Source organism: Cricetulus griseus, chromosome 3, assembly GCF_003668045.3.
Source record: "Cricetulus griseus strain 17A/GY chromosome 3, alternate assembly CriGri-PICRH-1.0, whole genome shotgun sequence".
NCBI classification, from domain to species: domain Eukaryota; kingdom Metazoa; phylum Chordata; class Mammalia; order Rodentia; family Cricetidae; genus Cricetulus; species Cricetulus griseus.
In genome coordinates, this window is record NC_048596.1 from 69,300,930 (window position 1) to 69,372,057 (window position 71,128).

The following is a 71,128-nucleotide window of genomic DNA, read 5'->3' on the forward strand; positions in this document are numbered from 1 at the left end:
AAATGCTATATCCAACTCTTTGAGTGTTTTGCCTGCATGTATGTTTATACTACATGCACACCTGGTACCCACAGAGGCCAGAAGAAGGTGTCAGCCACCCTAGAACTGGACAGTTTTTAAGCGGTCACGTGGGCACTAGGAGTCAAACCCAGGTCCTCTGCAAAAACAAGAGCTCTTAACTGCTGAGACATCCCTCTAGCCCTATACTGGAAGCTTAACAGGCTATGGTCATTGCACTTTCAAAAGGCCCAGTTACTTCATGGCATACATACACATGGCAGACCAAAACCAGCCCAGACTTTGTGGGCACACAAATCAGCATTTTAGCCATTGACCCCACCACCACCTGGAATAAACAGCCCCATAGTGTCTCAAGCCTCCATTTCAAAACCTACCAGCCAAGTTTTGCAGATTCCTTTTATTGTCTATTGATAGAAAGTAAAGATAGAGGAACACAGAGGGAATGAAGAGCCTATGCCCAAATCACCTGGACCAATAGCCAAGAGAAGACCATTAATAGCACAACTGCCATCACAGTCGTCCAGCTGGGGAGTTATGAAACTCCTGTGAAAGACCCCTGATATTCTTTACCAGCAAGTAATTGCCAACGGTGGATGATTAATCTTCTTCTTCTTCTTTTCTTCTTCTTCTTCTTCTTCTTCTTCTTCTTCTTCTTCTTCTTCTTCTTCTTCTTCTTCTTCTTCTTCTTCTTCTTCTCTCCTCCTCCTCCTCCTCCTCCTCCTCCTCCTCCCTCCTCCTCCTCCTTCCTTCTCTTCCTCCTCCTCCTCCTCCCCCCCCCTCCTCCTCCTTGTCAAGATAGGGTCTCTCTACATAGCCCTGGATGTCCTGGAACTCATTATGTAGACCAGGCTGGACTCCAACTCACAGAGGTTCGCCCCTTTTGCCTACTGAGTGCTGGTGGCATACACCTGTAATCCTAACACTCAAAAGGCTAAGGCAGGAGGGTCACCTTGAATTCAACAGCAACCTGGGATACATAGGAATACCCTGACTCACACATGTGTGCGACACACACACACACACACACACACACAAATATTAAGTGTTCAACTTTGTCTTTCCAGGTAGTGATTGTACTGATCAACTATTGCTACTACTAGCAGTATATTACTATCTATAAATAATTCACTATTCAGGAATTAGTAACTATTCAGGAATTAAATATATCCCCTCTTATTTCCATTTGCTTTTACTCTGGTCAAGTTAATTTATCACATATTCTGGGGTCTTAAATTTATTATGGAGGGAGGTAACATATGTGGATGTGCACATGCCATAGCCCACATGTGGAGGTCAGGGGGCAACTCTTCGAGGCCAGTTCTCTCCACCTTTGCCTGGGTTCTATGATCAAACTCAAGTCATCAAGGCTTTCACGGCAAGCAGGGAAGTGGGCAAGGGCTTTTAACTGCTGAGCTATTTCACTGGCCCAACTCTATTTCACTGGAGTCCAAACAAAGACATTTCTCTCATCATTTGACAGTTTCAAATGTTTGTCTGATTCAAAAGTAAACCCTGGATAATGACTGGCAGCACATGTATGTTATTGCAAAGCTAGGTCAAGCAAAAGCCAAGTCCAATGGAGACTAGCACACAGTCTGTTAGTATAGTTAAAATAAGCAGATTACCCAACTAGGATGATTAGGAGCCATAATGACCAGCATGGCACAATATTCCTAAGGGTGCAGCAGCTGCACACACACCTTGGTGGTAACCAGTAACTCTAATTGAACTTAAGACCTGCTCAACAAGAGGGAAATCATGCCTGGTAATAGAAACCTAGCCAATGACTTGGGGCTAATGAAGTTATGGATCTTGGAGAACCTAAAACTACCATTTTACTAAACCAGCATGATCCATAACTACATTTTAAACTCACCCCACATCAAGGAAACTTCTCTTTACAAAGGATGGAGGCCATTACTGAAGATCACAACTGGTTAAAATGCAGGATATCTACCACACAACTCCTGCTCAGGGATCATTGCAGAGATGTAGGTTTAGGGTGTTGGTTTTTGTTTTTGTTTTTTTTTTTTTGGGGGGGGGTGGGGTAGAAAGAACCAGAGGAACAGAGTTTCATGTGAGATTGTGTATCCTAGAAATGTTGGAGAAACTATGAAGTCTCACCAACATGGCTGCCTAAAGAGATCTGAACAACGCTAATTCGGAAAGGGAACCACTCACGGGGCCTCAACCCTACACAAAGAACTACGGGCAACTAAGGAATGCTGAGGGCAGGAGATACATAGTCTTCCCCAGGGAAGAGCACACCTACTGGTTATCCATTACCAAATGGTCAGCCCTGAAAGCATACAAACAAGTAACACGTGGGCTGAGCAGGCTGTATTCATACATTTAGGACTACACATACACACATACACAACAACTGAAAAAGAGACCGTGAATATGAAAGAGATCAGGGGATGGAATGCATACTCAAGGAGTTGTAGAAAGGAAAGGGGAGAAATGGTGAAATTATATTATAATCTCAAATAAATAATGAACAGGGTACCAAAACACCATGGTACAAGCTCTGGAAGGGCAATGCTCATGTAGACTCCCATAGTGACTGGAGAGGACAAAGACCAACCAGTGAACAGCAGCTGGTATGCCTGTCCTCGACTTTCAGAATTACCTTTATGTTGGGGTCATGTGGAAAGCTCAGCTCCCCGAAACAACCAGCATTCTCAATGAACTACAGTAACCAGGAAAGCAGCTGCATCCACACTTGAAGCTGTGCATTGCTGCTGTTCCAAACTAGGGTATTCCTCCAAGTGGAAAACACCAGTACCTGCGTGCCATGGTAAGATCGGAAGGTTTCTGTCCAGCAACTCTGGGAATGCTGTATCTCAGCAGAGGAGATATTGTAATATTACACTGAAGACAAATCGGGCTCTTTAAGAATACATGGCTGGTGCTAAGAAAATCTTCAAGAGCCAAGTATTTTGAGAATTATAAAGTGATGTTATAACAAGGTCAAGAGTCTAAGGTACAAGGGTTTTAAATTACTGCAATAGCCTGTAACAGAGTCCTATAAAGGGGACAAAGGTACTTCATTACATTGGCCCAGTAAACCAGTAGGTATGATTTGTACCACTTCTTCAGTTTTGTGTTAACTACACAGAACTGGTCAGAGGTGAACAAATATTTCTTGAGAAATTAGTTAATGAAATAAAGCACAGGATGAACCTTCGGTTATTTAAGTCTGACAAATAGTACGCTGAAGGTCACTGAAGCATTTCCTTTTCCCTTTGCAAGGCAGGTAATTTGGGAAGTCATACTGTTAGCCAGGGATGTATTCAAGGAAAACAAAGCAACAAAATGCAATCAATTGCTTTTCATTTAAAGTAAGTTCTGAAGACCAGTTGCCACATCATGAATTATACTCAATGAACAGACAAACTCATATCATGATTTCCCAAATACAGACCTCTATAAATTAGTTGATATTTCACCTTCAGATGTTTTTCTTTCCCACCTCAGCACACAAAGCTAAAAAGCCAGTGCCCTACAGCAACCCCAGGCCAAGTTCTGTGGGCATCCTTGGAAAATGAAAGCCCTGTTTCAGCACGCCACTGATCAAGGGGAAAGTGCCTTTGTACTCAATGTCCCAATTGGTATTTGTGGCCACCAGGAGCAGCTGCTTTCATTTCTCTTAGTGCTTGTTCCAAAGCAATGCAGCCAGGTGCCATTCTGAAAGGAAACCTCTCTAACTACCCCTAATAGCTTAAGTCAGTACTTCCCCAAGTGAAAGATGGGGTGCCCTGGGACATTTCAGAGGCTAAGGTTGGGGAGTCAAAGGACACATTCAAACCTGAGGTGTGTCTACTTCCCCGATGACAACACAAACGTCATTTTAATAGACATCACACCACCCCGTTTACTGAGTACATTAACATGTGTACATTTTTCCTGGGGGAACAAGAACCTTCATTAGGGTATTAAGTTCTCACCCTTGAAAGAGCCAATGAGTAAGACAACTGCCATTCCTTCATTACTGTAATGGGCTGATTTCCTGAGAAAGGGGTGCTTGGTTCAGCTGCTGCTACTGGGTCGAGCTGTTCACAGCTTCAGCCCCTCCCTTCTACTACATCATAGTAACAAAACCTGATGTTGGGTGGGGACAAGTTCATCCTAAAGAGACTATAGCATATATGCAAACTGAAAAAGTCAGAGTATGTACTGTGTATGGATCCGTTGCGCCTACTTGTAAGAGGGTACAGTACCAAAAGATACAATGAGGCTTCATATGTGCCTCTTCAAAAACAGACAGAATACTGAACACTTTCAAAGCCAGAGGATAATTTATGGATGTGATTTGGGACTTTTGCTACTTCAGTTCATATTTTTAAAATATACAAGTATCCTTAGTAACTAGGGAGCCAGAAATTATTTAAGAACCACTTTGTTTTCCCTAAAAGAATTAAGTCAGTTTACCAATTAAATATTTTTTTTTTTCTGTGCTGGAGACCAAACCCAAGGCCTCACAGACAGTAAGTAGTAGGTAAGGGCCCTACCACTGAGCTACACTCTCCACCTGGGGTGAATGTTTATCCAGATGGCAGGGATTTGCACTGGGACTGTGTCTGACATACTCTGATACAGTGTGCATGCTTGTTCATAATGCTGTAAGCTCAGTGTTTCCTCCACAATACATATGGAGAGACAACTGAGAAAGGACTTTGGCCAGTGATGCAAGGAATTAGGCGCTGCAGCCAGAGCTGAAAGCTCAACTCCAAGATCCCCAGGAAACAGATTTGATTCTGGAGCAGCGAAAGTCCATACCGACAAGGCTTGAAGATCAGCTCTACAATATTGACTGAACTAACAAAGCACCTTTGTGTCAACATTCCACAACTGCATTAGAAGTGTACTGAAGAGGCTCTATCTACATCATTCAGCAGTGTTAAAGGCAAGGGCAGTGAAGTGAGGTAGCTCGCTGGTGAGTAAAGGCAGCTAGACCAAGCCTGACTTTAATTCCCAGAACTCATACGGTAGAAGAACTGACTTCCACAAGCTGCCCAGTAGCCTCTCCTGTGTGCCACAGAACCCACACACAGATAAGTAAATGTGTGGTGTACACCTTTAATCCCAGCAGTTAGGAAGCAGAGACAGGTAGATCTCTCCAAGTCCGAGGCCAGCCTGGTCCAAAGCTACAGAGAGAAACCCTGGTCTTGGAAAAAAAAAAAAAAAAAAAAAAAAGTAAATGTGGGCTCTAAAATAATCCTCAAAAGCTCAAAATACCAAAAGTGGAGGCAGGAAGCACTTCCTATGGACCTTTAGTTTTGAGCTGCAAACAAGGACTGAGGGCTTCATAGAAGCGGGCACCTTCAGTCAGACCTTGTATTAAGACCTGAAACAACAATCCAGAAAGAATTAAAGGAGAGCTGGAGTGAAACAAAGCCCAGCTCTGGGTGTAGCAGGTTCCAGCGCTTCTTGGCCAATAGTAAAAGGTAAACAATTCAGCCACAGGTATGAACAAAAGCCAAGTAAATACACAAGTCAAAGGAATTTGGGGGTGACAAACTGAAAAATATATAAGCAGACATCACCCATTAAATCTCTGTATATATGTGCATATTTTATGACACTTCCATAGCAGAAAGTTCCACGGCTTTTTCAAAAAGCCTTTTAAGCCAGGCATAGTAGCCTATAACCTTAGTCCCAGTCCTTAAGTCAAGGCCTCATGCCCCAGGGGGCAGAGGATGAGCAGCAAACACCTTCCCATTTCTGTAGTGGGACTCAGTACCACAGGCTGCTGCCACAGCAGTTTATTTCATCTACTTAGTAGGATTCCACGGTAAGGGCAGCCCCACCCCATTTTCCTGACAATACTTTAGTCAACTGCATCCATGCTGATAGCCAAAGACTCCAAAAGCATTCCTTCTGTGATAGTATGAGAATGGGAAACATGAGACCCCCGAGACAGCACATTACAAATATTACTATTCTTATTTTTTAATTTTGCAAGACACTGAGCAGTTTCTGAAAATTGCAAGTGACAAATGTATTTATTGTAAAATAATGTCAAGACATCATAACCAACACTAAATTTAAAGATACACATATGCACCCACCAGATACCCCACATACAAAAAGCAAATTTGACCAGACTTTAGTCTGTCATACCATTATCTGACTTGTACTCTGCTAAAACACAAAGACACATCATTCTAGGAGACACAGGATTTAGGAAAAGGACTGATGTGTAACATTTATCCAAAAGACCCTGAGAATAGTAGTAGTCAGCAGAAAGACAGAGTGAAGAAACATTTACATTATCAGTAAGAAAACCCATTGAAAATGCCAATGTTGGATTGGAGAGACAGCTCAAAGGTTAAGAGCACTGGCAGCTCTTCCAAAGGACCAAGTTCAATTCCCAGCACCTACATGGAGGGTCACAACCGTCTCTAGCTCCAGTTCCAGGAGATCTGACACCCTCTTCTCACTTCAGAGTGTACTGCACACTCCTGGTGTAAAGACATTCATATTGGCAAAACACCCAAACACAAAATAAAGTCTCAAAAAGAAAGGGCCACGGTAAACTATACCTAGCAAACTGAAGGTAAAAGCAGCTGTGATAACAAACAGGCAAATTGAGATGGTGAGCTGGGCAAGTAGTATGCAGGGGAGGCAGGAAGACACATTTTGTTTTAAGGGACAGAGAGGGACATTTAAATGAAGCCACCAGAAGAAGCTCTCTCACACCACATCAAACACAAGTCCAATATATGGTTTTAATTTGGCCATCTTTAATACAATGTTTGGAACTTATGCTCTGCTCTCAATCAAGTGGTTACAACTTTTAAAAAAGCATACAATGCCACCAGTCAGCTCCTGGCTGTTACATCATTTACCACCCCGAGAACTTCCCTTTGATGTAGTATCTGATGGCGAAGTCATTTGGTTCTCTGTCTGCAGAGGATGTCTGTCAGCACAGGGATACATGCTCTCCACAGCACTGGCATTGCTATAGCACTATGCCAGAGATGCCCTGAGGCTGCCAGTCTATGCCCATCCTGAGGAGAGCTGTAGAGATGGTTCACGGGTGTCACTGACCCGCCAAGGGAACATGAACCAATTGGCTGAGTGAACTTAAGTGCATTACTTTATCCAGGGCTGGGGAAATGTACAAGAGCAGACATAAATAAATGAGGCAGAGTACATTTAAAGGTCAAATGTCACTCACAACATGCCCTTGATAAAGAACACTTTGCCTAAGCAAAGTCTTGTTATGCAGTAAATGACACTAATTACCAAAATCTTTAAAAAAAACACCCAACTTTTAAAAGTCCCAAATCTGATTTTTTAGACAGCAGAAAAATATTAACAGTTTTAGACTGTGCTATAAAGAGCTGGAATATTAACAGCAACAGGGCTTACTTAGGGACAGGAGAATTCGACTACTGTACAAGGGCATGAAGCCTCCCCACCCCAAACAATTACAGAGTAGACAAGAGACATTTCTGTTATGACAGGAAACAGAGATCCACACACTAGACGGAGTCTCCAATGACTACAGCAGCCCTTGGGAGAAGCAAGTGTTTGTAGGAAGCAAAGCTTTCCACAGAGAAACAACTTCCACCATATGATTACGTGGACCTGCAATGAAGAAAACACAGTTCAAAGCATCCACTTAGATGTCACACTTGAAATCTTACAAAATAAAAACAAGACCTTCCTCTGTCCCAGAAGAATTTTTACAAAGTACACTGTGGGTAAAATAAACTTCAGTAAAGGTCTATGTCCTATCTGGAGATGCACATTTACAAATAATGCACATCAGAATAAGAAGCCTAACCACAGAAACACTGGAACTACTTAAGACAGGCCAAGCTAAGTTCGTGTTCTGCTACAAGACATTACATCAAAATGAATCTCATTCTCACTATAATTTTTTCTTTTTAACCTTTAATCACCAGCGGCTGGGCAACTGAAATGGACATGAGAACTATATAAATGTCAGAGAAATATGTAAACCTCATTAATGTTTCCAAAAATTCATTTAGAGATAGAAACAGGTCCAGATAGATGCCTGTCTAAATGTACTGCAATTACGTTAACAGTGACTTTCCCAAATGCACAGATATGCTCTGTCTTCTCTCAGCTCATTACTGACTCAAACAATTTGCCCTTCTGGGATCAATTGTTTGCTAATAAATAATTGTTTACAGTCACAAAATGATGTTAGGAGGTTTTCTTATTAGTTTTCCTCCTGCACCCTAATAAGATTGAAAACTAGCTGAGTCCCAAGAGTCTAACCTTAACCTCGCTTTGTTTAACAGCCCAGGAAATGATGAACCATCTGCTTCAGAAAATAATGGACGGCCAAGAGGAAATATTGTTTAATTGTAGATTAACCTCCTCATGAGGCAGTCTGAAGCAGCTTTCGAATTACCAACTATCACCAGCAAAGAAATCAATGGCTCAAGAGCCTTTTCCTTTACCATTTAAGGTCCAAAAGAACACAAAGGGATTTTTATTACTTCTATTTATAAACATTTATTTCCACACCAGAAACAAAAATCAAGGTCAAGACTGCTTCTCAAAACTGCAGTCACTGCCCTCCAATCCCTTCTGCCAAAATACCTTTAATGTAGCAAACCATTAAAAGAGAAAAAATAAGAAAAACCTCTTTTCCTTTATTTTCAGGTTCTTAAAAAATTAGTATTTCCCTGTTAAGTTATAAATCCACCACTGTCGAGGACCAATTAATTGTTTTATTATCATCAACATGGCATTTAAGTAAATGAAATCTTGTCAAGAACATGGTGACCTACAAGTTCAAAAGAAAAAAGAACAGCAGGAGATCAAAATGGCCGGCCAGGACAAGAAATATAAAAGTGACAGATTAAATGCAAACACAGACCTCTATCCAATAGGCTCCACATTCTAAAACCGACCTGGAAAAGCACATTCATTACTCCTTGTGAAATTCTCTGCTCCTAAAATTTAGCAATGGCACTTCAGAAAGTCACAGAAGTCCAATACACATTTCCTTGTCACAAATATTTCCTGAGAATTTCCTTTGAGGACCTGAGACCAGGGACAAGGAAAAGGACAAGATACATGGGGCAGGCACTGCATGGTGTACTCTGTGCCTAAGCCTCTGTGTTCTCAGAGCCTAGAAAAGATCACTAAGTAAAAGACTTTTTCCTGCTACTGCCAAAAAACCCAGATTGCCCCTTTCAGTCAACAGTTAGGACCTACAGCTAGCAACATCTATGAAAATTTCTAAGGAAATCTGTTATGCTAGGCAAGGCCATATTACTCTGGGTCTCCAATAAGACCAAAGGTCATTCACCTCTGTAAATATTACAGAAACAATCTCTGGAGAGGGAAAATTTTTTTTTTGGGGGGGGTCAGTTCAAATTCTTAAATATCTTAAATAGAATTTACTAAAATAAATATTCTTGAATTCCTCAACTTAATTTTAAAGCAATGAGCTAGTAGTAACTTCAGAGATTCAAATAATAGAGCCTATTCAAGAAGAATGAGAGTTTGACATTCTTCTCTACAAAACAACTAGGCACAATTTTATCCATCAGACGTCTATCAACCTACGGATATTGAAAGCTTGGGAGAACAAGATAAAATCAACTCCAACCCTACAGTCAGCTGTAATATCGAGCAGGCATCAACAATGCTATTCATGAATTTAGAAAAATTAATAAGTCCTGGGTTGAATGCAAGAAAAGGCTTCAATCCAGGTGAAGCATACTCACTTGGGCTTTGTTTCTGCATCTGTCACTTGGCGAATGAAGATACCATCTTCAGGATGCTCCGTGTCATCCATTTCATACATATATGACGATGCTATTGCAAGCGTAGTTCCGTCATTACTGAAGGCAAGAGACGCAATGCTAGTGGGGTATCGATGGAACTGGCACAGCCGCTTTTTGTTAAATGGGTCCCAAATATTTACAAATCCATCAGAACCACCTGCAAGTAATGTAATTTGTTAAAATGGCTCTTTGTACCAAAGCAAACAAACTCTTAAGATTCTGCCTGAACATAAAACAGTAAAACTCAGCTCAGGCCAGTGTGTCATACTTCACCTGTGGCAAATGTATTGTGGATATTGTGAAAGGAAATGGCGTTGACTGGGTAAATCTGCTCAATGTTGTTTTCCTTTAGCCTGTGACACTTGAAGGCATACTTCTTCTTCTGAACCTCAGGGCTTGGGTCCAAGTATTCAACTGCCACTCGGCCTTCAATGGAGCTCAACACATAACCCTGCCGAGAGAACAGAGGTCCAAATGGCAAGACGTGCCTTCCAGAGAGCACATGAGGTCTCCAATTCAATCCATAAAGAGAACTAGTTCAGAAATGAAAGTTCAGCCAGGTTTAATAAAGGATTGGAGCTGTACTGACAGTCATGACACCTCTATAAATAGCTAAGAACATCAACACCCCTGCTTTATAAGAAATGGTGCCACCTTTACTCGCTTTCTCCACACTATCAGCAACCTAGCGCAGTGTAACCAAACATCTAAATTTTTAAGTTTTAGTATCCTTTGTCTCCTGCCCTGGACTCCAATCTGTTGCCTCAGTTAAAACCTCCTCTCCATCTTCAGTACTGTGCCCCCTCATCAGGATGACGTACCAGTAATCCAGTTTCAGCTCAGCTGGCCCACCTCTGCATTTACTACAGTGAGTCAGGTTTGCATAAACCAGACTGTGAGCAACAGTCAAAAGTGCTTCCTAGTTTCAAACTGTTTTTTATCTTCCTTGAAACAACATATTTAAAAAAAAATTACAAAATGATTATGAAATTTGTGCTTTTTACATCTTGACATTTTGGTCAAGATATTCTTTAAAAAGTTATTCCCAAAAACTGCTCACAGAAAATGAACTAGACATACTCCATTTTTTTATTATTTATTTTATGTGCATGCAAGTGTATGTGTGTGCAAAGATACTTGTGAGTGGAGGTCAGAGGGCAACTTGCAGCAGTTGGTGGTCTCCTTCCACCACATGGGTCCCAGGGCTAGAACTCAGGATATCAATCTTGGCAGCAAGCTCCTTTGCCCACTGAGCCATCTCCATTTTAAAAAAATAAATAAATCCTACTTTACGCATTCATCATAAAAGCAAAGATAATCCTACAGAAAAATTTAAAGATAGACACAAAAATATTTTTGTAATGCAAGCATGTTTTAATCCCTTTGAAACCTCTGTTAAGTTTCACTCACTGCAGCTAACAATCTAAAGTACTTATCCTTTCTTTAAAAGAACTGTGATCACCACTTGAGGCTCAAGATGAGACACAGAGCCAAGAGAACTAACTTCCTGCCCCATATTCCACAGCAGCTAAAGGACAGCCCTGATTCCAAATGCATCTACTGCTTTAAGTGACATTTTCTCTTAAAAAACAAAACAAACAAAAAACCCACAGCAGCTCACCTCACAACCAACTGCCCTTCTATTTCTTGGGACAGCGTCTCACTTTATAGCCCATGATGACCTTGAACTCACACTCTTCCTGCTTCAGACTTCTAAGTGCTAAGATTGTAAGAATACACTACCAAGGCTAACCTCCCCTTATAGCTTTAAGGACTGTTAATAAAAGGGAGGTTACTAATTTTTTTTTAGAAATGATGGCAGGAGACCTACTCAGTACATCATGAGATAGCCATCATTTGAGACACTAGGTGATCTCAGCGGCATTCTTAGAAAAAAAAAGAAAAGAAAGTATCAAAGCTCTCTTGTTAAGTGAGAGAAACAATTCTGCTAATATTAGGATTAAAAACCACAAAGGCATATCTGCAACCCTACCCTTGGAGAAGCTGAAAGTAAAGGAATGTAAAACTGACACCAACCAGGACTTCATTTTAAAAAAGCAAATTCTAGAAACATAAATTTCCAAATTTAAGTTTTGATTGGTTTATAAACTGAAATATCTTAAATTCTTTGATACTGCATACTTATTAAGCATCCCATTCCAAAACCAACAATAAGACAATCTATTCAAAGCACTTGACCAGGAACGGCTTCCCTCTGTGGGGTTAAGTTATTCTCCTTTAACATGCAGTTGTCTTTAAAGGATTACGAAGAGCAGACCCAAGGCAAATTTTAAGTCACCACCTCTTGGAAATTCCAGAAAAGGAGCTTGTGGAGACCAGTACCTGCTTGTTTGGGAAGGCACGGATGCAGCGAGTCTGGTACTTCAGGCTGGACTCCCTGCGCTGCTGCACATAGCCCATATTCCTCAAGTCCCACACCAGCACTCGGCGGCCTGCTGTACCCACAATCAGCCTGTCCCCGGACACTGACAGGGTGTATACCTTTAGGAAACATTAAAACTTGATAATCATCATCTACTTCCTGAAAAATAACATTTTGTTCTCAAAGTCCATTTAATCCTAAAACCATGAACAAGCTAGCTGAACAGGATCCCAGAGCAGGTGTCCACTTTAGACATAAGTGAGGTGACTTAAAATAAACTTAGTACTCACTAAGTATGAAGTACATCCCAACTAACCTTGTAGACACTTTTAAAGACAAAAACCCACTCTGTATTATGACATTTCCCCCCAAATTTCTTGCCTCATTTAAGATAAAAAGTATCAAACCCACTCAAAACAGGACAATAAAGTCAAAATGTCTTTCAGAGAGCTTCTGGCTTTTTGTAAAAGAATCATTATCAATGTTTTTTTCTATGACCAGATCAGCTTTGCAAAGATTTCATTTGGCAACTCTGAAACTCTTGGCATCTCCCAGCTGTTTCCCAGAGGGAAAAGGTCTTTCTAGGAAGACTGAAGAAAGCATCACTAACAGGCTGTCTCATGCCTTTGCAGCACAAACTCAAAATGAAAAGATAAAGAGAGATGCCCTTAGCTGCACATAGCAAAGCTAACCCTTATGCTCTGATGTCATCATGTTCCATGTTCAAAGAAGTAAGCTCAGCTTAAGGGGATAAAACAAACAAACAAAAAAACTTAAAGCCTGTTATCGCCTCCAAGTATCTATTTTTCTCCCTCATAATGTCTTTTCTTCAATGTTTAAGCTTCCACACAAACACCTTTATAAGAAAGCATAGATTTCCTGCAAGCAGAACATTTAGGGGCTTACTAACAAATAAGACACCAGAAGGAGCAAATTCATGAAAGAGCAGCAAAAAGTGTCTTCCTAACTAGAGTTATTTCCTTAAAAATCTAGACCTGAGATATATAACAAAGGTTTTTGTTGGCTTTCAACCACTGCAGAACTGCTATTAAAAAATGTAGAGGAGCCATGATATAGTAAGACTTCCTTTTAACCCTCAATAACCAAGCCATATAGTTAATAATCACCAGTATGCTAACAACAGCTCACCAGGCAAAGAACAACTAATGCAACTGAAGGAAAAATAAGAATTTTCAAAAAATGAAATATAATTAATGATTGCATATTTAAATCAGAATAGTGTAATAAGTATATTCAGAAAGCCAGTATTTTCAAAAAAAAAAAGAAAGAAAGAAAATTAATCTACAATATATGAAATGCTAAACTTAAAAAATAACCAGAAAGATCAATGTATAATGGTACAACTGTATCAGGAACTTACGTTAAATCTTTACTATACAGGTGACACACAAGCTTCTAAAACTGCTTTCTATCCCCACTGATCATAAATCAAGGAAAACCACTGTCATGCTACTGACTAGGTATATACATTTATCAAAGAAAGTATTAAAAAAAGTGACATAATGAACCTTGCTGAACCAATAAGCAGCTTGATTCAATGTGGCTGTCCATTATATGATAGTCTGTCAGCAATTTATCACCGTTCTTAACATGTTACATACAACCATAAATCAAAACTAGAAACAATGCAATTATTTTATTCTGAACAAAGGTCTTGCCAGGAGTAGATTCGACTGAGACGTGACAAAAATAATGGCTCTTTGGACACACTGCTGTATATAACAACAGCTAACAGGGCCGAACAGTGTATTTACACTAGGGAAATAGACTCAAGTGAAGAATACCTTTAAACTGCTAAAACAATCCATCTTTTAAATTAACTACCACCTGATAAAAGTCTGATGAGGATATAGCTTAAGTAGGTTTATCAGACAGATCAAGAAGTCAGAAGACACAAAGTTGTTTTAAAAAGCTCCATTCACAGGAGAATCAGTCTTCTCCAGGGACATAAACACATTCATAAAAATGAATTCAGTAACTTGTGTGTGTGTTCACATGTGTGCATGTGTATAAAACAATAATAATTATAGAAAAGGCCATGAACCTCATAGTGAGTGGAGGGAGTTGGAGAGGGAAATGATGGAGTGGAAAAGCTGTAAATACAGTGTACTCAGTATGAAATTCTCAAAAAAAAAAAAAAAAGGAATCATAACTACAAATGGTTTTATAATCCAAAGGCAGGATTGCCAAACTGGATTGAAAAAATAAAACAAACAAACAAACAAAAAAACCCAAGACCCAACTATGGTACTGCCTATGGGAAATACAATTTAGATTCAAAGTATTTAAAAGCTCCATTTACTACAAGCCTTCAAATTACATCTGCCAGCATTTAAATACACACATAGCAATAAAAGTCAGAGAGCACATCTCTCTCACTGAAGTTGAAATGATAACCCCTTTTATTCTCAACTGTCAATTCAAATGGGACCTCGAGTCACAACTGAAAATGAGTGATGCTTCATCCCATTTTCTGGAGTGGGGTGTCAAGCTGAGTTTAAGAGGGCCTTCTCTGTAAACGGCTTCTCTGAAAAGGTAGGGAGTCACTCACTTCTCAGACCTCTGCTCTAAAGCTTAACAATACACAGAGTGAGAATGTTAAGTTGTGCTCACTAGCCCAAGTTTAACAACTGACAGAAAAAGATGACCAAAACTGCAAAGTTAATTCCTGTCACATTAAAGCATGTCTAGGCAGTTAGGTTTCTAAAACAGGCCACCAGTTCTTAAGTCCATTCAACAGCATATTCATCAAACATGCACCAAAACAAATTACCCCAATGAGTACAGCACCCATATGAACATAAAGACCCTACCTTTTCGGGCTGAGAGAAGGTCCCAGCATTACAAGGAGTTCTGGGATCCCACAGTTTAACTGTCTGATCCCAACTTCCAGTAACCATCACATTCACTTCCGGACAGTACTCCACACATCTGATAGGGGCATCGTGAGTTCCAACCAGATTTTCTATTACAAAGGAAAATAAAATAAAAACAACACATCTAGCTTTACTATCTCAACTAACTAGGATACCTCAAGTGAACTAACGGGACTTTCAACTGAAAGGAATTCGTCTCAACCAACTCCACAGAAATGTCTGCATTCGGAAAAATTTCTCCATGACTACAAAGTTACCCATTCCTGTCTCATTTACTTCACACTGCACATGTTAATTCCACAGCAAGCATATAGCACAGCTGCCTTCAATCTCCAACTGTATTAAGATGGTGCATACTAATTAACTTGATCCTAGATTTTATAAGAAAACTGCTTTAACTCTTGTGCCTTTGTTTGTAACTAGTACAAGATCTAGTACATTGTAGGCGCTCAAGAAATACTTGTTGAATGAACAAATAAGTGGAGGTCTCTGGTTTCCTGGACCCTGACAACACTTTCTTCACATTAAGCCAATGCTAGTAAGAAATGGTTACAGATTTGATAGCTGAGTTCATTTACTTTGTTCTCATGCTAAGGTCAAATTTCTACTACATAATTTCTTTCCTGTCAATTTCAACCTTCACAATATCTCATTTGTTCACTCAGTCAACATCTAGTAAGTATCTACTATGTGCCAAACCCCATGTAACAAAAAGATACAAGGACATGGATAACAGGCCTGGGGATGTAGCTCAGGAAGACTGCTTGCCTAGCATGTACAAAATACACACCAAAAGTCACTTTCATACAAAGGTCTCTTCCAATGAAACACTGCTCTTTTTTCCTTGAGACAGTCTCATTTAGCCTAGGCTAGCCTCAAACCGGCTATGTAGCTGAGGCTGGCCTTCAATTTCTGATCCTCCTGCCTCCCCCCTCCCAGTGCTGGAATTACAGAAAACACTACCACACCCAGCTCAGACATGCTTCTCGAACCATCCTCCCATTGTTCATTACTGCACGACACCCTGCCATCTCCTTCAAGCATACCCACATCCAGTATAGGGCAAGCAAACAAAGCTCAGGGAGCTCTGCACAGCTGGGTTCATTCCAAGTTTCTGCCTCAGTGAAATCATAAAAACTCTAAAAAATGTTTTTACACATGCAACTGAAATACATGCTCCAGCTAAGAATACAAAAGCTTCCCTAAGGTGAGCGTGACCTGCAATTGTGCTGCATTTTTAAAACACACTTGTCATTAGTTTGTGAGGAGACCACCCTAAAACATCAAACAGTTCTAGGAGATCCTGACAAACCACAGACCATGCATGCAGTCCACTCTTAAAGACTTCTAAAGGTAATGGTCCAGTGCTTCTGTGACACTTCTGGTAAACATGGAAGACAGTGCTCAAAATGGGCTTCATGAAAAAAAAACACACACTCTTTTGTGCAACTCAACTCTAATTCAAAAAGCCTATTATCAAAGTCACTTTCCACCTTCACCTAAGCATCCAAACCAACTACTTGTCCTAATAATCATTTCTACACTGACACATTGGCAAAGAAGACTGCTAATATGTGGCCATATTACCTTGATCAGTGTTCAAATCGTGCATTTTCAGTTGATGATCTAATCCTCCACTCCAGGCATGCGTTGGATCCTACAAAATAAAGTTTTGTTTTGGCTTGGTTTTTTGAGACAAGGTCTCACTAGGAGCCCTGGGGGTCCTGGAACTCACTATGTAGAAAAGGCTGGCCTCAAAACTCAAGAGATTGGCCTGCCTCTGCCTCTGCCTCTGGGAATAAAGGCTTGGCCACCAAGCCCAGCCCCTTAAAATTCTGAACCACTTCAAAGTTACAAACAAAGCTTTAGCAAGCATTTCAAAATTGCTATTTCTACAGTCAACTGTTTGGGTTATGTCCAGTGTGACCGGCACTAGGAAGTAAAAATGCAAGCGATGCCAAAACGAATAAAGAGCAGCTTTACTCTATTGACGCCAGCAGCTAACTAGACGACATTCACTTTTAATCACTCCTTTTAATAAGGTAGCAAAATTAGTACTGCTGAGAATTTCAAATACAATTACCCTACGTCCAGAAAGTTTTTTGAACTTGAAAAGGGGCATTGAAACTGCGATGAAAGGAGAACCAAAAATAAACCATGGTAGTAGGCTCAAAACCAGGCTAAAAGGGAGGCATTCCAGAACACTATCAACTGTCCAAATACTCCAAATCGTGTCTGGGATGCTACTGATACTGCCTACACTAACTCAGTAAGGGGACAGGAGAAGAAACTGGGTCCACCTACGTAGAAAGCGCAGTCCAAGACAGCACCAGTGTGCTGGTATTTGAGTCGCATGGAGTTGGCGGGCACATCGTAGAGGCGCACAGACGTATCCCAGGAGGAGACCAGTAGGAACTGAGAGGTGTTGGGGCTGAACTTGACCGAGGAGATGCCATCCTCGGGTGGCTGGTTGAGCTTGAACTCGTTTGAACCGGTCATCTGCAGAAAAACGGTAAATCTGAGTCCCTCACCGGAGGCAACACAGGCCGGGCCGGGTCTGCGTCTGCGCAGAGCAGGGGTCGGCCGTACTCTACACTGGCCGCCATCCCGTTCCCGCCGAGCTCTACCCGGCCCGGCCTCCTTCCCTGCCCGCGGTTCCCCATGTAATACGCAGTGGACCCCAACCGGATCCCCCTGTGCATTGACCGGCCGGCTACAGGCCGCGAACCCCGCCCCAACCGCCCTCGCCCGGACCTCTACCTCGTGTTAGCCTAAGCAACGTTTCCGCACCGGCCACTAACACCCCGTTTCTCTCCGAGCACTCGCAGGCCAGCGGAGGAGGCGGAGAAAGAGCTCCGGAGCAGGGCTATCATTGGCTGATTTCGAACGCCAACGGCTCGATCTAGGCCGCTAATTGGTTCGATCTGCTGCTCGCGTCATTACCGTAGTCATCCTGTTCCGGCTCAAAGGGCAAGCGCGTTTTTTTCCGTCCACGGGGTCTCAGTTCAACCACGCAGTGGTTACGTCGCTGAAGCTGCGCAGGGAAACTACAACTCCCAATTCTGCTCCGATCAAGGGGCCACTCATACCCGCCCACATTTGTATGCTGCATGCAGGGAGATGTAGTCTTTCTGGGGCTGCCTGCCTGACCATCCACAGACTTGGAGGCAGGAAAGATGTTGTATATAGCTCTGGTTGTGGCACCATTCTCCTGTGTCTCTCAGACACAGAATCCCGTTTTGGTTGATACACTATAGAGTTAAATTACTATTTTCTTTCTGAGAGTACCCTGGAATTAACCTTAGTCAATCAATTGCATTATTTGCCTTCATTTTTCTGGGGTTTCCTTCTGTAAACTAGAGGCTCATTTCCCTTGAGTTCTAGTGATCTCATAGGAACTAGCCCCATTTCTATTGTTTTTTTTTTTAATCTCTCCATAGTTATCAAACAGTGGAGATGAGTGCCAGGCCTGGAGATATGAATTCAATCAAACTACTCCTTGTTTTAGAATAACACCACATCCAAAAAGGTAAACGGAGTAGGACACACTCCCAATATTTTAAAGCTCAAACAGAATATTTTAGGGATGTTCATCATAGGTCCTAACAGTGTGGCTGTCCTCTCCCCTTCTATCCTAACATACCACTTGAGCTCCAGGCTCACTTTGCTGCATTTTCTGTTTCTAAAATCCTCCAGAATATGAGAATCAAAGGGGGTTGCCTCGGTGACAAGAAATTGTTTTGGTTCTGTGAAAGAAAATCAGTACTTGACAAACAGAATATGGTGGCTGGCATACTGGCATGCAGAATATTACTGAGAGTTTCTATTTAATCCTTGCCACAACTTCTTTTTCATTTCCACCTCTTATTTTGAAACAGTCTTTTTTAATTTGTAATTTTTTGTGAAGTAGAAAGTGTTGCTAGCCGGGGGTTGGGGGTGGGGGTGGGAAGGTGGCACATGCCCTTAATCCCAGCACTCAGGAGACAGAGGCAGGCAGATCTCTGTGAGTTTGAAGCCAGCCTAGTCTACAAGAGCTAGTTCCAGGACAGCCTCCAAAGCTACACGGAGAAACCCTCAAAAAACAAAAATAACAAACAAACAAACAAACAAACTGTTGCTAGGATTAAGCTATTTAAATTTCAAGGTACATTAATAAAGACAAATTGATCTCTAGGTATGCACACATTCTCAACTAAATGCACTTAAGATTCCTGACAACACACACACACACACACACACAGAGAGACAGAGAGAGAGAGAGAGAGAGAGAGAGAGAGAGAGAGAGCCTTTCTCCTATTGCCCTGATGATGCTTATTATGGCTAAATTATTCTGGACCTCTTCCCTCTTCAGATAGTTCTAGTATTTGGTGTTCTCTCTCTCTCTCTCTCTCTCTCTCTCTCTCTCTCTCTCTCTCTCTCGTCTCTTCTCTTTCAACAAATCAATGGCCAAGTTCAAAATTTTTTAAATGCAGTGAGTTGTTTTGCATTCTAACTTTAGCAAAATAATTTTCCCTCTTGACTTATTTGCTTCTCTTTCCCAATTGTTTATTTAATTCTATTAGTGTTTCCAGATTCTGAGCATAAATTACCTGCTAATAAAATCTGAGCGTATTTCATTATCCAGTGTGTGTATGATTCAGGTCCCTCTGGCCATGCAGTTGCAGCCCAACTCTATTTGAGTTTTAAGAAACGTCAATCTTTTAAATCAAGTTTAGAGCCTGAAAGGAGATGGACTATTTTGCTGATTATTCAAATGAATTGATAGACTTGCGATAGGAAATCTGGCAACAGTAGAGTCTTGAACATTCACAACACAAATGTAAAGCATGTAATATTCAGTCACCTGTTGGAAACACTCCTAGAAACTAATTGCAGTGTTGGGTCACCTGTCACAGCTAATATCTGAGTGAATGAAGATAGTCAAATATGCACTGTATGACAACTGGAAAAATGGTCATTCCCTAAAATATTAATTATGTACTGACAGTGACTGGAGGAAGTCACTACCTATAGAGAAAGCCAGGCTAAAGAGAATATGGTGATCCATACTGTTAAGTCTGTCAGAAAATTGTAACCTATGGAAATGCAGACCAAAATTATCTGAATGGAATATTCCTTTACAAGATGTTCCTCTGAAGTAATTTGGTTGTTTCTGTGTGGAATGTTCAAAGAATGCTGTCAGGGAAAGAATGCAAAGAGAATATCTAGCATATCAGCGTTAATGAGATAAAATACACACATTCAATAAACAAGAAGAGAACTAACATTCTCTCTCTGACCACCCCAAATTTAGTGTAGATTCTCAGCATGTGTTAGGGCCTCAACAAATACTTGTGGACATGAATACAGCTAAAATGAAATAAATGGAAGCGAACCAACCTAGTACTGGCAGGTGCATTCTTGAATAGCATCCATCTGATGTCACCTTAGAGTAGTTGCGGGTTTTATGAAATACAACGTGATAAGAAGAAAGTGGGCAATATCAGAGCAAATCTCTTCGACCAGGCGTTTTACACGGAATGGTATGGGTCATGAAAACATTTGTATTCTGTGTATTTCTACAAAATGCAAGTCATTTCGATGCCTCTTAGTGCAGAGACAGGTTACTCAGGCAAAGGTTTTCTCCTGAAGAAATATGGCCTTGCCGCTGACTCCTAGCCCCTTGCACCTGGTCAACCACTGAGGGGAAGCAGGTAGACCTGGAAACTCCACCTGAGGCCTCCTTCAAGCTCCTGCATCCATTTCTGACGTTTAACAAGGAACAGGTGGCTACTATCAAAACGAAGAAAAGTCATGCGATTTATATAATTCTGATGCTGCTGTTCTCTGGGTGCAGCGCCTCCCCAGCTCCTGCGTGGAGGCAGACTGTCTGGGCAGTCCTTAGGTGTCTCCACTGTATTTCAGGGTTCAAGTCAGAAACAGCCGCTGCGTGCTGGCCGACGATCCGACAATTTAGCCACTCACAGTGCAAATTTAACAACTACAAAAAAATGTACTACCACCTGATCCACGAATCCCTCCATCGAAACGTGGCCTTTAGGCATCACCTTCTGCTCCGCTTCGCGCAGAACATGCAGTTTGTTGTTACCAACCGGAGAACTGTGCCTGGCTGCAAGCAGGATCGCGCAAAGAGCTTTGGACCCCAAGCGGCCGCTTTCTCGCATACTCTGTTACTCTGCGAAGGAGGACGCCAAGCGCGCCACTCGGCTTCGGCCTTTCATGGCTTGCCCAGCTTCAGTCTAGCTCAAGAAACGATCCCAGCACCAGGGAGATGTTCCCCTTCTTGCCTGATTTATTCCCAGAGGCAACCCCGTCAGCAGCCAGGCCTGCCTCTCTGCCTTTGTCTTTCTCAGTGCCGGCTTGGGATCTCGATTCCATCCCGGAGTGCACCCCAACCCTCACAACTGGATCGTGGGAACTGTGCTGTCCCAGTAAGCAGCTCCAGTCACGTGCTGCCTGGGCAGCCCCAATATCCCGACCTTTAACCTCTGAGCCCAACCCCGCTCTCACGCAGAGAGAGCAGGACCTTAGTGGCAGGGGGAGGAGGTTATAGAGACTCTTGCATGCTCTGGCACTAAAAATCCGGAAATCACTCTGTGCGTAGTGTCACAGGACAATTAATCCTTCCAAAGTTAGCAACCATGTTTAAAACGTTTTATTCTTTTTCTCTTTAAAAATATTTACAGATCTGTACTCTCCTCATTTCACCCCTCAAGATGAAGGGAATGAAGAGATGTGATTAGGTTAGTGACCAAGGCCCCAGGGGGCTCGGCTTGGCTGAGCGTGTGTCCTTATACAAACACACATATACATAAATACATAACAGGTGTATATATGGGAGAAAGAGTACCCGGTTTTGTTGGTGTTCTGATTTTTTTTCTTGCTACCAGCCGAAAGCAACCTAGCTAAAACTCCCTTTCCCACCACCACCCGAGAATCTCCCCTTTTGTAAGTTTTCAAACGCGTATGGTTTGGGTTTTGTGTAGAAAGCAGGTGTTCTGGCGCGAGGAATGCAGATAAATACCCAAAACAAACAAACAAACAAAAAAGTAGGGAAGAGGCCATAAATAAGACATAACGAATACACATGGTGTATTTCTTAATATTTCTGGACACGCGACGCTCTGCTCCGGAGCCCTGGGAAGGATGCCGCCCGCGCTCGCGCCCCGGTACGTAGGCGATTGCAGGCGGCCAGGGACGCCCTGGGAGCCGGCGGGCGGCTCAGTAGTCAAGCTTGTTGTACAGGTTGTAGAGCGGTAAGGCCGAAAGGTTGCTGCTGGGGTAGTAGAGCGGGGCCGGGAAGGCGAGCGAGCGTGGCCCCGGCACTCGCAGCAGTGAGCTGTCCCGAAACACCAGCGGCATGCCCACGAGAGTCTGCGCCGACGCGTGTGCCATGTTGGCCGCCTCCAGCTCGGCCGAGAGCTGCCGCTTCCACTTGTTGCGGCGGTTCTGGAACCAAGTCTTAACCTGGGTCTCGGTGAGCTGCAGGCTGGAGGCGAGGCAGGCGCGCTCCGAGCTGCTCAGGTAGCGTTTCATGTCAAAGGTGGACTCAAGCTGGTACACCTGACTGCGGGAAAAGACGGTGCGTGTCTTCTTCTTGGCTACTCCGGCCTGCCGCTCAGCACCGCCGTCCCGCGGCCGTTCCGGGCCCGGAGAGGGCGAGCCCACCGGTAAGAGCCTCTCTTTCTCTTCCTTAAAGTCCGAGTGAGAAGGAGAAAGGAAAGGCGTGCGCTCCGAGCCCGCAGGCCCTGCACTTCCGCTGCCCTTGGGGGTACCTAGAGAGTAAGCACAGACAGAATGACCAGGGAGTTGAAGCGCTTAGAAAACTCAGCTCTTTCCAAGACCAGGAGGTTGGCCGATGCCTGCATTCCCCTTATTACTATACCAACCCCTTCTTTTTCTGCCGTGTCTTAAGAGGGCCCAAAGTCAGAGTCTCGGCCTTTCCAAGCAATAGAAGAGGGTCCCATATAATCCGAGTTTGAGGGTCTCGGTTCCCACTCTTATAAAAAATATAGGTGGTAACAGTCTGGAGAGGGGACGTTAACTCCATTTTTAAAAGGTGATTTTTGCCTTGTAAGACCTGAGCTTTCTAACGTGGCATCATTTACAGGCCCTTTCTTAGGAAATCAGGCTAAAGACTAACTCCGGGGCTCTCCTCTGTCAGCTGTTGTCAAGAGGAACCCTCTCTGAAACGCATCACTATCAATCATTTTAGAGTACTGATCACTTGGAGAAAAGACCTAGAGGAGGGAAAAAAAAAACAAAGAGACTGGAGGACAGACTGAACACCTACACCAAATCTACAGAACTCCTCAGGAAAGAAAGTACCCCTTGTGGGAAAGCTTTCTGGCAAGCACCGAGTGTACCGCCCGCAGAGTTCCTGGCCCACTCCAGTTCACCCTCCTTCCAACACTATCTTCCCTTAAACGCTCCCAATATTTCTCTACTTCTCCCCAGCGCCCGCCCTTGTCAGGGGGCACCTCTGGTGCATACTACCCCTCCCCTTGGCCTGGACCCCCAAACGGCCCGGCTGAGGCCAGAGGATGCCCTCTTCCCGAGTCTCCGACACGCGCACACCGCGTAGGCTCACGCGCACTCCGGGCCAGACTCCCGACGTGCGATCCTTACCCAGGCAAGGGAAAGGGATCGGGGGATGGTGCTTAGGGCTTGGCTCCTTGGGCCCGTGCGGATCTGGGCAGAAGCAAGCCGGCGCTTTCCAGCCTTCGTCCAGCTCCTCCTCTTCCGAGGACACAGACAGGCTGCGTTTCCTGGCTGGCCACCCGGCGGGCTCCCGCGGTGCCTCGGAAGGGCCCCCGCCCAGGATGGACTGGATGGTGAAGCTGGAGACGCCACCAGCCGCCGGACATCCCTTCCCCACATCTTCCTTGCTGCCCATCCTGGGTTCATAAGAAATCGGAGGAAACCAAGAACTCCCTTTAGAGCGGGTCTGGGTGGAAGGTGGTACGGGCAGGCAGGCGGGGGGAGGGGCGGGAGGGAAGGCAAGGGGAGGGGGTGATGAGGCTGGCGAGGCGTCCCTTGTGCGCCAGGACACGCAGGCACCGGACGGCTGCTCGAGGGTCCCTGCCGGCCCGGCTCTGGGTGAGCCCGCCCAGCTCCGGTGCCAATGTCCCTTTCTCGCCTGCCAATTCCACCGGTCTCGGGCTACGCGGAGGCTGCGCGGCCTCATTTGCATAGAGGTTACCAAACCGCGGCCAATCGCAGCGCCGCCGAGCGGCCCCGGAATTTTTTAAAAAGCTGGGGCCGAGCATGCAGCACCGGGGAGCGCCTGGAGCTCGCCTAGTACAGGACCCGTTTTGGCTCTGCCCAGCCTGGGGCATCTGGGGCGGAAGGCAGCTTAGACTGCAGGCTGGATTTCTGATCTCACCCTGACTCGGTCCCCTGTTTCTCCAGAGGCAGGGACTGCGCGGGACTTCGAGCCGGTGGGGCCCTCTGGCATCCAAGGTGCTTCCCATAGGCTGCAGTCAGCCTCCCGAGCCCTCAACCCCTTTCAGCCTAGAGGAAACAGGCAAAAAGCTATGAGTCTCCTGCCGCGTTGGGGTAGATTAACAGTATGGGGCTCAGAGAGATGCCTTCTCTGCGTAGTGGCTGGGAGACACCAGAGAAGAGAACTGCAGTTCTCCATCTGCAGACGCCGCTGGCTAAAGGGACCACAGGACTTTGGAAACGGAGTAGCCCTAGATCTCCTAAGGTCCCGGTTCACATTCCAGCGCCACCATTTATATTGTACTAATTTGAACAAGTCTGGTCCCAGGAGAAGCATCTCTGCACTCTGGCAAACACCTTAGTGTCGCCTGCCCCTTTCTCCTTGTGGAGATGTGTCAGCTAGAGGTGGAAAAGCGTCCCTAGAAACCTAAAGCTCTTGGAGTGCAGGATAGTTAGTTCCTAAACCTTGACCAAACACCACGCCTTCCCTCGCCGCAACTAAACTCTTTTTTTGGGGGGGGGGAATTTTAGTGGTCTCAAAATTGCTACATTGCTTCTGAGAAGAAAAGTAGGTAGCTATGGGACTGTTTTAGAAATGGGCAGAATCTTGTCAAATATGAGTAGGATGTCTTTGGGCGAGATATGTAGACGTTCCAGGACTACAGATTTCCCCATTCTTAAAATCGTTGGATGTTACTTTCCTTTCAGAGTCAAAGTGGAACTCAATAAAACCTGATTCTCTCCTTCCCTTTCGTGGCCTCCCTCTGAGCCCAGGCTCTTGCTTGATCCCTAGAGCACCTGTTACCCCATCTAGAGTCATCCCAGCGCAAGCTAAAGGATTTGTTTTGGGGCCACAGTTATCTACACAAGCTTTATGGGAAAGAGCGAGGCCCAAGGCTCCCAGCCAAACCCACCCTCTGTGACTGCCACCTTGATGTCCCGGGAACCCTGTTCCTTAGACACACCAGTGAAGAGAGACTATAGAATCGGTCCCCACAAATGTCCAGACTGCACCATGACGGTGCAGTTCCTCGCCTGCACCGCTCCCGGGTTATTGAGTAAAGCGCTTATAATATCATTAGCCTCGGTGAGTTACCGACTGCGGCCCTGCTCGTGGCAGAACTCTCCCTACTTAACTCCTCAAAGGGCTCGTTAATGGGCTAATTGATTAGGGGTCGGTGGCGCAGCCGGGACAGGGGCAAGGGAGGGAGCAGAGGGCCAGGAGGCTGTGCGCCCAGGCCCGGGAGGCTGGCGAGGGGCAGGTGCCGGCCTCCGTCACCGCATTAACCTCTTCAGGGCTCTGCGGCGGGGTCGAGACACATTACAAATGGTCAGCTTTAATCATGGTGTCAGCTCATTAACCCGGAAGGACCCGGCGCTGAAATACAATTTGTGCGTCCTGTTCTGCGCGGCCATGGCACAAGCTCCCCGGCCTCATCACATTGAGTCCAGCGCTCCCGCGGAGGCAGGGAGGGAGGGAGGGAGAGAGAGAGGGAGGGAGGGAGAGAGAGAGAGAGAGAGAGAGAGAGAGAGAGAGAGAGAGAGAGAGAGAGATTCCAGAAGAATTGTCCAACTCAGTCACTAACCCTTGGCTTCTCAAAAGCACGCTCATCTGGGAGGCTAGAGCCAGATCAATACTACTACAAGAGGACCCTTTGGCCAACTTGAGAGTCAGAGCCAGCTACACAAATGGAGGGAAAAATCCCTAAGTGGAGGAGCTAGAGTTAGTTGGGCCTTTCTGAGCTTTAGCTTTATTTTTAGCTTTTTAAAGTACGTGGTGCTAAGAACATGTTGGGAGCTACTCATGGTAGTTCATTTTAATCTTCACAGCAAATGTGACTCAGATCTTTGCTGCCATGGTATAGACATGGAAACTGAGGCTGTGGGAAAAAATAATCTAGGCCAACTAGTGGAAACAGGATAGATGCTCAGGGTTGTTTCGTTGCCAGCATTGTGCTCTTGAAAGAGGGTAAAGAAAAGAAGCAGTACTGGCCACCAACTTGGAGAAGAGCTGTAAGGAAGGACGAAATCTCCAGAGAGCCAAGGGCTCTAGAACACTGGAAGAGCTGACCTCTTTTATGGTAGGGACCATCGGGGTGGGGTGGGTCTCAGAGCAAAGACCAGCAGGGCACATTATCTGGGAGGCAAGTTCAAGACCTCTAAACCAGCAAACTCTGAAATCTCATGACCAAACTTCTCTCAGGCTGATTTGGAAAGTCAAAGGGAACCACTTGACCTCCCCTGTTCTAACCGAGAGTGTTATCCACTGAAGGCTGCTTTCTCCAAGCCCAGACCAGCTTTTAAGCCACATGAACACACTTATCTAAAGACTTGCTCATCTATTCAGCAAATCTCTCTCTCTCTCTCTCTCTCTCTCTCTCTCTCTCTCTCTCTCTCTCTCTCTCTTCACACACACACACACACACACAGAGGCACACATGCTCTTGAACACAGAGAATATACACTAAACTAGTTAAGTAAATGGGGGTGGTGGACACAAGAGACTTCAAGGCCTTCCACTCCACTCGCTGTCACCTGTGACTCTCAAGTTCTACTCAGTCACAGGGAGGAACTGGAAAGACTACAATAGGAACATCCTACCACCTCTTGCAGGCTACTGTGAATGTCTTAGACTTCACCAAGTGCATAGATAAAGTCCAGAAGCCTTCTGAGTCCTACACTGCTGTGAAACCTAGTCCCTGGAACCCTTAGCTATAGGTCTCTCAACAAAGTTGAGCAATTCTTCCCTAGCACCCCAGAAACCCGGCCCCTCCCAACCCCACCCTTTGAGTCTCCAGATAGCTCCTCCCCTCCCTATTTCTCTGTTTAATGCACACCTTAGGGAGTTGCTCTTCAGAATCTCCAGGGGCCTTTCTCACCATAGGAAAAAGGCAGACGTAAACCCGGTTCCAAGGAATGATAAACTTTCCCAGACTGAAAGAACACTTAAAGTTTAGGCCCTGAGATTATGTGGCTGCTCAATATTAAAGCGGCCCAGAGCAAACTTGCGGAGGAGCCTAATAAAAATTGATCCTCTCTGCTCTACGGCAGTTGGGAAATAGGCTGGCTGAGCCTGGTAATAGTGGAAGGAGGCTCCCTCCAAAATGACAGATGAAGTCATAAACAAGTTTGATCTTGGAATCAAGCTTCGATAAATATTAAACACAGTCTTTCCCCCCCCACCCCGCCCTTTTCTGCGAGTGGATTATGATATATGGCGCGTCCAAACTTTAAAATAAGGAAATACCAGAGAAAATGATCTCAATAAATTTTCTAAGTATAAACGTTGATTATGTTTCGATTTTCATTCAAGGGCCTCTGCTGTTCGTTCTTTGGTGCAAATGACATCTCACAATAGGCTTTTGGGGAAAAGGGCTCCCAACTTGAAAAAGAGAGCCCCAGAGGTGTACAATTTATGTAATCTGCGGCTGGAAAATGAATTGTGTAATTTATTGGAAAACAGAAAGTCATGAAGATTGGATCAGCATAGCCTAGTCCCGACACCCCCCCTCCCACATCCATCAAGTTCCAATTAGAAGCCTAACCAGAGAGCTTTAATGGGTTTCCAATCTAGTAGCCTGATAGACTCATCAATTCCTCTGGGAGAAATTAAGAAAATCGACCGCCCCTTGGCGACGGAGTGTCATTCCTTTCTGCAACTATATGTCAAATTAAAAACACAATTAAAATTTAAACTGTTTCAATCAAAGGGTGCCCTGCAACCTATGTTTCACTTAATAGAACTTGGATGAAAATCTGATGCTTGCACTCCATCACCAAGGGGGGGGAGGGTGGGGAAGGAACTCTAGAGAGGATTCTTTATATTTCTTTAAGACGTAAGTGCTGGGGTGAGGGACACCAGGTGACTCCATCTCACTGCTCCTGACTTAGTGACCAGAGCCACTCTTCTCCTCCAGCATGCTTTCTCCTGTTACACCTTTTCCTCAGCTTGCTTTTCCAGGCACCCAAACCAGAAAGGACTCTTTTGCAACATCAGCACCCCAGACTTTGCACAGTTTCATTCAGTAGCCCAGCACAACCCTGTGAGCACCACCTTTCTAGAGGCACGAAGTAGCTACGCTCTCCCAGGTGGGAGAATTAGGAGGGGGTCTCATGCAAGTCGATAGACCCAGATGGGACTAGGGTTGTAGTCTGGGACTACCTCAATGGCTCCTCCCTGCTAGTTCTCCTTCAGGACACTTTTACAAGAGAAGGGTATTGGGTGAAGCTCAAATCTCAATGCTAGATCTCAGCACTGAGAGCCACTAGGTGGTGATTCCCCAGTACTTACAGCATTGCTATCTTAGAGGGGGCTCTTTCACCTTCCCCCATTTATATGTCAAAAGTTCAACATCATCTGCTTTACACAAGGAAAGGCTAGATATGCACTCAAATGTGAACCTTTCCAGGCTTTCAGATGTGCACTTGCTGGTACAATGGGTGGCTGACACTCTAAAGTCAGGGAGGGTCTGTAAACACTGCCCGGTGACAGGTAAAGAGTGAGCAGGAGGCAAGGAGGAGGGGCTAGGCAGATGGCTTCTTTAATGCCACAGTAAAGTGCCTGTGTGGGCACAGTCCCCTGGTTCTCCTGGCTGCCTCAGGGATTTCTGTGGGTCTGAGCATCCTTGGCACATGGCTCAGTTTCCTACTCACTTTGCAGTATTTGAGTTTGGGCCACTGCAAGGGGTGGTCACTGGGCTGCTAGAACAAGACAAGCTAAAATAGACTAAAATGAGGTCTTCGAGCTGGTCAAGCGCCCATCTGGTAAAGGCTAGAAGCCCCCACAAGGACTCCCAAAGGAAGCTCAAGAATCCCATGGGCTTCCATGAGATGGAAGCAGGGGTGTTGGCACCACAGGTGGGTACTAGATCTCCCAGAGCAGAAGCACCCAGAATGAGCAGCCCTAGAGGCCCGGGGAACCCTTTCACCCCTCACTTGGGATGGCTTTAGAAAGGAGATAAAGCTCACCCACCTCTTCACCACCTCCTCCTCCTTCTTCCAGCTCCACTTCCAGTTTCCCAGGCAAGGGGAGGAGGGTGCTCCGGGGCTAGCCTGCCCCTTGTGGTCTCTGACTCTGACCTGCCAAGGGAATGTTCCCCCTTAGAAATGAACACCAGTGGCAGGGGTGCAGTTTATATGTCTTGGTGTTGTTTGATGTACACACATCCACTCTATTTACTACCAAATAAAAGAAATACATCTGTGTTGCCAACAGAAACAGTTAGCAGGCTGGCTCTGAGCTCTCCCAGGGCCTGGAGGCACTCAGAGGTACTCAGAGCACTGTGGTGACTCCTTTAGTATTGGCACATAGGAGTGTGAGGGTCCCTGGTCATCGTGTAGTGGTGAGGTTAGGCTACTTTGACCAGGTGGCTTGTGACAAAACTCCAGGATCAACCTGCCACATGGGATTTTTTTGGTGGGAAAAAGTGGGGTGGGAGTATATACACCCTGCTCCCTGCCCATCCATACTATCTGTTCTTAGCCCACTTTAGTCAGGAACCATTGAGAAAACCAGCCACCTAGGGTCACTTTAAACATACATGACTGTACATATGCCCGAGCTATCCTGATGGTGCTAAAAAAATTGTGAGTGGGTGTGTTAGGAACCTTGGGCTGCTTGTATCTGCAGAGAAATATAAACTAGAGGCATCATGTGTGGTGTGCCAGGTTGAGTGTATGCTGTGTTGTTTGCACTCATCCATCTATTTGGTGGCCTCTGTGGAAGGTGAGATCATTTTCATTAACCAGAGCATTGACTGGTGTGAAGATCAGACTCAGAAGTGTAGGTAGACAGAAAGCTAGATTCCACAACCTAAAGGTGATAAAAAGATAAAATGAGGAGTGTCCACTCAGCATCCTGGAACAGGAGACCATGGTTGCCCTGACTATCCCTAGAGAATGTCCAGAGGATTTCAGGAGGCCTCGGCACTCCCCACAAAATGTCTTCTTTAGTGATTGGTTCTAGAAGCTCCTGGGAATCTTTGTAAAAGGGAGATGAGCAGAGGATAAGACAGCAACCAGCTCTGCAGTCCTGTACTGGGTTTCTTCTGACAGGAAGCTCTCAGAAAGACCCATTGTGCCCCACTCAGAAAAGCTCCAGTATTCCATTTGTCATAGCCTCCCACTATGAACACTGAGGAAAACAGCAGGACCCCCACCGAACTGGAAGATAATGTGAGCACCACGCTCTTCCTCCAGGGCTAAACTGTGGCTCCAGGGTGAGGAATACCAGCCCAGAGCAGCAAAACTCCCATGCAGGAGGAAAAGCAAGGCCAATGGGATCAGACAAAGGATAAACTGTGCTGTGGAAAACCAGTTATGTCTTGACTTTCAAAAGACTGGGTCAGTCAAGAACCGCTTTCTAGAATCCAAACAAATAAAGAAGTATTTTCTTGGCATTTGATAACATCATGCTCTGGCTATAAAATCTGAGGACATGTTTGCTATTGCAACATTATTTTTAATGAGCTGTTACTGGCCTGTCCCGCAGTTAGTATTGCCAACAGTAAAAGGCATCACTCTGTTTGCAGGTAACACAAGGAACAACATATTTTGACCCCGATATTCTGTTTATTTTTCATTTATGACACATGCCCTCGTTTTTATTCCAAACCAGAGGAAAATAAAGGCAGATCTATCTTCACTGGGGTCCAGGCTAAAATTTTGCCACAAATACGCACACTGGTTTATTTGAGGCCAGTTTTCCATCAACAGAAAACGATAGCCGTGTTTCAGCCACAGTAGAATCAATTGTGTCGATTGAGTTGGAGCAGCTTGGCAACACAGTAGGAGAAAAGACAGCGTGGACAGGCGCTCCCCAGTGGTTGTGTCCTGCTTGTGGCAATGCTGGCTGGAGTCTTCTCTGCCTTGCTGGCTCCCCAGCTCCAAACGGACACTGTCGGGAATGTGATCATCACGGACACACACAGACACACACAGACACACACAGACACACACAGACACACACAGACACACACACACACACACACACACACACACACACACACACACACACACACACACACACACACACACACACACACACACACACACACCCCACAGAACTTGAAGGCAGGCAGCCATGCCAAGTTGGCAAGGAACACCTGAACACCTCAAAGACCAGTTTTTCTAAGGGTTTGGGAACGCCTTTGCCTCTGGTGCTGAGGGCCAAGAGTGCAGGGGCCTGAGGAAAGCACAGTCATCCAAGGATTGGCCAGGACAGGTGGGTCTACACAGGCTACCCTGAGGCAGCTTTGGGCACTGATGGACACAGAAAGCCTGGCTGGCATGGCTGCAGTAACCTGCAATAGTGCCTCCTCAGCCAGTGGCATATTCCCCACGCCTTTTGCACTGGGTAGCTGAAATTCTCCCAGCTCAGCTGAAACCTCCCCGTCCTAGAAGTAGCCGCTTCTCCATCCCAAGGACTGCTAGGTTTAACGATCTACCTCCAGACTCAGCCGAACTCCAAGCTTTGTGCTCACTTCTTTCCTCCAACAACCCAGGAGGCCATTGCGGCCTCCACAATCTTATCATGGCTTTTTAGGGATGCCTGGCCCAGAAGCTCTTGAAGGAACCCTGGCTTGGGGAAAGCAAGGAAGCTTCAGCCTCTCCTTGAGAAATACCACCTGTCTTTAAGCTCGGGGCTGCCATTTTGCTCAATTTTGCAAGTTAGATAAACCTAGGTCTTTAAACCCTTCTCATCCCTCAGTCTTCCTTGTTCTGACGAGGGCCTTTTAAGCAGTAGAAGATATGGGAAAGAACATCCTTGGTCCTGAACAAAGCCGCCTCTGTCTCCTCTGCTGGCTGGATTCTAGGGGCCTGAGTCCAGGTCAGACTTAGAAAGAGCACAGAAGCTGTCAGAGACAGGCAAAAAAGAGTTTCCCTGGACACCTGCTCCTTGGGGGCGCAGGGGTTGTGGGGTGGGAGAGACACCATCCAAACTTACACACTCTGGCAACATGAAAGTCTTAGTTTTTTGCTTTTTAATTAATTTGATTCCACAACATTAAGTGTAACAATATTTTGTGGAGTTTTTCTTTTCTTTTCTTAAAAAGGGGTGGAACTCTAGCAGAGGACAGGGAGGGAAGAGGAAACAGACTACTCCTAACGACAGAACAACAGGTGTAGCCAACAGGAAAACAGAGCCAGAGAGGCCCTATGGAGTTGAGGGTAAATTTTACAAGAAAACTGTACATTTATCAAATAAGTTAAGATTCTCCTATGTTGATTGTCCTTCACTTAAAGCGCTCCACTCTGCCTGGCTTCCTCCTCTAGCATTGCTACCCTACCTTGCTTTCTTCCTTTTCCCTCTCCCCTGCTTAAACTTTCCTCTACATTAATGATTATGCCGTGGCATGGTGGTCCTTATACCCACAGAGGAAGGGGCAGGGCTCTAGGGAAATTTTGTACAATATTGCACAGGTCAAAGCACAATAGTTGCTGCACAGTAAAAATGGGAAAGGATAAAATGTATTTTTTCTACCTTCCCCCCCCCCCCGAAAAAAAGAAAGAAAGAAATTAAAACAAATCTCTCATGCAGGTATAACACAGTAGTGATAGTGATGTTAAATAACAATTTTCGGGCCAGTCATTTACCGCTAAATAAATGCTAGTGATAAATAAGACCACTGGAACCCAACTAGATGTGGAGCTGTTCCAATTTCTAAAGGTCTGATTTGGGACTTTTGTCTTTTCCCTTTAAACATTTTGGTTAGGGAATTCCTTAGTCACGAACTGAGACAAATGATGTTAACTGCCACAGATCGGCCGCTTAGCTAACTGTTGGGATTCTACCAGAGGTTACTCAGATTCTGTAAAATGAGTGTGTGGGTGGGTGGGGGGGTGTAGCTGACTGGGGGGAGGCAAGAGCCACACCCATAAATCCAGAAATATATGAATTCAAAATATGAATTCTCTCTCTGGATTTTCAAAAATAGTTCTATAGAAAATGAATAAACTAAAGGAAGTTGGGTTTTGCGATTATTTTCCTTCTGTAAAAATAATCCCCCCTCCAAAAAAAAAAAAGCCACAGCAAAAGGGAAATTTAAGGGGAGGTTTGCACATTTATCAAAAAAAACTTTCAATTGGAAGTTTTGACCTGGGAATTTTGTAGCCCTACCATCCCGTTTTCTTGCAATGGTAAGCAAAACCAAAAATAAGAGGAGAGGCGCCTCAAATTCATAGGAATGAATTGCACGAAAATGCATTGCAAATACTTACAAAATGCTATTGGGGGGTGGGAGGCAAGGCAGTGAGCCCAAGCCCTGGTTCCCAAGGTCGCTGGCCACAGCTCGGCGCCCTTGGTCCAGCCCAGTCTCCTCCTGGGTCCCCGAAAGACGGCCGGGTGCTCACTCCCTCTCCCCTCTCCGGTCTCACACCGGCCGTAGTAGCGGCACGGAGGAGACAACTGGGTGCGAGTAGTAGACTGGGTGCGGGAAGGTGAGCAGCGGCTGGCTGACCGGCACCGGGGCCCCGGCGGCCGCCGCCGCACCGTCGGCGGCAGAGTTCTCGTGGTAAAGGATGGGCACGCGCACGATGCGCTGAGCCGCGGCGTGGCTCAGGTTGGCGGCCTCCAGCTCGGCCGCCAGCTGTCGCTTCCACTTGTTGCGACGATTCTGGAACCAAATCTTGACCTGCGTCTCGGTGAGGTGAAGCGACGCAGCCAGGCCGGCACGCTCGGAGCTGCTCAGATAGCGTTTCATATCGAAGGTGGATTCGAGCTGGAAGACCTGGCTGCGGGAGAAGACGGTGCGCGTCTTCTTCTTGCGGCATGCGGGCTTCTTCTCGGGACTCTCGGCGCCCGCCTTCCAGTCCTCTGAGCCCGGAGTCGCCGCAGTCGCCCCTACAGTCGTCCCAGCCGCGCCCGGCACCACCTCGCCTTCTTTTTTGCCTTCCTCTGAGTCGCTCTCTTCCAGAATGATCTCGTCCGGGCTCTTGGAGTCCAGCTCCTTGTGATCTGGGTCAGCCTTGAGCAGAGGCTCCGGGGAGTCGCGGTCGGTGCCGGACGCAGGGGAGGAGTCTCGCAGGAGGGCTTTCTCCGATGCTGCAGAGACAGACAAACAGACGCACACTCAAGCACAGCAACACAATCTTGAGCGGGGAGGGAGTCTGGGGGCAGCAGGCGCAGCCCACGCGTTGGCCTTCCGGCTCCTGGTGCTGGGGCCTCAGCTTTCCCAGGTCCTCCTCTGTCCCTGCTGAGCTGCAGTAGGGCGCCAAGACCTAGGATTCCCTTGCCTCCCAAGGACCAGCGAGCCGATGATGGCAGCAGGGCCGCTCCTTTCATCCCACGTATCCCGTGCCAGGGGCCAAAGGAAAAATTATCTGTGGTTAGGGTTCATCCCTGCCTTCCAGGCCTAGTCCCCTACTCAGGCCATCCCAAGCCACCCATTCCTGCTAGAGGCCACTTTTCCCGGGAATCGCAGCGCCGGAGCCTCCAATTCCTCCTCTTTTCTCAGCAAGTGGGATTGGAATCCTGGGCCTCCTAACCAAGCGCGCAGGAAAGATGAGGGCTAGAGGACCGAGGAAGTTGGCCAAAACTCGGGTTTGCAGGTGTTGGGGCATCCCATAACTGTAGTGACCAGCCCAGGGCGGGGATAGGACCAGCCCGTAGGGAGGGAGGGGAGAGCGAAAGTTCAAAGAGAGGTCGGTACCTTCTGGTCGCGGGAGGTGGCCGCCGGCTGGGGTCAGGGTGTAGGGGTACCACCAGGCCGGGGAGCGCTCCAGGTAGTGTGCGGGCAGGGCAAACCTCTGCGCTGGGATCTCAAAGCGGGGGAAAGCCAGGTCGCCCACCTGCGAGAGCGCGAAGCCTGCGGCGCCCTCCAGGGCACCCTTGGCTGCGGCGGCGGCAGCGGCGGCCGCGGCAGCGGCAGCCGAGGCCGGCGCGAAGAGCGTTCGTGGGGGCGGCTGAGGTTTCGGGGGAGGCCGGTGGTGGTCTCCGTTGAGCAGATTCCTGATGGAGAACGGGGATTCCTTGGGCGCGGGAGGCTGGGGTGGCGGCTGCGGGGGCGGCGCGCTGGCAGTGCCCGAGGCGTCCGGCCCGGGCTCCGGCATGGTCCCCAGTCCTCCGGGTCCCACGGAGGGAGGGAGCGGGACAGGCGGGCGGCGGGGCGAGCAGGCTAGGGGCCGGAAATCAGACCATAAACGGAACTCAACTACGGGGCTCAAAGTCGGGGGCCGCCCCGGGCGCGAATCGAGCCGCGGGAGGGCGGGGTGGGGACCGGGCCGGGGCGGGCTCGCATGGGGGAGGGGTCCAGTGGGGCGGGGAGCGGACCTGCCTCTGCGCCCAAGGAGCGAGGGGGCCGGGTAGAAGCTGCGGCTCCCCGGGAGGAGGCTGCGAGAGCGTCCCGGGCTTGGGATGCGTCAATCCGGCGCCGGATGCTAATGATGAAATCAAAATGTCATCCAAGTTAAATGCGGGGAGTATACGGCGATTGGGCGCGTACAATGGCAAATGGGATTAGGCCGGCCAAGGCGCAGCCGAGCCGGGGCCCCGCAGCCGCCTCCGCCACCGCCCCCCTCCTCGCCTTCCCTCGGATTTTGGCGCTTTGGCTTCGGGCTATGAGAGCCCGCCTGTTATTGGCTTTATATAGTCCAATTAGGCAGCAAATGAGGACAAACCTATTAGCACAAAAGGATATTGGCTCTCGCTAAAGAGGCACTCGGAGAGCTCCCACCAAAGCGGGAGGCGCACGAGGGACCCGGAGAAGGAGACGCCCCCGGCGGAGAAGAGCTCACCGACCCACAAGAGTCTGGAGCCCGCGCCTCCCTCTACCCCCTGCGGCTCGGCCTCGGGCTTGCCGTTGCCGGCACGCTGGAGGGGGAGGGGCAGGCCAGGCTGGACCGAGTCACCTCGGGGTTATTTGTGCTGGGCTAGCAGCCACCACTCTCCTACCCCTCCCGGCGTGGCAGGGGCCAGCTGTCCCCACGCGGCTGGAAAGCCTCGGTCTTGCGGGCCCAGGAAGCAGGGCGCCACCTCGGTTGGGGACGAAGTCAATGCTCTCTTTCCCCAAAACCTGATAAGCAGGACGAAGGCAAGAAGAGGGGAATTAGGGTTCCCTACCCACCGTCTAGTGGGAAGGAAGAGAGTTCTCGTGTCTGCGGGCTCAGGAATCCGGGTAGCCTTGACCTTTGGTCCTGAGAACCGAAGAGTCAATCCGAATCTCCCGAGAGTAGGAGTGGATACGCGACTGCACTCTCTTGAGAGCGCAGGACCCTCCGACGCTCGCTCGCGCTTCCCCTTCGTGAGACTGTGAGACTGTCGGGGTAGCGATGTTCCCGCACTGACGACTACACTCCAAAGGACCCCACTCTTTCTTGTTTTACTCCACTCTCTTTGAATGACCGTGCCCACGGGTCAAGGACTGACTCCAAACCTGCGGTCCGAGACAGCACTTTCCCCAAGAAGTTTCCGGGTGCGGCTTAGGAGCTACCTAATGCTTTAACACAGGCTCTGAGAATCGGAGGCGCAGCGGAATACCTTTCTCGGTTGTGACAGTGGCAGCGACACCTGCAGCACGTCCCATGGGCCTCCAAGTCTCTGGAGAACCAAGGCGGGCCTCTGAGGAATAGCTGGACTCCATCTGCCTTAACAGCTCCATAAGCTGAGCAGGAAAGGAAGCCCAAGAGACAAGCAGTTCAATTGTAGATTTCAGCGACAAATAAAACAGAACTGTTGGTGGGGTCCCTTCCCCGGGGATGGATAGTTGTCCCAAGAAAGATGGCAATCTGTCCTCAGCCCTGGTGAAGCTCCCTTCACACCTGAGCTCTCTCCGCCCCACCCCTTTCGTTTTCTTTCCGTTGAGCCTTGCCTTATTCAAGCAGACCCAACCGTTTTGGGTCCCCAAATGGGAAGTAGGTTTATTTTATTTTCCAGTCCTAGGGCTCCTGAGCCTCCTCCAAATCTTGACGGTCGTGTTTAAAGTTTTGACATTCACCCCACAGTAACGAACCCTACATTTGCCTTGTAAGTAGCGCTTCCATAAATGGTTACTATTATTCCTCTGAGTTTGTACAAAGCTTTACTGGAACGCACAAGGGCATATCATCTAAAATCTGAGTCGGAGCCAATCACAGCTCGGAGGCTCAAACAGGGTGGGAAATATGTTCGGGTTTTATAGAGAAAAGGTGTCCAGAGAGGAGACCATACCTAAGGCACCCAACCAGTGTTGGACAACTAGAGGTCACTCCCCCACCCCACGGGGAGAAATCGTTCTCTGAGCGCAGGCGACATGAATGCGCATTACTTGTGCACAGCAAACCTGGTGGCCCAGTAGGCTGTGGAGACATCTTCCATGGGTGTGTGGGGGTCTGGTGGGGAATGTGTGCACACTCGCTAAAGTTCTGCCGTAGGGAGGCTACTTTAAACTAGGGAAAGCGGAAATTCGTCCCCATTTCTGCGAACTGTGTGTCAGTGCCTACCCTACTCTGACTACCATGCGAGGCGGTGTTCAATCACTATCACTGTATCTCAAAAAACAAAAACAACTAGCAGACACTCACGAGCCCGCAGGCACAGAAGACGCTCTGTCCCAGGAAGTGACTTAGGGCTCATCATAATTCTGGGCCTAGATGCACCGACCTAAGAGGAGTAGGTCGGGTCTCAGGCCAATCGGCCTATGTGTCCCTTTCCTAAAGGGCGCTAGAGTATGTACGAATGTGTGAGTTCACGAGAGGCTTCAGCATCCCCAGCTGGACTTCAACAACAGAAAGCATGGAGTTGATCTTTCCTTACTAGTTCGAAAAAGCTAGCGTCTTGGCCTTGGGTGCCTGGACAGCATCACTCGCTCTCTGTAGAGGCTGGGGATCCCTCCACTTGCCAGCACCATGATGCCATACAAAGTCAGGCAAATAGCGCCCTCTATGGGGTATCCTCGAGCCTACAGGAGAGGCTGAAGAAAACACAACCTATGCGAAGTATTTAAAGCCAAGGCTTTACTATCCCTATCACCCTTGGAAAACAAGCACTTTTAAATCTTTTTAAAAATCTGAGTTATGGGAGAAATCAAGGGCAAAATCACCTGAAGGTCTCTGCAGATCTTTATCTTGAAACCTCTGGAAGAGATCTCTCCTGCCTCTCATTCTCTGGCTTTCTTTCTCCTTTTAAGGCCCCCTTTACGTTTTTTCCCTTGCAGCCTTTTCTCTACACGTGGGTCCTGACTGAGCTTCAGGATGCCTGCTGCATAAGGCAAGGGTCTGCCTTATTTATTTTTTGAGAACACAGTGTATATTTGGCCAGTCAGATATCTCAGTAAAGGCTGTGTTAATGCCTAAATTCTTGAATATGGTGAGTGGGTAAGTGAGTATATGGATGGGTGGTGAGTGGGTGGGTGAGTTCACAATTCCCACTGCAGAGCATCGATCTGCTTGATAAGAGCATTTCAGACACCCTGGCAACATCCCTGAAACACTCCTCCCAAAGCAGTTTTTGCAGTGTTTAATGAGAATCTAGGTTTTTGGGTTTTTTGCATAGGGTTTTGCCCTGAAGCCCAGGCTTCTCTGGAAGTCATATGTAGTCTCCCTAATGATGAGACTACAAGCATAAGCAACCGCATTCAGACAATCTGAGGTCTTTTGATGATGCACTTTACAAACCCTATAGAATTTCTCAGGAACAGGGCTGCTGAAGAGTACCTCTTAGAGGGTTTATGGCACATGGGCTGTGTAGAATCAGATCTCCACACCGCTCCCTACTCAGACAAGTGGCCAAGAGGGCAAATGGGGCCTGGAGAACACTAATGATCAACACTAAACTTTTACACAAAGAATGAGGCAACTTGGCGAAGGGATGCTTAGAACCACCCTCACACCCACCACACACAAAACTCATATATGCATTTATATACACTCAAGTTGGTATGCAGGTTTTTCTCCAAGGGAGGGGAACATTTATATGTTCTTTGGGACCTCACCTAAAACAGAGGTCTTGCTTCTGCAGCCAGAGTGGGTAAGTCCTCCTTAGATGCAGTGCTCAGACTTAAAGAAAGGATGAGAACCAGCTAAGCTTTTAGCCAAAGCTGCAAGACCCATACTGGATGCCCTAATAACAGCTACAGTTTGCCCTGTTCCTGATGGTTACATTTTATCACCTAACTGTCCTGAGGTTTTTTGTTTATTTGTTTTTGTTTTTTAAACAGAATGGATCAAAGCCTGAAACTGTGTTCCCCACAGAAACTCTGACCCTGTCTCTTTTTTCCATGCTACTTGTAATACTACCAAAGACCCCTGCTAATGAATATGACCTCGAGGAATATACAGCCCCTAGGGATGGACTATAGTCATGTTGTCCCTGATGAAAAATACATCTTGAGTCACATAAGAGAGTGAATTATGCAGTTTCTAATGAGGAAAATGATTATGCAAAGCTAATCTTAGACATCAGTCATTGGTTCCGGCACTGCATACTGGCCACTATCCCAGGGTGAGGTAGGCAGTGCTATTATTCCTGCTTGAAAGATGAAGAAACTGAAGCACAAGATTATAAAACACAACCTCAAAACACTGCTAGGAAGACACTTGGGGCATGTAGTGAGTGCTGGCTATGGTTATGATCAATTCTCACTCACTCTTCTCTTGAAAATGATTTGTTTGTTTGCCTGTTGTTTATTTTGAGACAGGGGCTTACGGTGCAGTTCTGGATGGCATGCAACTCACAGAGATCCACACACCCTCTGCCTCCCAAGTGCTGAGATTAAAGATGACTACACAGACCACACTGTTCTTGTCAGTTTCTCTGAGAAAGCTAGGATTCCTAACTGGTAGGTCTTTAATATTATCTCACTCCTCCCACTTCTAGACTCTTCCATACACTGTTACCCACAGGTTGCTTTCTGCCACCAGAGTTCTTTTTTTTTTAGATTTATTTGTTTTATTTTTATGTGTACAAGTGTTTTGTCTACATATATGTCTGTCTACCAATGTGTTGCTTGTGTCCACAGAGGCCAGATGCAAGCACTAGATTCCCCCCTGGAACTGGAGTTACAAATGGCTATATCAGCTGCTACATGGGTTGCTGGGAATTGAACAAAGGTCCTCTGGAAGAGCAGCCAGGGCTCTTAACTGCTGAGCCATCTCTCTAGCTCTCTCTCTCTCTCTCTCTCTCTCTCTCTCTCTCTCTCTCTCTCTCTCTCTCTCTCTCTGTGTGTGTGTGTGTGTGTGTGTGTGTGTGTGTGTGACAGGATTTCTCTGTGTAACAGCTCTGACTGTCCTGGAACTAGCTCTAAAGACCAGGCTGGCCTCGAACTCACATAGACTCCCAAGTGTTGGGATCAAAGGCATGCACCACCACACCCGAATCGCTTTAGATTTCTTATGAAGGGGAAAGGACTTCAAAAGTTTGTGTTTTTCTCCATGGAACTTGTCTGTCTAAACATGTCTCAGGGTTAACGAGATGGCTCTACAGGTAAAGGAACTTTCCACCAGGTCTGGTGACCTGAGTTCAATCCCAGTGACCTAGGTGACAGAAGGAGAGAACAGACTCCTTCAAGTTGTCCTCAGACCTCTATACATGCCATAGCATGTGTGTAATCCCCTTACTAAACAAATATAATAAAATTGAAAGTGTCTGATATTCTGGAGGCTATGGCTGATAGTTTGCTGATGTTCCAGTCTCCCAGTAATGAAAAGCACTAGGACCACAGTAACATGAATCCAGTAGGAGCGAAACAGCCCACCTTTAGAAGAGTCTTTCCAGAAAGAGGTTATGTAAGGTCCCTAGTGTATCTTAGGATTCATCATCTCCCAAGGCTTTTACCCTTTGAGGAATGATGTGCTCACTCTGAAGCCACCCAGGGTCCCATTGTAGGTATTGTTCTCCAGTTTCTTTTATAGTGCTGAGACAGCCTGGGATTTTCAAACAAATCCTGCTAAGTACCAAAAATTCTATCACAATGTATGGACTGAATACTCATTGAGCAGCTGGTGTGTGCTCAGCAATATCCTGGGCACTTGCAATGCCTCATTGAACTTGCAATTCCTACCCTCAGGGACAGTGCACTAGAGTTGGGTCCAGGCAAATAGGTGATAAGGGTTATGGGAAATCCTAAAAGGACATGAGAATACTGTGTTGGGAGGACCACAGTGATTAAATAGGCACTGAGGTTTGATCTAGAGCAGTAGTTTTCAACTTTCCTAATGCTGCGACCCTTTAATACAGCTCTTTATTTGTGGTGATCTCCCAACCATCAAATTTCATTGCTACTTCATAAGTGTAATTTTGTCACTGTTATGAATCATAATGTAAATACATGATATGTAGGATATCTGATATGTGACCCTGTGAAAGGGTCTTTTGACCCCCAAAGTGTTCATGACTGACCCACAGGTTGAAAAGCACTATCTAGGGAGATGGCTCAGTGCTCAATAGCATTTGCTATGCCAGCATGATGGCCTGAGTTCAAATCCAAAGCACCAAAGTTAAAAAAAAAGTCAGGTGTGGCCATGCAAACTTATAATCCTGCACTGCAGGTGGAGGATCACTGGGGCTTATAGATCAGCCAGTCTATCTGACTATTGAATAGCTCCATATTTAGTGAGAGACCCTGTATCAAGGGGACTAAAGCATGGAGCAACAGAATAGGACACCTGCCATCCATCCCTGGCTTCCACTTTTATGTGCAAAGACATGAGTGTGTGCATGCATCATATCCAAAGTGAAGGTTAAGCAGATATTTTGAGGAATATTTGGCAGGGTAGCAGGATGAGCATTGCAAACAGAAGGAGGTACTTAATTCAAAGGACTAACATGAACTGCAAGGATGTGGTGTTGCCAACAGGAGACAAGTAAGAGGTAAAAGGGCTCACTGTATGGGACTCTAGAGGCCTTGGTAGGAGGCTCGAATAGAAATCTTATTGTGTTCTTTAAAATAATGAAGAAAGTTGGGGATGTAGCTCAGATGGAAGAGTGCTTATCTAGCATTCATGAAGCCCTGGGTTTGACCTCCATACTGCATAAACTAGGTGTGCTGGTACCTGCCTATAATCCCAGCACTAGTAAGAAATGGAAGAACCAGGCAGCAAAGATGGCTCCATAGGTAAAAGAACTTACCAGGAAACTCTGACAACTTGAGAGTTCAATCACCAGAATCCAGTCGAAGAGAAAGAACCAATCCACAAAGGCTGTTGTCCAATCTTGACTGTGCACAGTGGCATGCACATACACAGTCACATAACACACACACACACACACACACACACACACACACACACTGAAAAATAAGGTAATAACACGGAGTACAAGCTCTTCAAAGACATTTTGTTCAGAAATAGTCTGGAGTTGCATCTGTAATATATCAGATTCATGCAATGGAGTTAGAACAAACCCAAATAATTTATTTCTTGTCCGTCTGAAGCAGGATCTCAGTCTGTAGCCCAAAGTGGACTGGGATTCGTTTTGTTTATTTTTTATTATTTTAATTTTTGTGTGTTTGCATGTCATGTGTGTAGGTGTCCACAATGTCCAGAAGAGGCTGTTAGATCACCTGAAACTGGACTTATAGTTGTGAACTGCCAGATGTGGGTACCAAGAACTGAACTTGGGTTCCCTTGGAGAGCACCAAGTAGTACTCAAAGTGCTGAGCCCTCTAGCTCTCTGGCCTGGAGCTCTTCCATCCTCCATCTAACTCCCACTTGTTGTGGTTACAGGCTACCACTATACTCATCCAGAAGCTTTTAAAGACATGGAAACATGCAAAAAAAAAAAAAGTCCAAGCAAACCACTTTGTAAGAAAGATCAGTGTTCATGGAGGCCCCTTTGCAGTAACTGGCATTAGCTCATTGGTGAAGTCAGACTGTCTTGGTGATTGTTCTGATGCTGTGACGAGACGCCATGACCAAGGCAACTTTTAGAAAAAAAAATATTTAATTGGGGCTTGCTTACAGTTTCAGAGGGTTAGCCTATGGCCAGCATTTTAGAGAGCATGGTGGCACACAGGTATGGCACTGTAGCAGTAGTTGAGAGCTCACATCTGATCTGAAAGTTGCAAGTAGATAGAGTAGGAGACTGGGCCTGGCTTGGGCTTTTGAAACCTCAAAGCCTACTCCAGTGACACACCTCCTCAACAAGGCCACACCTCCTAATCCTTTCTAAATAGTCTACTAACTAGAAACCAAATGTTCAAATGTATCAGTCCATGAGGGTCATCCTCAGTCAAGGTGCCACAGAGACACTGGGCAAGTATTCCTGGCAGACGGTTTTCTGTAAAACTGCATTTTGAGGAGTTCCTTGAGTAGTATCCACCACAAGGTGTGTCTGCAGAAACTTTTGTGGCAAGTCCTGATATAGGCCTACGTGCATGGCAGCTCCTTCTCCATGGCTCCCTGGCCATTTTTTTCAACATAAATGACTCCATATTGACACCAATAACTCCTGTGTAATGAACATTTTAGTGTAATTTCCTGTGAACTGGGACTCACACATCTTGAGGACACGAAGTTCAAGAAGCTGGAAGATGCATACACCTGAGTGTAAACCTCTGAAGATCACCGCTGGCCTTTTGCAGGCAATTCCTGCAGGTGCTGTCCCCATAAACCACTGGGTTGATACCATCATTAAAGACCAATTTTTCTAGCTTTAGAACTTCACATAAACAAATGTCCACTTTCCCCTTATTCTAGTCTGTCTTCTTGGACTCAGAATGTATGTGTAATTCATCCCTGCCACTCTGGATAGCATTCCTTGGGCAGAGTTTCTTGTCAAGAAGCAACCTAGGACTCACATTTAAAAATCAATTTTGGATTCATTAGGTTTCAATGGGATTCTGAGCCCATCCCCCCCAAAAAAATCCCACACACTATGAATGGATAAAGAAAATGTGGTATGCTGGGCTTGGTGGCACACACCTCTAATCTTTGAACTCTGGAGGCAGACAGGTGGATCTCTGTGAGTTCGAGTTTGAGGCTAGCCTGATCTACAGAGCAATTTCCAGGTTAGCTGGGGCTACATAGAAAGAACCCATCCTCAAATAAAAAGAAGTAAAATGTGATATTTATTTAATGGCATATTACTCCTCAATAGAAAGTGTGAAGTACTGGGCTGGGGACATAGCACAGTCTATACAGTGTTTGCTGTGAAAGCAGGAGGTCCTGTGTTCAATCCCCAGAACCCATGTAATAAGCTAGGCATGGTGGCATACTGGGGAAGTGGAGACCAGAGGATCCTTGGGGCTCCCTGGCCAGCATAGTCATATCAGTTAGTTCCACCTCCCAGTGAGCACTCTGTCTCAAAAGAACAAGATAGATCAAACAAGCAAACAACAAACCAACAAACCCACCTGTGGTTTATCCCTAGTCTCCACATGCACTCACATGTGACCCCCACATGTATGTACACACACACACACACACACACACACACACACACACAGTAAAAGCAGCAATGCACACCACACCACAAATGAACCTTTAAAACACGAAGGAGTGGTCATAGAACAGTATTCTCAACCTTCCTAATGCTGCCACCCTTAATACAGCTCTTCATGCCTTGGTGGACCCCCAATCATAAAATTATTTTCATTGCTACTTCATAAGTGTAATTTTACTGTTGTTATGAATTGCAATATAAACATCTGGTATGCAGGATATCTGACATGTGACCCCCATGGAAGGGTTTGTTCGACCTCCAACAGAGTCATGACTTACAGGTTGAAAACTGCTGTGTGTTTCTGGCTATGTGATTGCCTAGCTCATACAGCCCCATGGTGACAGGAAGGAGACCAGTGAATGTCCTGCGAAGGAAGAGAGAGTGGGCTTGGTGTTTCATTGTGGAGGTTGTAATGATGTTTTGAAGTTGGTTACAGGCTGGCAAGATGGTTCAGTGAGTAAAAGCACTTGCTGATACAACTGAGGACATGCTTTCCATCTCCAGGGCCTGCCCACATAGTGGAAGGAGAAAACTGACCCTCAGAAGTTGTTCTCTGACCTGCACATGCGTGCTGTGGCATGCACCCATATTCATACATGTACATACAATAAATAAAATGTCATTTAAAATAATGATGATGATGTAGTAATGGGGTGGCCCTAAGACTTTGAATGTTAAAAGGCACAAAACTGTGTATTTTAAATATATAGAGCATCTAACACCCAGATGCTATCTCAGGGAAGCTGGTTTAAAGAAATCTATCTCCTAGTCCCCATATGCAGCAATAGCCTTTCCGATGTTCCGTGTCTTAGAGTTCCATGGGACTAGTTCAGTGACCTCCTAGGGCTCTTTCACCTTTCCTACCCCCCTTTCTTCTTTTTTTGTAGTCTTTTCAAAACAGGATTTCTCTGTGTAGCAATGGCTGTCCTGGAACTTACTCAGTCAAGCAGGCTGGCCTCGAACTCACAGAGATCCATCTGCCCCTGCTTCCTGAGTACTGGGATTAAAGGTGTGCGCCACCATGCCTGGCTGATACATTGTTGTTTCTGCTGGTGGCTAGACCTGAAGAAGGGATGCAGGGACAGTCAGCTCAGCCTTCTACATAATAGAAGGAAATCTTGCCTCTTCACCTTGAGGGGGGTCATGGCAGCTACTTCAGAGCAGGACCTCTGCCCCTCCAGTGTCCACATTGGGTGTCTCCCTTCTAGCTGCTGCGTTCTTTGGCCATGTACTGTTTACCTCAGCAGCTGAAGAATAACTGGTTCTTCCCAGCCATCCATTCTCTCCTGCCAGATGGATGTGGTACAATCACAACAACTGATGATCATGTGGAATAAATCAGGCCCGCTACTGAGGACTGCCAGTCAAGGAGCAGGTGCAGCCTCCTCCAGGTTATATGTCAATGGCTGAGCAACCTGGGCATTTCTTAATTCATCCACTCCAGGTTATGTGTCAATGGCAGCGCCTATGTCTCTAAGGGCTAGCAACTGAATGAGCTGTAGCTCCTGTCTTCGGGATGTTCATAGCCTAGGGAAGTAAAACAAGGCAAGGGACTAACAGCAGCAATGTAACTAGCACATGTAGGTACCCAGTGATCAGCATCATAGAAGAAGTAACAACCAATTTACTCTGGTGGCAGACTGTGGGTGGAAGAAGCTTCTTAGAGGAAGTCATCAGCTAGGACAAGGGACTGATGGCTGTGTTATTAAGTAGGAAAGTAAGAACGACAGAGGCGGAGGAGACAGCCGGCATATGGCATATGGGGAGGGTGGAGAGAGTGTAGGAGATGAAATGCAGATCTGGCCAAAGAGATTGCTAGTCTTGACTTCCTACAAATTAGAAGCAAGAGGCCTCTGCCAAACCCAGAGGTTGTAGAAATGTAAGGTCAGGATTATGCAGTTTTTGCAAGTTGGGACTAGCCACTCTAGGGTAAGGTCTCCACACTAAGCTCAGTTCCTCTGAGATGGCAGGAAGGAAAGCCTATCTTCTTCTTCTTATTTTATGTATGTAATATAGGCATGGATGTCTGTGTGCCTGGTGCTCAAGAAGGCCAGAGGAGGCGTTGGATTTCCTGGAACCAGAGTTACAGTCAGTTGTGAGCTGCCATGTCGGTGCTGGAAATCCAACCCAGATCTTCTATAAGAGCAACTGAGTACCCTTAACCACTGAGCCATCTCTCCAGCACCTGAGCCTGCCATTGTAGGTTCCACTGGCCTCAATGGAGACCAGGAATTAGACTGGGGAGTGGGAAGCAAGGTAGAACAAGTAGATTAGGTTCAGACATGCTTTGCTTTAGAAGCCAACACTGCCACTCAGAGACTTGTAGATTTGGGCATGGTTCTCACTTCTCATGAGTTCAAACCCCTCCTCTGGGTGACAGTGATGGTCCAGGTCACCTCTCAGAGTAGTCTGAGGCTGGGATGAGCCTGTATGTGAGGAGAGCTCCCATGGCAGCTGGGTCTAGTTGCTTAGTAAATGGCGGTGATCCTGTAACAAAAAACATTATAGACTGAGCTGCTTCAATAGTGACATTTACTTCCCACAGTCCTGGAGGCTGGAAGTTTGACGTTAGATGTCAGCATCATTTGTGTCTGATGGCTTACAGTGGATCAGAGAGCCCTTTGGGATCTCTCCATTAAGGTCACATTAATCCCATTCATGAGGGTGCAATCCTTATGACCTAATTATCTGCCAGGGGCCTCACCTTCTAGTGGTGTCACCTCAGGGCAAGGGTGTTAGAACTTCCGTAGGCAGGGGCTGGAGCAATGGCTTATTGGTTAAGAGTGCTGGCTGCTTGTTCAGATGACTCTGTTCAGTGACCAGCACCTATATATCAGATCACAAAGTGTCTGTAACTCTAGTCCTAGGGGACCTGATACCCTCTCCTGGCTCCCTGGGGGTACTTCACACAGGTAGATGGTGCACAGATGCATATGCAGGCACAACACCTATCACACAAAATGATAAAAAATTTTAAAAATGCCTTTTCATACACACATTTAGGATGGGGACACAAACATCTTGACCATTGTGCCAGTTGTGTGGCCAGGGACGGGGGGCTTATTTCCTCTGCTCCACAATATCCTTGTTTCTTAAATCAATGTCAGTGTTTGCCTTCTGATGGTGCTGAGAAGGTCACAAGATCATATGTGGAGAGCACTAATATAGGAGTTCCTGGTCCACCCTTAAGTGCTGACCATCTGTGCCAGGTGGGATTAGTGTTGCTGGTTGCTCTGTAAAAGGATGGCTCCAAGACACAGAGGAAGGAAGACGAGCCAACAACACTGAGCTGGGCAGTAGCTGTCCTGAGATAGTTCCCAAAGCAAATGATAGGATTAGGAGTCATTTATTAAGGCATGCTCCAAGGAAGACTGGAAGGTCTGGGGAAGCAGGATGGGGAGAGAGAGGAAGGCAAGCGGGGTACAGTCCCTGGCCACAGTTTTGCAGAGGGCAGCTGCAATCTGGGCCTACAGAGCAGTTGCTATGGTTGATCTAGAGTTGTTGCTGTCTGAAACAAAAGTGTTTGGTCTTCCATGGTTCTGCTCTTCTGGGATAGTTGGTCAAAGTAAACTCCATGGCACTTCTGGTCTTTGCTCATTTGGGTAGAATGGCTCCATAAACCCTCTAGGGAGGAGTCCTAGCTGTTTCCGTGGGAAACACAACACAATGTGACCCAGTGCTGGGATGGGATGACTGTGAAGAAGGATTCCAGGGATTGGGTGGGGGTGCTAACATGGTCCTACTGATGAGGGATGAGGACTCGTTCTACCACTTCCAGCTCCTTCATCCCTTAAATGGTCTAATCAGGCAAGATAGGCAGGCCCCAAATTGGCACAGTCCTCGTGCATCTGCTCTTGTGGTACCAACAGATGTGACTTTCCCTTTTGGTGGCAATATTGAAACAAGGGAGAACTCTCTCACCCAGAACAAAAGGCGACCCCCTCCTCAGTCTGCTCCTTGTCTTTGGAAATTTGTGGCAACTGTTTCCATTTAAGCATATGACAATTAAATCGTTGAGGGTTCCAATGCCGAATTAATTACCCAGTAGAAAAGGGATCAATTGTGTAAATATATCATTTATGTAATGAGTTCTGGCTGTGATTTAGATGTCCAGATTGGTTTTTCCTTCAGCTTCTGTCCTGAAAACAAGTCTAGCCTTTGAGCCAGGGCCAAACAAACAGCCTCTATTAGGTCTGAATCCAGGGCATTAAGTGGCCCAAATAGACAGGGGGGGGGCAGGTGATACAGGGGGTTGAGATTGTGGGAAAATTGGAGCAATTTGCCAAAATGAGCCAAGTTCCTCCTATTATTCTCCCTGTCTCTGCAGAAAATTGCTCTTCGGAAACAGGTAGTGGAAGTTAAACATCCCCTTAAATGACACTTCAGGATCAGCCCATTTCACACACACACCCCACCAGATACCTGAGGCCAGTTGTGACGGCCCTTCCTGAAATAAAATAAAAACTAAAAAAGAAAGGAAGAAAAAAAGAGCCTCCACTGGGTTCCAGGAGGCAGCAAAGGCCCCCAAACATTTAACATTCTTGGGATAGCTGGAGCTGCTCATCAAGCATGTGGCCTGCCTGCCCTGCTCAGGAAGCTGGGCTGTAGGCTCGATTGCTTTTGCTGTAGCAGCCTCAGTATTGCTCAGTGTGTTCCTCTGGGTGAAGTGTCTGAATTCCCCAGCACTCTTCATTGAGTTCCTATTTGCATATTACTGTGCAGCCCCTTTCCCAGACTCCCCAGGGCAAACCTTTCCTCCCCACTCCCTTGCTGCTCTGTATATGTTCATCTTCATGGCATGAACATAAGACCAGCCTCTCTCCAATCCTGAAGCACATAGGAGACTCCCAGCCACTTTTGATGAATGCATTGGAAGACCACTGGGCATGGGGCAGGGGGAGGTGGAGTGGAGAGAGGGGAAGACATCTTCAACCTTTGCAGGTTCTGCACCCTGTAGCCAGACCTCCAGAGCCTGTCTTCTCTGAGCTACAGCCTGACACCCGGCCCCCATAGACTTCCTATACTTCCTCTAGACCTTTCTTCTTCCTCTTTCTCTCTATAAGGAATGGAGCCCCCATTCCTAGCTTGCAATGGAAATAATCCTGACCGAGTCTCCACTCTGGTTCATCTAGAACCTTGGTGGGATGAGGTTAGGGTGGTCATGCAAGGCTTTTGCCTTGAAACTCCTGATCTTAATTTTGTTGCTGTTGTTGTTTTTTGTTGTTGTTATTTTGTTTGTTTTCAAGACAGGGTTTCTCTGTGTAGCCCTGGCTGTCCTGAAACTCACTCTATAGACCAGACTGGCCTCGATCTCAGAGATCTTCCTGACTCTGCCTCTAGGGTTCTGGGATTAAAGGCATGTGCCATCACCACGCAGCTCCTGATCTTAATTTCAACACCACTAATTTATGATTACACTATCTGCCAGCTCAGTTCCTTATGCATGGAGTGTTTCACCTGGCCCAGGGGAAAGGGTCATAGTCTGTTTTAGAGGTCAAAAGTGGGAACATAAATGGTCCAGGAAGCCTTGGCCCTGGGGAAAAATGAGATCAGAGGGGGTAATTATATCAAATGCCACATATTTGTCAGGAATTCATTGCTTAATTGATGTTTTATTGTGCCTACTGACACATGTGATCGAAATGAAATTGCGTCTACAAGGGAGGAAGTAGAATTGATTTCTGCTTGTATCTTAATGGGGGGAATGAAGTGTCAATTAAACAATGAAGATGGCATATATTTGATGTATGACCTGAAGACGTAATATTATTCACTAAAATATTATTTTACAATTTACGGTAATGAGCACCTAGCAGTAAAGGAGAGAGGCATGGTTCACACACTTTCCATGACTTTAAACACAATCACAAAAAATGTGTCATTATTAGATAGTGCAAGGAGAGTTTGCCTGTGATCACACAGCATAAGGATTCAGTTAGTGTCTGTCAAGATACTCTGGAGAGGGACAGATAGGGAACAGAGGAAGGGGAAGTGGTAGGGTGGGCGGAAAGCTCACGTTTTCCCTGAGCCTTAAAATGAGATGGGTGCCAAAGTCATGAAGCATGAACCAGATTGTATGCTGGCTTGGCCTTTTGACCAATGGTCTTTTCTATGCAAACAAAGAAACCGAGTCTCAGAGGCCTCCTTTAAAACCACACAGCAAATATATATAGTCAAGTCAGGACTTGAACCAAGGTCAGCCTGACTATGTGGGGCTTCTTTGGAGGAAACCAGAAGATATTTATTCAGTCATACCAGGGAAAGCTGAAGTAGTGCTATAGAGAAAGACTTTTCATACAAAGAGTCTGAGGGGAGCTGGGCCGGTAGCACACAGCAACAAAGGCCACAAGACATAGTGGAGAATCAGGAAATGAAAACCAGAGAGAAGTACACAGAAGGAGGTGGGCTGGACAGATAGCCAAGCTGCGTGCCCGTGGCATGGATGGTCTTTAACTCAGAAGTTAATTTATAAAGGAGCGCTGGTCAGTTAAGCTTGTAGCTGGCTTGTAAAAAAAAAAAATAGATTCTGTGTGTGTCGAGTGTCTGTACAGCAAGGTCTGATACTTTGCCTTTATTTTTTAATTGTGAAACTGAAAGTGTTGTGTTTTTTTTAATTTCAAAATTATATTATGGATATTATTATTTGGGGGAAGGGTGAAGATGTGTTCCCAAGCCATGGGGCACTGTGGAAGTCAGAGGACAACTCATGAGAGTCAGTTCTCTCCTTCTACCATGTGGGTCTGGGATTTGAACTCAGTTCATCAGGCTTGAGAGCAAGTAAGTGCCTTTATCCCCTGAACTACCTTGCCAATCCTGGTTTTTTTGTTTCATTTTATTTTTGTGGTGGGGATTGAACCTCGGGCCTTAGCTGTGCTGCAACCTCAGCCCTGAAAAACTTAGTTTTTTTGTTTGTATATTGGGTTTTTAAAAATCTAATACTATGTCCTGAGCCTGGGGATTATAGCTCAGTTGGTAGAGTGTTTGTCTTGCATGAATGAGGCCCTGGGTTCAAATCCTACCCCAGTAGTATCTTACATATGCACAAACTCCTAAACACTCCTACAAAAAAACCACGTATTCTATATATAACTGAAATATGTTTATGAATGCAGAAAAATTCCTTTATACAAAGGATAAAAACTTAACATTCTCAAAGTATAAAAGGCAGGTATAAATTATTATAAAAAGCTTGACAGGAAAGGAAACCCAGGCAAAAAATGAAATGAGCTGTTGGAGTGTAACTCAGAGGTCAGCTGCTTGCCTAGCACGAACTGTGCCCTAGAGTGGACCCTTAGAAGTGCCAGCATGATGTACAGTTTACACAGTGTTTTCTTTAAAAGCACCATGTGACTATGTGTGCTTATGTGATGAAGAGTTTCTGTTGGGGGAAAAAATTTTTTTGAGAAATCTAATAAAACTTTCAAAATATTTTTTAAGTAATGGTAAAATAAGTAATTTTATTTCCGTCTTTGTACTTTCATGTAATTTTCAAATTCCCTATCATCAGCAAATATTTTTGTAACCAAGAAAAAAAAATCATGTTTGAAAATAGTAAAGTACATTTGAAATAAAATATTCAAAGGAAAGACGTCAAGGATAACGTATTAATACTATTTGTAATGAATCACAAAAACGAGAACAAAAGAACTCGTGGGTTTCTATTAAGCATCAATTTGCTTTGAAATCTAAGGACAAAATGACCAAACTTTATTTGAACAAATAATACTAGATTGGAAAGTCACTTAATGATGAAACTGGTGGTTAAGAAAAAATTAAACTTGCACCCTGAGGGCATTGACCAGCTCAGCCAAGTCACAGGTGGGCCCCTCCCCCGAAACTCTCCATCTATAATAGAATAGCCAGTGTTTCACAGCTATAGTTTTATCATTATTTTGGCAGTAGAGCCATTCTAGCCAAATCATCAGTTGGCTTTAGAATTTGCTTCCTTTGAAAGTGAAGACTTGATCTCTTTTTTAGTGAGGTAATAGGAATGGAAGCATTTGGTTTTGGCAGAGGGTGAGCGAGGGTATTGTTTTATTTCGTTGTACTGGATGAGAGATGACATTCAGCAGGGTCTAGTAACCATCTCAACCCCCAACTCCGAGTGGGCTGATCTACAGGCTAGAAAGTGAAGGAGCTATTTTCAGTGTGAGAGGCCCCGGGGCCCAGGCAGCATGGCAGGGGTGCTCAGGGTGAGTAAAGAGGGGATCAGGGTTGTGGCTCTACACAGAGGGACCCCTGACTCAGGGTCTAGTATGCTTATGGCAGGCCTCAACACAAGTGGCAAGGATTGACCATTAGTGGTATTCCTTCATTTGACAGGATTCCAGAGGAGACAGCTGGAGGCCTGGATATAAAACAAAACAAAACAAAAGCAAGAGCCAAAGTTGTTTAAACAATAGTGAGCACAAAGGACCATCAGACAAACTTTCTGGAAAAACTTGGCGGTTATGGAAGGCCCAAACTGCCTGACAGCTCTTTGTGTCTCTGCTTGTAATTATGGAACTTGTTCTTTACCTTTACCTTCTCTGTCAAAATGTATCTGATTGGTCAGGCCAGGTCATATGCTTGTCACACCCATCAGGGATGGGAGCCCGGAGATTTGTCCCTGCTCAGCTTTAGTATCCACAGGAGTTTGATGGGTAGAGTTAAGTTCTCAATTTGACAGATGTTAGAATTACTCAGGAGATGGGACTCTAGGCATGTCTATGGGAGAATTATTGTCTTGATTACATTAACTACCCACTTACAGTGATATCATTCCCTAGGCAGGGGATCCCTAACTGTATAGAGTGGAGAGAGTGAGCTGAGCACTACCCTGCATCCATCCATTGCTCTCCACTCCTTTACTGAAGGTGCAATGTGACTAATTTCTGTGACTTCCCATTAAATGAGGACTGTAATTTGAAGGTGTGAGTTAAAAATAAACCCTTTCTCCCCTGAGTTGTGTTTGTCAGAGTAGTTTATCACAGAAGAAACTAAGACAAGGAATAAGACCTACTCGTAATAGGATTTCTCTGTATCGGGCTGGTGCTCCCATCTGAAAATATAGTAAATGATAGCAAATAGAGCTCAAAGCACAAGTGTCCACTGTGATCTCTGATAGAATGTTTGTTATTATTTGAATAACTATTGCACACTAGACCTAGACTTGGCATATTGGATGCATCTCTGGGCGCTCTCATTCTCCTGAGAGTCAGGCAGATCTTTTTCATAGACAACGGGGGAGGGTACTATTTAATGGCCTCTCAAAGTGACAAATTTTGCATAGAAAAACATTTTGATCAGGAAGGAGAAACAATCATATCTAACCAACAAAGATCTGATTGACAACTAATCCGAATACAGGAGTACTTTCTTCCACAGAATTGACGTGTGGGTTTTTGTATTTTCAGACCAACTGGGATAGAGAATACTCTGAAGCACAGGCCCTGTGTCCTTTCCCCTCTTGTAAACAGACACCAAATTTAGGAGTGCATAAAGCTGTGTGGACTGAAGGAAGGGATAGCCAGCTTCCCATGGCTGTAGTGGCTATGCTGTCAGATTTTAATCATCCCTCGGTACAGATTGGGGTACTGTAAACACATCTGCTTAAGGTTTCAGCTCTATGTGGCCAACATCAATCCCACAGAGCACAGTCTCAGGATTGCCACCTCTGGGTAATGCATGAGGGAGCTGGGATGCAGGGGACTTGAGCAGCATACTTTTTTTTAAGGATTTTATTTATTTATTTATTATGTATACAACATTCTGCTTCCATGTATATCTGCACACCAGGAGAGGGCACCAGATCTCATTACAGATGGTTGTGAGCCACCATGTGGTTGCTGGGAATTGAACTCAGGACCTCTGGAAGAACAGTCAGTGCTCTTAACCTCTGAGCCATCTCTCCAGCCCAAGCAGCATATTTTAATGTCACCTGGAAAAGTGGTAAGATTGCTGGACTGATGAGGTCAGGTCCCCTTCTTTGAGAACCACGTTTATTCCCATACACTATGCCAGTTTTCCTTTAAAAAAATCAATGTGACCGTAGTAGAAATTGAATACCACAAAATACCAGTTTTTAGCATGAAATGCATCGAGTTTTGTCAAACACATGCACCCTTCAAGCACCCCGAATCAAGACAGAGAGCATTTCTGTTACCCTCATCCCAAAGCCTCAGGCAAATACTGACCCGCTTTCTGTTACAATAGATTAGCTTGGCCGCTCCTAGAGTTTCACATAAATGGACTCATTCGAGGTCTGCTTTTCGGGTGTCTGGCTCCTCTTGCACAGCATAATGTCTTTGGAATAGCTCCAAGTTGCTGCTGCCATTCATCTTACCCTTTTGTATTGCTGACTAGTATACCACCATAAAGATGTGCCACTATGTGTTCATATAGTCACCCGTTGAGACATACCTGGTCCAGCCCCCAGTTTAGAACCTCTATGAGCATTTGTGTGTCTTTGTGTACACACACAAGCACACACGCACGCACGCGTGTATCTTTTTTCTTGATCAAATACATAGGAATAAAGTTGCTGAGCCACAACATAGGGTTCTACTTAAATTTTATATGAATGGGAAAGATTTCCCAGAAGTTCATGTTTTGGACACTTGGTCCCCAGCCAATGGTGTTACTTTAGGAGGCACTGGAGACTTAGGCAGGTTGAGCCTAGCTGGAGGAGGTGGGGTGTTGGGACAGGTCTTTGGGGTCCTATTTCTCCTGCCCATTTCCTGCCTGCCAGTCTGCTTCTTGACCTGCTGCGCTTCACCATGCAAAATGCAAATTGTTCAGCCGCATATTCTGTCACAGCAACATAGAAGTAAGTGGTAACCATCAAACAGCTTTTGCAAGTATTTCATTGTATTTTGTTTTTTTTTTAAACAACTAATTTTCAAAATGTGGTTTAAAATTTATAGGTATATGTACCCACACATACTTTTTATTTTTAAAGTGAGGTGTGACCTAAGCTCCCGAGCCACCTGCTAGCTTTGCAGCCTTTATTAAGCCTCTAGATACCACATGTGCATGCATTTGAACAGGAGGTTAACCCTCAGTGAGATTCAGTTCCTTCAACTGTAACAAGGGCAATGCAGGGCTGGTGAATGATCCTAATTCAGAAGTCTAAAATTTGAAACTCGTTGAGTGATCAAATGGTGGAAATTACATACCTGATCCCATTCGATGGGTCACAGCCAAAATGCAGGTGCACTAAAAATGTATACAACTATGGTATGTACTCACTCATATATGGATTTTAGACATAGAATACAGGATTACCAGCCAAAAGTCCACACCACCAGAGAAGCTAGGAAACAAGGAGGAGGACCCTAAGAGAGACACACGTGGTCCCCTGGAGAAGGGGAAAGAGAGAATATCTCCTGAGCTAATTGGGAGCATGGGGGGGGGGAGGGAAGAGAGAGTTAGGAGAAAGAGAAGGGGAGAAGAGGAGGGGAGAGGAGGATATGAGGGAGCAGGAAGATTGAGTCGGGGGAAGAATAGAGGAGAGCAAGAAAAGAGATACCATAATACAGGGAGCCATTATAGGTTTAAAGAGAAATCTGGCACTAGGGAAATGTCCAGAGATCTACAAGGATGACCCCAACTAACAATCTAAGCATTAGTGGAGAGACTACCTTAAATGCCCTTCCCTGATAATGAGATTGATGACTACCTTATATGCCATCCTAGAGCCTTCATCCAGTAGCTGATGGAAACAGAAGTAGATACCCACAGCTAAGCACTGAGCCAAACTCCTGAAATTCAGTTGCAGTAAGGGAGGAGTGATGGGCAAAAAGGTCAAGACCAGCCTGGAGAAACCCAGAGAAACAGCTGACCTGAACAACAGGGAGCTCATGGTAGTTCCCTGGTAGCTGGGAAACCAGCATAGGACCTATCCAGACCCCCTGAATGTGGGTGTCAGTTAGGAGGCCTGGGCAATCTATGGGGCCTCTGGTAATGGATCAGTATTTATCCCTAGTATACCAATGGACTTTGGGAGCCCATTCCACATAGAGGGATACTCTCTCAGCCTAGACACAAACGGGAGGGCCTAGGTCCTGCTCCAAATGATATGACAGACTTTGAAATCCCTCATGGAAGGCCTCACTCTCCCTAGGGAGCAGAAAGGGGATGGGATGGGGGATCGGTAGGGGGCAGGGGAGGAGGGGAGGAAGAGGGAACTGGGATTGACATGTAAAACAAACTTGTTTCTAATTTAAATATAAAAAGGAGAAAAAATGTATACAACAACATAATCATATACAGATTACCTTCAGGTTGTGTGTGTGTGTGTGTGTGTGTGTGTGTGTAGTGTGTGTTTATGTTCATGTGTATGTATATAAAGAATACATGAACCATAAATGAATTTGGGATTCAGTCTTTCATTCCAACCTTAGAATGTCTTGTTATACTTATGCCAATACTCTAAAGTTTTAAAAAATATTTTTGAACTCTTGAACACTTCTGATCCCACCCATTTTGGATAAGGGACACAGGCCCTGTCATTGTTAGGATTAAGTAGGATATGATTTTCAGAGATGTTTGGCATGGCACATTGTAGTTGCTTGTTATCTTGATGTTAGCTTTATGATGAGGGGATTTGATTAGAGAATAAGGCGTCTTTTGTACCCTACGGTGGAAGAAATATCTATCATCACGTTTTATAAGTTGCAGCAGTGTGTGCTTTCAAATGGATTTGCTTCAACAGTTCATATTAGAATTGTTGACACTTCTTGAAGTCATCAGAGTCTCAATGGCTTCGTGTAACTCAGCAGGTGGGAAGACAGCTGACAATATTAATTGTTTCATAAACAGTGTCAAGATGGGATTCCCCCACCACCCCTACCCCTCGCTGAAACCAAGTTACTGAAAAACCAATACCATGCCAGGTGTTTATACTTTCCTTGGCACATAAACCAGATATTTTACAGACAGGGATGGGTGATAAAAGGCAAGCATCACTGAAGCCACACGTCTGATTCTCCATCAAAGAAAAACAGCCATAACCATGCCAATTCCACTGAAATTGTATCAGAATTAATTGTAAATCTCAGACATCACTGACGGCACCTTAAGTAGAAATGGTTGCAGACAGAACTGAGCGGAACCCTTTTCTAGGTGGGTTCAAACTAAACTCCAAATGTGTGTCCTAATTTCTTACTGGCTTCCAGCATAGCAAGTTAGTTAAGTGAAACACATTTGACACTGGTAAAGGTACACATTGTTAACCGTCACCATTACTAAGGGTGGATTTAGTGACTCAGTAGAATTAAAAAAATTTTTTAGATTATTTTATTTTATGTGTGCATTAGTTACTTTCCTATTGCTGTGTTAAAAACACCATGACCAATGCAACTTGCAGGACTTAATTTAGGCTTACAGTTCCAGAGGGTTAGAGAACATGCTGTTTGGAGGAGGGGTGGCAGGTAACAGGCACAGCAGCTGGAACACAAGCTGAGGGTTCATCTCTTCATGCAGAAGTACAAAGCAGAGAGGGCAAACTAGAAATGATAAGAATCTTTAAACTTTCAAAGCCTGCTTCTAGTGACACACTTCCTCCAACAAGGTCACACCTTCTAAGCCTCCTCTAACAGAACACCATCAATTGGGGACCAAGCATTCAAATGCCTGAGACAATGGGAGGCATTTCTCATTCAAATCATCACACTGTGTTTGAATGTTTTGCTTGTGTATGTATGCGCAGCACTTAAATGCCTGGTGTCCAGAGAGGTCAGAAGAGGGCTTCGTCCCTAGACCAGGAGTTATGAGTGGTTCTGAGCATCCATGAAGGTGTTGGGAACTGAAGCCAAGTCTCCCGAAAAAGCAACAAGCACTCTTACCTACTGAGTCCACTCTCCAGCCCCCACTACTAGAATTTTGTTTTGTTTTGTTTGTTTTTAGAGACAGGGTTTTTGTATGTAGCTTTGAAGCCTGTCCTGGAACTCTGTAGGCTGTGGTGATATTTTGTTTGTACAAAGAAAACAAGTTTGAAGATCAGAGGGTAGAGCTCGCCACTAGCTAACCATCAAGGTCTGGAGGTCTGGACAGGCAGACAGGAAGTGAGATGGCTGGGTGGAGAAAGGAATGTAGGTGGGAGGAAACAGGAACTCTTTTCCACTGGGAAGCAAGTGAGGTAAAGGCGGCTTTGGCTTGCTCCTTCTTCTCTCTGAACTCTTAGCATTTTCCCTATATCTGACTCCGGGCTTTTATTATTAAGACCTATTAGAACTCATGCTACAGTGGAACAGGTTGGTCTCAAACTCACAGAGATCAGCCTGCCTCTGCCTCCCAAGTGCTGGGATTAAAGAGGTGCACCACAACCATCCTGCTCCACTACTAGAATTTTTTTAAGTTTCCTTGTTATGTGTAAATGACCATGCAGAGGCCTAGCTGGCCCTCTGACTGACCTATAAGATCATCTTTTTCCATCAAAAAGGAATTACATATGTTCATGCCCAACCAAAATGCATTCCCCACAAGATGGGGGAGGGGTAAAACTGCCCAAGCAGGTACTCTGTGAGAGGGGAGGTTCTGTGGCTTGGGATCAAAGTTGAGAGGGACTATAGGATTAAGTTTTGTCTTCTTCATACCACTTTGCTCCTATATGTACCAGCCTTTTTCTCTTGTGGCCACCAATCAACTCTCAAATTATGAAACAGAGGCTTATTATTAGTTGTGAATGTTCAGCCTGGCTAGCTCTTTTAACTTAAATTAACCTGTTTCTCTTTATGTAAGTTTTGCCTCGGGGCTTTTTACCTTCTTTCTTTCTGTATATCTAACTTTCCTGCTGTCTCTATGGCTGCCTGGCTGCAGCTGCCTGGTTTCTTGCCCTGGGCCTCTCCCTAGTTCTCTCCTTTCTACTCTTGTTGCTCCTCTTCTGAGTCCAGATTCCTCCTCCTATTTATCCTCCTTACCTGGCAGCCCTGCCTATCCCTTTCCTATCTAGCTATTGACTCTTCAGCTCTTTATTAGCCCAATCAGGTGTCTTAGGCAGACAAGGTGAAATAGATACAACACATCTTTATATAATTAAACAAAAGTAACACATCTTTACACAGTTAATGTTCCACAGCATAAACAAATGTAACCCGTCCTTGCCCAGTTAAAATAATACTCTCTACTGCTGGGTGGTGGTGGTGCATGCCTTTAATCCCAGCACTCGGGAGGCAGAGGCAGAGGCAGGTGGATCTTTGTGAGTTCGAAGCCAGCCTGGTCTACAAAGCTACACAGAGAAACCCTGTCTGGAAAATAACAACAACAACAAAATATTCCATAACACCTATGTGCCAGCCAACTTTCCATGATGAAATCCTGCCCCTAGCAGGAGGAAAGCCCAGAAACCTAAGCTGGGCTTGCAAGGAGTTGACATGCCTCCTGACCAACAAATACATGTGTTGAGGACACTCTGCTTGGGGCTAAGTCAAAGAATAATTTTTATGATGTGCAATATTCACTTCTAACCCTGAGATGCTCTCTGGTTTACAAGCCAAACTCCAATGCAGTGCTTTGCTGGAGCCTCCTCAATGACCACAGAGACTGACAGCCCCATATCTTCTCCAGGAGCTGTTAGGGAAGTCTTTTTTGCCCTTGCATGACTATATGTTCTTCAAAAAGTGTACTTTGGTCGGGTGGTGGTGGCACATGCCTTTGATTCCAGCACTCAGGAGGCAGAGGCAGGTACACAGAGAAACCCTGTCTCAGAAAAACAAAAAACAACAAAAAAGTGCTCTTTGACCAAAGGCCACAAGGATGTCCTCTGTCTGGGCTGCCACTGGTAACCATGTAGGTGTCCAAAAGCTGTGCTACAGTCAGAGCCACATTAATTTAGGTGGCCTGTGCTACCATCCAGGCCCAAGGTGGTGCCAAGGGCCATATCTGGGTCTGTATTCCCCCCAGCAGCCATGTTCTGAGTTGATGTCTATGGCTCCTGTTGCAACCAAAGGCTGTATGTTTGCCCAGGGTCAGATCAATCACTTGGGACCATGTTGGTACCCAAAGACCATGCTTCATCCAGAACCATACAGACCTAAGTTGCATCTGGTGCCATGATGATGTCTAGGCCAGGGCTGCATCTGGGGTCATGTCTAGGTCTGTGGACCTACTGCAACCAGGGTCTGTGTTGATGTCCATGGCTCCTGTTGCCATGAGGACCATTGAGATTCCTGGGTTCTGGACTGCCATCTGAGGCCTTGTTGGTGTCCAAGGGCCAAGCTGCCACTGGGGCTGTGCCAATCTAGGTGGCCTGTACCACCATCTGGGGCCATGGTGACATCAGGACCTGAGCTGCTGCCTATGACCACGTCTGTGGATGTACTGTAGCTGGGCTCTGTGTTCAAGTCTGTGGCCCATGTTGCCACCAGGGGCTGTGCAGAGGCCTAGAGCCTGTGCCAAAAATCTATGACCTGGTTGGAGTCTGGGGCCATACTGCAGCTGGGGCCATACAGACCTGAGTGGTCTGTTCTACTACTACCTGATACCATGGTGTTGTCTGGGCCTAGGCTGCTGCTGAGGGCCATGTCTGGGTCCATGGTCCTGCTGCAACTGGAGTCTTTGTTGATGTCTGTAGCCCATGTTGCCTCATGGGGCCATGGGAACCATGCATGGTAGAATCATGTTCTTGCTGGTCCTAGGATAGCTGGTCCTATCCGTCAATGGACACTGCAGCAAGAGAGCTGCCCTCCCCTCCCCAACCCCATACCCCTGCATTTGGAAGAGTTGTCCCCCCCACCCCCCGAAGGCAGAGAAGCTCTGATCCTGATAGCATGGGGAGAGGGGAGCTGGCTTTGCCCCTCCCTGAGGGGAGCAGCACCAGTGGTATGGACTGACTAGCTCAACTACCACCAAGGCCCACAACTGGGCCTGGGGTTGACCCATCCTGACATCCACCCCATCTAGGACTTGCAGGAGCTTGTGAAGAGACTGGTCCTGTGGAATGACAACTGGGTTTCCAAGAGGAGTGATGAGGATGTACCAGAAACCAGAGGCCTTGAACCAGACCTCATTGCGATGACCATTTGCAAGTAAAGCTGATTGGATAAAAGGATATACTGGGTCACACACTGAGATCTCCCAATGCCACCAGGATGAATGAAGAGGTATTGGAAAGGCAGGAAAGATGAAGGAGGGGTTTTTGTTGTTGTTTTGTTTTTGTTCTTTTGTTTTTCTCTTTATGTTTGTTTGTTTTGGTTTGATTTTTTAAAAATTTTCATTTGAGGAAAGCTGCAGCAGGGTGGGGGCTGCTGTGGGGGTGGGAGGATATGGAGGCTCTGGGAGGGGAGTGGAATTGAGATGCATGCTGTGAAATTCCAAAAGATTCAATGAAGAAATTATGTTAAAGAGAAAAAAAAAGTACTTTGGATCTGGAGGCTCACAGATGATCTCAAGGAGACTGTTTCCGTCACGAATACATCCACAGAAGCACAGCCCATAAAGCAAGCAAGAGCTGCCCCAGAGGAGCAAGGGGTGGCAGTGAGGTTTCAAACAAGCCCACCATCTTACTCACGAGAAACCCTCTCCGTGGCATCTCATTCCTGATAGTGTGCAGAGTTCAGTGTACTTGCAAACATGCTTTCTGGCTGAAATCTGTTGGCCTGAAACCCCATGAGAATGGGTAGCTTTTGCTTTTTTATTTTGTTTTATCGAGGCAGGATCTTACTACTTAGACCAGGCTGACCTTGAACTCACAGAGATCCATCTGCCTCTGTGTATGTGGTATATGTGGGGTGCATTACCAAGGCATGCATGTGGTAGCCAGAGAATATCTTTCAGGAGCCAGTTCCCTCCTTCTCTACCTTGTAGATTTTGGGGATCAAACTCAGGCTTGGTGACAGGTGCATTTACCCACTAAGCCATCTCACTGGTCTTGCTTATATACAGTTGTTGAATTTATTGCCTCCACCCCTCAAGGGTTGGGACTACAGGGTGAGCTGCCATGCCTAGCTTGTATGTGTGCCAGGGAACCAGTCTGGGGCTTAATGCAAACAAGGCAAGCACTCTACCAACTGAGCTGCATGCCCAGCCCTATTCTGTACAGCTCTTGAATACCTTGGGTCATGATGAATGCTCTGTAAATAGCACTCCCTTCCCCCTTTCCCTTGAACTTCTTGAGTCTACCTTCTGGTTCTGTTTTAATAAGCTCAATGTAAAGCCAGGCGGTGGTGGCAGAGGCAGGCAGATCTCTGTGAGTTCAAGACCAGCCTGGTCTACAAGGGCTGGTTCTAGAACAGCCTCCAAAGCCACAAAGAAACCTTGTCTTGAAACACCTTCCCCCCGCCCCCCAAAAAATAAGCTCAGTGTGTGTCTGTATGATGACATCATTGGGATTTTCCTCTTTATAAACTGTCTGAATTTATAAGCTCTTAGTAAGCACTGGAAAAGTAAAATGTGGCTGGGCACTATGATGCATACCTATAATCCAAACACTCAGTAAGCTGTGACAGAAAGACTGAGAGCTCCAGGGTAGCTTGGGCTCATGTGTGCCACATGGAGATCTCTCATCTCAACCAAGCAAGACACAAACATGGAACTGGGTATAGAACTCAGTATTAAAGCATGTATCCTAGATTTGATCCTTAGAAATGAAGTTCTTTCCTGATTAAATAAATAAAACAAAATGTAGTTGTCCCAACATTCATGTGAGAAATACTTAAGAGTAGTTGGTTTGGGGAGAGTAAGGGGGCAAGTGGATTAGTTGCTGTGGCCACAATACCTGAGCAAGGGTTTCATTTTAGCTAATAGTTTCAGAATGTTCAGTCCATGGTTGCCTGGCTTCATGTGCTAGGGCAGAAGAGCAAGTCTCCACTTCATTGTGAACAGAAAGCAGAGAGAAAGAGAGGAGAGACAGAGGGAGAGGGAGAGAGAGAGACTCAGAAGACCTTCAAAGCCATGTGCCCAGTGACTTACTTCCCTCAAGTAGGTCCTACTTCTTAACATTACCAGAACCTTCCAAAATGTCACCATCATCTGGAGACTAGTCATTTAATACATATGCCTTTGGGGGAATGGGTGGACACACGTTTTATAATTGGACTATAAGGACAAATGACTCTGTTTTCTGAGGTTTCATAGGAAAAAAACAGACAGAAGGGTAGTAGTCAACCAAGCCCCCTGCTGGTACCATTTGCCTGCCTGCGGGCCTCAGTGGCTGCTCTGGAACCAGGCTTGCTGGATGAAGTATCTCTGGGGTCATTAGCCAGGAAGGGATTCATTCTGGAAGAAATCAGGCCTCTAGCCCGCTTGGCTGTGGCACGCCTGCTGAGAATTCTTTTCCACTAACTTACATTTTAATTAAGAAAGTCACCCTTCAGTGAAAATTGCAGAATTCTTGTACTTAAGAATCAATAAAATGTGCACAGTCTAAAATGAGATTAATAATGGCCAAACTGTCTATTTTGGGAGTAATTATTTATTCATCAAAGAAAACCAGCTGCTTAAAACTGTAGTCCATCATGACCGAACAAGACATTTCCACTTCAGTCCTGTTGTTAAAATTCCCTTCTATTGCTCCGTCTGCTGTTAAATATAAAAAGCAGGAAGGTTCATTCTCCACCTGCATACATTTTAAATAAGAATTTCAACATTATCTTGTCCATTTAAAATAATTGTATGAAAATGTGAAGAAATATGATCTTGTAAAAGCTGCAGTCTGACGCACCCAGGGAGTGAGGGAGAAAGAGCAGAGACGTTGTTATTTAAAATTCATGGAGCCTTGGCAAGATTGATGGAGAGACGGTTCCTTTCTGGGACACTCATGAAGCCTGGGGCAAGAGGCTGAGGCTGGGAGGCCAGGCTCAACCAAGGGTTCCAGGCCCAGCAAGTACTCTGGGGAGGGGCACCCACTGTGCCAACTCATCCAGAGATAGGAGAGAGAATGGTGGTCCTCCAGCATGCTGGCACTTCGAGGGAAAGAGGAAAGAGCCAGTGTTTCTAAATGGGGTCTAGGTTAGTCTAAAGGAATGACTTAGAGGCTGGGGCTGTGGAGCAGAGAGAAGGAAGGAGGCTAAGGAGAGGAAAGGAGATGGGGGTATTCACCAGGACTTCAGTTGAGGTTTAAATAATTTACCACCGTATGGCTGTTACTGCCAGCTCCCAGAGGGAAGAGAAGGTGCAAACTGAAAATGTTTTCCCCTTTAATATCTGTGCACCCACCCTGGCCTTGTCAAGAAGGGGAAGGGTGCCAGGACTACTTTTCCCTTTCAGTATCTATGCCTCCCTGCTGGTCCTGTGATGGTGGAGTGAACACCTTTGTGTTCAGTTCTGTTGTTTTCTTTCTGGGTGACTTCATCATTGTAGCTAAGTCAGAGGATAACCCAAGGGGCTGATGGGACTGAATTCTGTCCGGAGGTTCTAGAAAAGCATCTATTTCCTGTTCTCTCCCAGCCCCTGGAAGATGCTGTGTGTGGATCTTGCCTTGTGGTCCTTCCTCATCTTCAGAGATAGTGTGAAGGGACTGGTGCATCCCACATCTAATCATAGGCACTTACAGCCCTGTAGCAGGCTTTCTTGGATCGCCAGCCCCCAAATCATGAGACTTATTATCAATTATGAATGTTCGGCCCTATCTCATGCCTGTGTCCAGCTAGCTTTTAGCTTAAATTAAGCCATTTATATTAATCTATGTGTCACCCAGAGGCTTGTTTACCTCATCTATGTACTATCCATTCTGCTTTTCCTTCCTCCATGGCTGCATGGCTTGGCCCCTAGCTGGCTGGCCCCCATTTCTCTCTGCCAGCCAGACCTCCTCTGCCTAGCTATTGGCCATTCAGCTTTTTATTAGACCGATCAGGTGCCTTAGGCAGGTGAAGTGAAACAGCAACACATCTTAACGTAATTAAACAAATGAAGCATAAAGAAAAGCAACACACCCTTAGATAGTTAAACAATTATTCTGCAACACAACCAAATATAACACATCTTTACTTAGTTAAACAAATATTCTATTCTACAACATAATCCTGAGGACAATACTCTACCTCCACACTCAGGACTTATTGGTATCTGCAAAGTCCTTCTAAGTCAGGGGTTCTCAACCTTCCTAATACTGTGACCCTTCAATACAGTTAGTTCCTCATGTTGTGGTGACCCCAACCATAAAACTGTTTTTGTTGCTACTTCATAACTGTAATTTTGCTACTGTTATGAATTATAATGTAAATATTTGATATGTGACCTCCAAGGGGTCACTACCCACAGGTTGAAAACTGCTGTTCTAAGGTAATGTAGTTGCCAGATTTGGAGATGAGGATATTTGAAAATTTGGGGAGGTTTATTATGATGCTTACATAGTATGGTGCCTGTCCCAGTTTGTTTTCTGTTGCTGTGAGTGAAAATAATCACTGGCCAAAACCAACCTGAGGAAGAAAAGGGATTATTTCATCTTACAGGTTATAGTCCATTGTTAAAGGAAATCGGGGCAGGAACTGGAGCAGAATGTGAAGGAGAAACCATGGAAGAAAGCTGCTTGCTCCCAGGCTTTCATTCAGCTACCTTTCTTATGTAGCACAGACCCATCTGCCTAAGGATGGAATTGCCCGCAGTGGGCTGAGCCCTCCTACATCAGTTAGCAATCAAGAAAATACCCCATAGACATGACCACAGGCTAACCTGGTGGAAGTTCCTCAACCAAACCTCTTCCCAGGTATGTCAAGGTGACAACCATATGTCACCATCACACTGACCATGGACAAACCATTTTTAGCCTCATTTTCTTTTTTCTTCCTTTGCCTACTCCTCTTTTTCCTCCCTCTTTTCCTCCCTCTTCTTCTCTGACTACTCCTCCTTTTGAAATGGGGGTCCAGGCTGGCCTTACACTTGAGGTCCCCCTGCCTCCCTCACTCTCAAGAGTGCTAGCATTATAGGCTCAGCTCACCACTCCCAATTAGTTTCTGGGTTTTGTTTGCTTGTTTTTATTTATCTATTTATTTTGTGCACGTGCTTGAGGTTGTATTTTAAGTTACATCTATGTATTTATTCATTTATTTATTTATGCAGGGGTGTGGATATGCTTGTGAAGACCAGAGGACGATTTGTGTGGCATGGTCCCGTCCTTTCCCCATGTGGGTCCTGCAGATTCCACTCAGATCATCAAGCTAGGTGGTACCCGCCGTTACCCACTGTGCCATCTCACCGGTCCCCAGTTTCTGTTTTAAAGTAGAACCTGGTAATGTTTTCAGAGGAACTAGGGCAATACATGTGCTTTGTGCATGCATGTTCCTTACCAACAGACAATATATTTGGTGGAGTTGAAGAAACTCAGCTGAGTCTCTTCTGGCAGAGAGCAGGCATGGCTGAATTTTAAGGAAACAGTCCTTTTCTCTCCCCAGGCCAGGAGGTTTGCAGGAAGCTTGGTCCCCATTTTGATGAAAACTCTGGAGTAGGATAAACTGAATTTTATGGAGTCACATAAGCGCCTGCAGCAGATGGGGGTGGTGTCAGGTCACTTTTGCACACATTTTTTTTTTTTTTTTTTTTTTTTTTTAGCTCAGGACAGAACTCAAGAAAGAGCTGGCCCCACACATGTAGAAGGCAGAGTCAGAATCCACAGCTGCTTACACTTGTGAGTCAAGTGAGGGCATGGCCCTGCCACTAGGGGAGAGACCAGCAGCCTGGACCAGTAGCCCTAGTACTGACTTTGTTGGTTTATGGCAGGCCTTGAGTAGGCTGTTGAATGTCACCTCTACTTCCCTACTGGAAACTGGAGAGTGGAGACTGGTCCCATCCCTGGCCACTCAGTGTCTTTAAGATTCTGAACATGGATGAAGGCAGGCGAACTTAGTTTCCATTAGCACCTGGATAATTTGGGTGAAGATTGGGGCTTGAGAACACCCCCAAAACAGTCATTGCCTAAGGTCTGGGGACCTGGACCTACAACTATACTCTGGTAGCACATGTACTGATCCAGTATACAAGCATGCCCACAGACCAAGAGTGACCATAGCATCCCTTTTAGAGACAGTTAAAATATGAGCCCTTGAGCTCCATGTTATCTATGGGTTAAGCCCATGAATATGCATTTGAATAACCAGCTGCCCAGTAGTTCTGAGGTGCTATCAGATTTGAGCATCACAGCTCTGACCACACTGTGGGCTCACGAAAACAGGGCTTACCACGTGTCGTCTGGACCCTTCTGCCTTCTGTGACTACAGAGAGCCTTTGCTGTCTCATCTCCCAGGCCTCTTTCTCAGGAATGAATCAAGCAATGGTGTCCCAGCCTTGCTACAGCCTCCGTCTCCAAAATCTCCTATCAGGAGAGAATTCTGCTTTCAGGAAAGGAGCTCTTGGAATGAGGAGCTTCCAGTGTGGGGAAGGAATGAGAAGACACTCGGTGTGACTGCCTCTGTATTTAGATGAGCTGCCACCTGTCTCCAACATGCCTGCGGCTGCCTGAGCATCCCTCATGCCCTCCCCGTCTTCCCTTTAAACTCTGTCATTTGTACAGCCTATTAACCTTTAACTTTATGACTACCCAAAGATGAAATACTGGCAGCATTTAAGCCTGAGAATACTCCAGACCTACCCTCTTAGTTTGCAGCAGGGTGAAGCACTTTCTTTTAAATCAGTCATTTTTAATATCAGTCACCAGGAAGCTACCCACAGAGAGTATTTTAGGCTCCATGCAGTGAGCTGATTCATGACAAATGTCACTGCTGGGTTCTACCTCCACACCTGCCTTAAAAACAGCAGTCCTTCTCCTATTCCTGGGAGGAAACTCTGTAGGTATCAGTAATCCACCGTTTCTTGCATTCCTGCTGTAAGCTCTGTCTGACCCCCAGGATCCAGTACTTCTACAAAGACTTCTGAAATATGCACTATCCATTTTCAGGTGAAGAAACCGAGGCTCCTAGAGGCTACAAAATTTGGCTAGAGTAACCTGGCTTTATGAGTGACAGGGCTCAAACTAAACTTTAAACTTGTGTGATACTTAGTTTGAGTTGTCAACATATTTTACAACCTAGAAATACCTGGGAAGGGAGTCTCAATAAGGGATTGTCTGCATCAGGTTGGTGTCTATGTCTGTGTGTATAGGTTGTCTTGACTATGCATTAATTGATATGGGAAGACCCAGCCCATGATAGGTGGCACCATTCCTTAGGCAAGGGATCCAGGATCACATAAGTACAGAGAATGAGCTAAGAACTAAGCACATGCATTCATCCTCTCTGCTCTTGAATCCAGTACTGCCATTGTCACTTTTGACTGTGATGTGACGAGCTGCTTCAAATTCCTGCGTTGACCTCTCTGCCATGATGTACTATAGTCTGAAATTGTGATCTAAAACAAACTCTTTCTTTTCTACTAAGTTGCTTTGTCAGGGGTGTTTTTATCACAGCAACAAAAATGGAACTAGGGCAGTCTGTTTGACTCCAAACTATATAGATAAGTCAATGCCATGTAGGTTCATCATTATGGGGCCTGTTTGCTTGAGATCCAAGTGCTCATTGCTATTACCAGGGTGTGCACCAGATTTAAAGAGAACATGTCCCAAAGTAGACATGCAAAGTGCTAGGCTAGTGTAGTCTGACTTTCTTTGGACCACCAACTCCCAAATAATGACACAGAGATTTAAGAAAATTATTTAACTTTATCTTATGTGCATTGGTGTGAAGGTATCAGGTCCCCTGGAACTGGAGTTACAGGCAGTTGTGAGCTGCCATATGGGTGCTGGGAATTGAACCCAGGCCAGTGCTTTCAACTACTGACCATCTCTCCAGCCCCAACACAGAGACTTTTTTATTACTTTTGAAAGCTTGGCCTTAGCTTAGGCTTGTTCCCAACTAGCTCTTAAAACTTGTATTAATCTGTTTACATTAATCTGTGTTCTACCACATGGCTTGTTACCTCTCCTCAGTACTGTGAACCCCACTTCCTCTGTATCTGACTGGAAAACCCTGTCTTTCCAGAGTTCCTGTCTCTTCCAAGAAGTCCCATCTATCTCTCCTGCCTACCTACTGCCATTTAGCTCTTTATTAAACCAATCAGAAGGTGCCTTGTCAGAGACATATCTTCACAATGTACAAAAAGATTTTCCTACAACAGGCCAGTGAGTTTTGAGGTATTAATTGCCACTCCCTGAAGGGTGACCAGTCATCCCAGTTCACCCTGGATGTACTAAGAGAGTTTCGGACAAACTAGAATTAATTGGTCAACTTGCTTTCCAGTGTCACACTATTTCTGAGCTTCCAGCTATGTGTGGGCTGGAACACATAGCTGCACACAGTGATGGAAGGGTCTCCAATAGACCAGTACCTGGGAATTCTGTCTCAGACAAGAATATAATGATATCAGGGCCCCTTGGGGACTGATTACCTAAGAATCTGGGGAACATAAGAAATTTCTGAAGTTTACTTGGTCACTTTTATCTGCTGTTATTTTATTGTTTTAAAATTTATTGCTATTATTTTATGTGTGTGGGTATCTTGCCTGCATGTATGTCTGTTCACCACTCATGTGTCCGATGTCACTGGAGACTAGAAGAGGGCATTGTGTTCCCTAAAATTGGAGTTACATAAGGTTATAGCTGCCATGTGGGTACTGGGAGTCGAACCTAGGTCCTCTGGAAATGCAGCCAGTGTTTTTAATTGATGAGACATCTGTCTAGCCCTATGTCACTTTATCTATGTCTGTCTATCTGTCGGTCTGTCTGTCTGTCTGTCTGTTTATTTATTTATTTATTTATTTATTTATTTTGAGACAGTGTCTTACTATGTAGCTCTGACTGTTCTGGAACTTGTTATGTGGACTAGTCTTGTTCTCGAACTCACAGAGATTGACCCGACTGCTTCCTGAATGCTGGGATTAAAGGTGTATGTTAGTATGCCCATCTTGGACAGATCATTTAAAAGTATCTTTATTTGCTATTTTTGTGAGCACGTAAATGGTGTGTGTCTATGTATGTGTGCATACCAAGATGCTGTTATGGAGGTCAGAGGATGATTTTATTTATTTTGCTTTTTCAAGATGGGGTTTCTCTGTGTAGCCTTAGATGTTCTGGAACTCTCTCTCTCTGAAGACCAGGATGGCCTGGAACTCACAGAGATCCACTTGCTTCTGCCTCTCAAATGCTGGGATTAAAGGCATGCGCCACCACTGCCCGTTCCAAAGGACAACCTTGTAAAGCTCTTTCCTTTCACCTTTACACGGGTTCCTGGGATTGAACCCAGGTTGTCAGACTTATGTGGCAAACACCTTTACTGGCTGAGCCATCTTGCCAACCTGGAAAAGTAACTAGAAATAAAGGCCTGGCATCCAAAAAATAAGCAAGATT

General features: G+C 45.5%; 3 protein-coding genes across 4 annotated transcripts; all 3 read right to left on the reverse strand.

Moving 5' to 3' along the window:
- Positions 1–6,010: 6,010 nt before the first annotated feature.
- Positions 6,011–17,979, reverse strand: Bub3 (BUB3 mitotic checkpoint protein). 2 transcript variants are annotated; one of them, XM_027409152.2, is made up of 8 exons: positions 17,844–17,978; positions 17,388–17,582; positions 16,671–16,740; positions 15,021–15,172; positions 12,147–12,305; positions 10,077–10,254; positions 9,744–9,960; positions 6,011–7,620 (listed from the first exon to the last, which is right to left on the reverse strand). In XM_027409152.2, exons 2-8 carry the CDS (start codon positions 17,580–17,582, stop codon positions 7,611–7,613), a joined length of 981 nt encoding a protein of 326 aa, XP_027264953.1. In that variant the 5' UTR covers positions 17,844–17,978; the 3' UTR covers positions 6,011–7,610. The 2 variants fall into 2 exon arrangements, with proteins under 2 accessions (XP_027264953.1, XP_027264951.1); XM_027409150.2 differs by lacking the exon at positions 6,011–7,620 and adding an exon at positions 7,659–9,054 and having other exon boundaries at positions 17,844–17,979.
- A 3,706-nt stretch (positions 17,980–21,685) lies between these two features.
- Hmx2 (H6 family homeobox 2) lies at positions 21,686–24,249 on the reverse strand. The gene is made up of 2 exons (XM_027409155.2): positions 23,712–24,249; positions 21,686–22,858 (listed from the first exon to the last, which is right to left on the reverse strand). The coding sequence occupies exons 1-2, from the start codon at positions 23,977–23,979 to the stop codon at positions 22,305–22,307; spliced, it is 822 nt and encodes a 273-aa protein (XP_027264956.1). The 5' UTR covers positions 23,980–24,249; the 3' UTR covers positions 21,686–22,304.
- A 9,649-nt stretch (positions 24,250–33,898) lies between these two features.
- Positions 33,899–35,576, reverse strand: LOC113834977 (homeobox protein HMX3). The gene is made up of 2 exons (XM_027409233.2): positions 35,177–35,576; positions 33,899–34,569 (listed from the first exon to the last, which is right to left on the reverse strand). The coding sequence occupies exons 1-2, from the start codon at positions 35,574–35,576 to the stop codon at positions 33,899–33,901; spliced, it is 1,071 nt and encodes a 356-aa protein (XP_027265034.1).
- Positions 35,577–71,128: the final 35,552 nt, after the last annotated feature.

Coding starts and splice junctions, on each gene's coding strand:
- Bub3 (XM_027409150.2), bottom strand. CDS start 17,582: ATGACCGGTTCAAACGAGTTCAAGCTCAACCAGCCACCCGAGGATGGC. Junction 9,961..10,076: donor CCACAATACATTTGCCACAG/GTGAAGTATGAC, acceptor CATTACTTGCAG/GTGGTTCTGATGGATTTGTA. Junction 9,055..9,743: donor GATGCAGAAACAAAGCCCAA/GTGAGTATGCTT, acceptor CCCTGGTCTCAG/GTCCTCAAAGGAAATTCTCA.
- Hmx2 (XM_027409155.2), bottom strand. CDS start 23,979: ATGGGCAGCAAGGAAGATGTGGGGAAGGGATGTCCGGCGGCTGGTGGC. Junction 22,859..23,711: donor GATCCCTTTCCCTTGCCTGG/GTAAGGATCGCA, acceptor CTTACTCTCTAG/GTACCCCCAAGGGCAGCGGA.
- LOC113834977 (XM_027409233.2), bottom strand. CDS start 35,576: ATGCCGGAGCCCGGGCCGGACGCCTCGGGCACTGCCAGCGCGCCGCCC. Junction 34,570..35,176: donor CCACCTCCCGCGACCAGAAG/GTACCGACCTCT, acceptor CTGTCTCTGCAG/CATCGGAGAAAGCCCTCCTG.